The following is a 72,089-nucleotide window of genomic DNA, read 5'->3' on the forward strand; positions in this document are numbered from 1 at the left end:
TTGTTCTTCGTGCCGCACGTTTGTTTTTTCCCATCAGTTTTCTCGACCTTTGTATTTATCTTTTAGGACCATTCTTTATTCTGTATTTTTGGTTTCCGTATTTCCTTTTTATTTTTATAATTTTTTACCTTAATTTCATCTTTATTTTTAAAATTTTATTTTTATCTTCATATTTTCCCTTTTTATAATTTCGTTTTTCAAATTCTGGTTTTTTCCTAAATTGTGGTTTTTATCTTTTTATTTTTATAATATTTTTAAATTTATGAAAAAATAACTCGCGAACAATACTCCAAATTAGTAAACATGTTTCCAACTCTGCAAACATTATTCAGATCCATGAACTTTTTGGAAATGCGTGAACTTTTTGGGTCCGTGAGTTATTTCCTAAATTCACGATCTTTTTAGAATTCATGGACACTTTCTAAAATCATTAAGTTTTTTCTCAAAGCATGAACTTTTTTCAAATTCACGAAATATTCAAATTTCTAGGATGTTTTTTCAAATTCAGAGAAAGAAATCAGGTTCGCAGACTTTTTCAAGTTTGTTAAATTTTAGGAAAATGGTGAAAAAGTATTTAGCAAGTTTTTCAACAGACGTTTAAAAAACTAGCTACTTCGCACAGCAAGGAATGCAATTGGGTGGGCCACTCGGATTTACTGTTCGACCACGAAAAACGTTAAAAACACTGTAGCACCCGGTACTGTAAAGTATATTATAATGTCCTTTTATTTGCTCTGCTTTTATTTTGAACATTTTTTCAATTATTAATAAATATACTGAACAATTTTTTAATACTTTTGTAATATATGTTGAACAATTTTTACGAATACACATTGAACATTTGGGTAACATACGCTGAACAAACTTCTAATACACAGTGAATATTGTACTATTTCTTGAACAATTTCCTACTATACGGTGAACATTTTCTTAAAACGTGATGAAGTTTTTTTGTAATAAACAGTGAACTTTTGTATAATACACAAAAACAAAAAAGGAAAAAGGAAAAGAAAAGAAATAGAAACCGAAAATACAAAAATAGAAGAAACAGTGAAGCCATCTGTGGCCCGGCCCATCCTAGGCCGTGTGGAGGGACTCGCGTTAAGCGAGACAGGAGGGAACCTCAGGAGCAACTAGTTGACGAGCGCTCCTTCGGGTGCCTCGCAACGATCACTTGCGGATGGGCTGAGAGTGTGTCACTTGGCGCGCACTCAGCCGCCGTCACGTGTCGCGCTATGGGCGCTCCCTCCGGATTTTTTTTATTTTTTCGCAGGCGTTTTCAGCTTTTTAAACGGGGTTTTTTGACTTTTGGGTTTTCCATCGGTCTTTCTTAGTTTTTTGACAAAAAAACGAAAACAAATTTTTGCGTGAAAAAAACATGTTTTTTGTTGTTTCCGCAAAAGGCACGGTTTTGATTTCCCGAGAGGCACGGCTGTGCCTCTCGGAAACAGAAAAAAAAAACGTGTTTTCAGTTTTTTTTTCTTCCGCAAGAGGCACGGTTTTGCTTCCGTGAGAGCCACCATTGTGCTTCTGCGAGAGGCACGTTGTGCCTCTCAGAGACGAAAAAAAACATGCTTTTTTGTTTTTTTCCTTCCGCAAAAGCCACGGCTGTGCTTTCGCGGGAGGCTCGGAAACAGAAAAAAATGTGTTTTCTGTTTTCTCCTTCCGCGGGAGGCACGGTTTTGCTTCCGCAAGAGGCATGGTTGTGCTTCCACGAGATGCACGGCCGTGCCTCTCAGAAACGAAAAAAACAGTTTTTTTCTTCCGCGAGAGGCGCATTTTTGCTTCCGTGAGATGCAAGGTTGTGTTTTAGCGAGAGGGACGGTTGTGATTTCGCGAGAGGCTCAGAAACAAAATAAATGTGTTTTCGTGCTGTCGGTACGGTTTTTTGTCCGATTTTTTCTCCGGTTTTTTCGTATAAAAAAAGTTCGTCAAAACCTACCAAGATGGATCTAGTTTTGAAAATCTCGACACGAGGAATCCAACGGTGAAAACTGTTCGAGATTTAGACGCACGGTTTAAAAGATAAAATATTTTTAATAAACGGATATACGGAAAAAGGAAAACTCCTAGGTTGCGACAAGTGGCGCACATGCAGCGCATCAATTGTCACAACCTGACAAGTTAGGAGTGATCTTTGCAAGAAGTACTCCTCAATTAGTGATCTCGGGGAACCCTCGCTGAAGGGAACCGCCAATCAGGTTGCCCAGGCGTGTGGGAAACAGCGGCCATGTTTTCTGTTTTTTTTCATGTTTTTTGTTTTCTTTTTTTCTTTCTTTTTTTTACTTTTATTTATACTTACAAATATTCTAAATAAATATATTACAAAAATAATTCTTCATAAAAACATTTGAAAATGTTGACCAAGCATTTGAAAAATGTTAAATGTGTATAGAGAAAATGTTTATCAAATATATGAAAAATGTATACAAAAAAGTTATTCGGTCATTTGAGAAAATTTTGAACAAGTGAAATGTTGACAATGTATTTCAAAAATGATGAAACAACTTTGAGCATGCATATAAAAATTGTTAATCAACCATTTGAAAAAATGTTGAACAAGTATTTAAAAATTGTGAAATACGTATAGAAAAAATGTTGACCGTGTATTAAAAAATGATGAAAAAATTTGATCATGAATAGAAAAATGTTAATCAAGCATTCGTAAAAATGTTGAACAATTATATAAAAATGGTAATCAAGCATTTGAAAAAATTTAATATGTATAGAAAAATGTTGACCATGTATTAAGAAATGATGAATTTTTTTTATCATCAACATCAAAAAATTAACAAAGCATTCGAAAATATGTTGAAAAATTATTTGGAAATTTTGCTCAAGCATTTCAAAAATGTTAAATTTGTATAGAAAAAATGTTGACCATGTAATTAAAAATGATAATTTTTATAATATATATATCAAAAATGTTAATCAAGTATTTGAAAAAATGTTGAACATGTATTTGAAAATTTTAATCAAGCATTTAGAAAATGTAAAATGTGTACAGATAATATGTTGACCATGTGTTCAAAAAAGTTAATATTGCATTTTGAAAAAAGTAGTCAAGCATTTTATGAAAATGTTAATATGTGCATAGGAAAAATGTTAATCTTGTATTTGAAAAATGTTGATGAAGCATTTGAAAATTGTTAAAAATTTGTATAGAAAAAATGTTGACTATGTATTAAAAAATGTTAAACTTATATTGAAAAAATGATAAATGTGTAACAGAAAAATGTTGTTTACATATACAAAAATGTAGAATGAAAACAAAAGAAACAAAAAAAGGAAAAAATGAAAACAAAAAAAGAAACAAAACAAACCAAAAAAAAAAAGAAACATGTAGAAAGAATAAAAAAGAATGAAAGCAAAACAAAAAACGGAGAAGTAAAAAGAAAAGAAACAAAAAACGAAAATAGCATTGAAACCCGAAGAAACAAATGAAAAAAAAATAATAGCCCCTAGTATACGTCGAATCCTCGGGATATCCGAGGTCGAACAAGGAACAATTCGGCTTTTTTGAAAAAGGAAAGCCCTTCGTTCTACACGGACAACCGCTACCGGTCGTATAGAGTTTGACGTTGCGGTCGGTTCGCCGAATAGTTTACGCTTGTTGTGACAGTCAACTTTCGGCTTTCTCCAACTGAGGTACTTGACCGGTTAAACCTGAAGTTACAATCATAGCGGTGCTCCCTTTACCTCCTAGTCAAACAAAGCGGAACGTAAGAGGTAAGCACAGGAGCCGAGCAACCCAGCTATTAACCAAAGACACAACTCAAAACTGATGCATATAATGCGAAATACCGAGGATGTGGGGCCGAGGTCTTCTCTATAGTACCTCGGATGTTACAGGGTGTCGGCTTGATTCTACAGCCCCCCATAAGGTTCGATGGCGCCTTAAAGGCATCCATCACCTGCATCGTTTACAGTTGTGTTTCAAGAGAAGGATAAAAGGATGTGACCTCGGGCCCTCTCTTATAAAAAGGATCGAACCAATCTGAACTATAACATAAAGGATACAAGATATCTATATGAAAGATAGGCGAGAAGGGCAGCGCGGCTAGTTATCGGATGGTGGGCTTGACGTCCTTTATTGTCCTGCTGGCGTGCATCCTCCATCATGTTAAACAGCAGTTCCTCATCGAGTCCGAGGAAAGACATCTCACTTGTGAAGGGACCCGTCGTTTCTTGAATTCATTTGAAATGGTGATGTAGCTGAGGTTTATTGAATTCGGATCAAATGCCATTCGTAGTCACCCCCGGCCGAGTCTTCCCTATGATTAAGAGCAGGGCGTGAATTTACCGCCAGGGGTGCAGGAAAACATGTCAGATTACCTGACCCGTTACCCAGGATGCTGTGATCCACCACCTCCCATGGGATTTTCAACATAAAGTTGTGTATCTGAGGGACACAAACCTCGGTCATGGAAATGGGCCAGTGGAGCGCACGGCCTTATTTGGGGTCACCCTTTTTGTGCGCCGAGGTGAAGTGTAGGTGAAGTTTACACTTCTTGAACACTTCATGTGGCTCTGGCCGCTTGACACTGCTCGCGCTCTTGATGCTTCCTCAGTCGCGAAGGCCACTGTATGTTCCGCGATTCGGACGGAGCGTTCCGTATTTCCATTGACTGTAATGACGGCGTTCAGCCCTGGCATCTTAAGCTTTCGATAAGCATAGTGAGGGACAGCATGGAATCGAGCGAAGGCGGTCTGTCTGAGGAGTGCGTGATAACCACTTCCAAAGGGTACGTTGTCGAAGATTAATTCTTCGCTGCGGAAATTATCGGGTGTGCCAAATACAACATCCAAAGTGACACTACCCGAGCATTGTGTCTCAATTCCCGGTATGATACCTTTAAAGTTCGTACTACTGGGCTTGATTCTGGCCGGATCTGTATGCATATTCTTAATGGTATCAGCGTATATCAAGTTGAGACTGCTACGCCCATCCATAAGGACTCGGGTCATATGAAAGCCGTCCACTATGGGGTCGAGTACCAGAGCTGCAGTGCCTCCATGACGGATACTTGTCGAATTGTGTCTTTGGTCAAAGGTGATCGGAATTTCCGACCATGGGTTGTAAGTTGGCGCTCCTGGCTCTACGGCATAGACATCGTGAAGCGCGTGTTTTCTCTCCTTCCTGGTGACGTGAGTAGCGTAAATCATGTTCACGTCCTTGACTTCGGGAGGGAATTCATGTTCACGTCCTTGACTTCGGAAGGGAATTGCTTCTCGCCACCATTACCTGGCCCAGGCTGGTTACCATCCCCGTTATGAGGCTGGTTCATGCCCTGATTCTTGGTCGCTATCTTGATGGCTTGCTTGATTACCCAGCAGTCCCGGTTCGAATGAGTGGCAGGCTTGTCTAGGGTGCCGTTTACGGCACATGCTTTATCCAATATTTTGCCCAACATCGATACGTTATCTTTATTCCCTTGAAAGAGTTTCCACTTGTTCCCACCACGTTGGTTGCTGAATCCGGCATTTACTACTCCCTCCTCGGTGTCGCTACTATGTCCTCTATTGTGGCGTGATACGTCTCCAACGTATCTATAATTTTTTATTGTTCCATGTTGTTATATTATCAATCTTGGATGTTTTATATACATTTACTAGCAACTTTATATCATTTTTGGGACTAACCTATTAACCTAGTGCTAGTTGTTGTTTTTTGCTTGTTTTTTACTTTGTAGAATATCAATACAAACGAAGTCCAGATGCTACGAAACTTTTTGGAGATTTTTTTTCTGGTGATAAGAGACCCTGGAAGCTTCCGGAGGAAGCCAGAGGTGGAAGGGGGCCCACTAGGCACCAGGGTGCGCCAAAGGCCCAAGGCGCGCCCTTATGGGTAGTGGGGCCCACGGGCACCGACTTGACCTACCTCCGGCTCTATAGATACTCTAAAATCCCAAAAAAACCTAAGGGAGTCGACGAATTACAAGGCTATAAGAGATCGTGTGGTGGGCCCGCTCCGAGATTGAATCTAGTGCGTGGGCGATGATATCTGCGGGAATCTCGGGCCGATCTAATGTTACTTCTTGAGTTTGCGTTGGTTTTTCCCTTGAAGAGGAAAGGGTGATGCAGCAAAGTAGAGATAAGTATTTCCCTCAGTTAAGAACCAAGGTATCAATCTAGTAGGAGGAACACACAGGTCTCCAATAGTTATACCTGCACAAACAAACAAATACTTGCATCCAATGTGATAAAGAGGCTGTCAATCCCTTCACGGTTACTTGCAAGGATGAGATCTGATAGTGATGGATATAAAAGATAAATAAAATTGCAAAATAAAATGAAAGTAAATAAATTACAACAAGGTATTTTTGTGTTTTTGATTTTGTAGATCTGAAAATAATATGAAAAAGATAGACCCTGGGGCCACAGTTTTCACTAGAGGCTTCTCTCTTGAAAGAAAGCATACGATGGGTAAACAAATTACTGTTGAGCAATTGATAGAAAAGCGCATAGTTATGACGATATCCAAGGCAATGATCATGTATATAGGCATCACGTCCGAGACAAGTAGACTGACTCCTGCCTGCATCTACTACTATTACTCCACACATCAACTGCTATCCAGCATGCATCTAGTGTATTAAATTAATAAGAATGGAGTAACACATTAAGAAAGATGACATGATGTAGAGGGATAGATCCAATCAGTATGAACAAACCCCATCTTTTTATCCTTAATGGCAACAATACAAATATGTGTCATGTCCCCTTCTATCACGGATATTGAGCACCGCAAGATTAAACCCATTACAAAGCACCTCTCCCATTGTAAGAAGAATCAATCTAGTTGGTCAAACCAAATCAGTAGATCGGAGAGAACTACAAAGCTATATAATCATGCATAAAAGAGTTCAGAGAAGACTCAAATAATATCCATAGATAATCTGATCATAAACCCACAATTCATAGGATCTCAACAAACACACCGCAAAACAAGATTACATCGAATAGATCTCCAAGAACATCGAGGAGAACATTGTATTGAAGATCAAAGAGAGAGAGAAGAAGCCATCTAGCTACTAGCTATGGACCCGTAGGTCTGTGGTAAACTACTCACACATCATCGTAAAGGCAGCAAGGTTGAAGTAGAAGCCCTCCGTGATCGAAACCCCCTCCGGCGGAGTACCAAAAAGGTCCCCGGATGGGATCTCATGAAGACGGAATTGCGGCGGCGGAAAAGTATTTTTGGTGTGCCCTCTGGTCTACGGGGAATATTTGGGTATTTATAGAAGAAGAATTTGAAGGAAATATGCCCTAGAGGCAATAATAAAGTTGTTATTTTATTTTTCCTTATTCATGATAAAGGTTTATTATTCATGCTAGAATTGTATTGATCGGAAACTTAAATACATGTGTGAATACATAAACAAATACCGTGTCCCTAGTAAGCCTCTACTAGACTAGCCCGTTGATCAAAGATGGTTAAGGTTTCCTAACCATGGACATGTGTTGTCATTTGATAACGGGATCACATCATTAGGGGAATGATGTGATGGACAAGACCCACCCGTTAGCTTAGCATAATGATCGTTCAGTTTATTGCTATTACTTTCTTCATGTCAAATACTTATTCCTTCGACTATCAGATTATGCAACTCCCGGATACCGGAGGAATACCTTGTGTGTTATCAAACGTCACAACGTAAATGGGTGATCATAAAGATGCTCTATAGGTATCTCTGAAGGTGTTTGTTGAGTTGGGATAGATCGAGATTAGGATTTGTCACTCCGAGTATCGGAGAGGTATCTCTGGGCCCTCTCGGTAATACACATCATAAGCTTGCAAGCATATGACTAAGGAGTTAGCGCGAGGTGATGTATTACGGAACGAGTAAAGAGACTTGCCGGTAACGAGATTGAACTAGGTATGAAGATACCGACGATCGCATCTCGGGCAAGTAACATACCGATAAACAAAGGGAGTTACGTATGTTATCATAACGGTTCAACCGATAAAGATCTTCGTAGAATATGTAGGAGCCAATATGGGCATCCAGGTTCCGCTATTGGTTATTGACCGGAGAGGTGTCTCGGTCATGTCTACATATTTCTTGAACCCGTAGGGTCCACACGCTTAACGTTCGTTGACGATATAGTATTATATGAGTTATGTGATTTGGTCACCGAATGTTGTTCAGAGTCCCGGATGAGATCACAGACATGACGAGGAGTCTCGAAATGGTCGAGAGGTAAAGATCGATATATAGGACGATGGTATTCGGACACCGGAAGTGTTCCGGAGGGTACCGGGTACTTATCGTCACCGAAAAGGAGTTTCGGGCACCCCCGGCAAAGATATGGGCCTTATGGGCCAAGAGAGGGAACACACCAGCCCACAAGGGGCTGGTGCACCCCTATACAGGCCGGCCCTATGAGGAGGAGAAGGAAAGAGGGGAGGGCAAGGAAAGTGTGGAGTAGGACTCCCCCTTCCTTCCCTCCCCCCCCCTCTTTCCTTCCCCCTTGTTTATACAAGGAAAGGGGGCGCAGGGCAAGGCAGGAGCCCTAGGGCGTGCCTGGCTGCCTCCCCTCCCCTCCCACCTATATATATGTGGGGAGGGGGCGCCACACAAGGACACACAATATTGTCTTAGCCGTGTGCGGCGCCACACAAGGACACACAATATTGTCTTAGCCATGTGCGGCGCCCCCGTCCACCGTTTACTCCCTCGGTCATATTTCCGTAGTGCTTAGACGAAGCCCTGCGGAGATCACATCACCATCACCGTCACCATGCCGTCATGCTGACGGAACTCATCTACTACCTCAACGTCTTGCTAGATCAAGAAGGTGAGGGACGTCACCGAGCTGAACGTGTGCAGAACGCGGAGGTGCCGTGCGTTCGGTACTTGATCGGTTGAAGCGCGAAGAAGTTCGACTACATCAACTGTGTTGTGAAACGCTTCTGCTTACGGTCTACGAGGGTACATAGACACACTCTCCCCCTCGTTTCTATGCATCTCCATGGATAGATCATTGCATGTGCGTAGAAATTTTTTTGTTTTCCATGCAACGATTCCCAACAGAATTAGGGTTGGAAGTGCCACGAGGGGCCCACAAGCTTGCCCCCCCCCCGGGGCGCGCCCCCTGAGCTTGTCGCCGCCTCGTGGCCCTTCTGGCCTCCTCCCGAAGCTTCCAGGGTGTCTTGTGGTCCAAGAAAAATCATCAAAAAGTTTCGTTCCATTTGGACTCCGTTTGATATTGATTTTCTATGAAGACAAAAAACAAGGGGGGAAATAGCAACTAGCACTAGGCACTAGGTTAACAAGTTAGTCCCAAAAAATGATATAAAATAGCATAATAATGCATATAAAACATTTAAGATTGATAATATAATAGCATGAAACAATAAAAATTTATAGATACATTAGAGACGTATCATCTAACACCCAACCTGAGAAAGCAAGCTCCCCGCGTGAATCTGCGGTGTATTCCAGATTGCCAAACCGGATGGCTTGTCCTGGAGAGACATTCTCTACTTGGCTGAGATGGCCAGTCGAGTCGGCGTGCAACACGATGCTGCCGAAGGCAAAAAGCGGGCCGGGGGAAAAGATATCCCTGCAGCCAACGCTGTCGTTGATCCAAAGATTCGCCATCGAGCTCTTACGACCACACAGCGGGACCTGTATGGGCCACCAAGGTGCTAAAACCGGCAGATCTCTAGTAGGGGTTTTGAAGCTTGGTGATCTGAGCTAGATGATAACAGGAGAAAGTAGGGACATGATGCTTACCCAGGTTCGGGCCCTCTTGAGAAGGCAAAACCCTACGTCATGCTTCTGATATATCGATTGTGATGGGGTACAGAGTACAGTATGATCTACCTCAAGATCGTATGAAGGAGTTCTAAGCTCCAAACCTTGCAATCGTGCCTCTACAGACTAAACCTCACGGATTATATAGACACTGAGGGTATCTACGGTTTAGACATCGTCAGTTACAATATAGGGATAAGCATGTCGATCATTCAAATATGCCTTGAAGTGTATGCCTGATACGTCTCCAACGTATCTATAATTTTTTATTGTTCCATGCTATTATATTATCTGTTTTGGATGTTTAATGGGATTTATTATGCACTTCTATATTATTTTTGGGACTAACCTACTAACCGGTGGCCCAGTGCAAATTGCTGGGGGGGTTTTTGCCTATTTTAGTGTTTCGGAGAAAAGGAATATCAAACGGAGTCCAAACGGAATGGAACCTTCGCGAGGATCGTTTTTGGAACAAACGCAACCCAGGAGACTTGGAGTGGACGTCAAGGAAGCAACAAGGCGGCCACGAGGTAGGGAGGCGCGCCCAGGGGGTAGGCGCCCCTCCCCCACCCTCGTGGCTCCACCGACCTACTTCCTTCGCCTATATATACTCTTATACCCTGAAAACATCCAGCAGCACCACGAAACCCTATTTCCACCGCCGCAACCTTCTGTACCCGTGATATCCCATCTTGGGGCCTTTTCCGGCGCTCCGCCGGAGGGGGAATCGATCACGGAGGGCTTCTACATCAACACCATAGCCTCTCCGATGATGTGTGAGTAGTTACCACAGACCTTCGGGTCCATAGTTATTAGCTAGATGGCTTCTTCTCTCTCTTTGGATCTCAATACAAAGTTCTCCTCGATTCTCTTGGAGATCTATTCGATGTAATACTTTTTGCGGTGTGTTTGTCGAGATCCGATGAATTGTGGGTTTATGATCAAGATTATCTATGAACAATATTTGATTCTTCTCTGAATTCTTATATGTATGATTTGATATCTTTGCAAGTCTCTTCGAATTATCAGTTTGGTTTGGCCTACTAGATTGATCTTTTCTTGCAATGGGAGAAGTACTTAGCTTTGGGTTCAATCTTGCGGTGTCCTTTCCTAGTAATAGCAGGGGCAGCAAGGCACGTATTGAATTGTTGCCATCGAGGATAAAAAAGATGGGGTTTATATCATATTGCTTGAGTTTATCCCTCTACATCATGTCATCTTGCCTAATGCGTTACTCTGTTCTTATGAACTTAATACTCTAGATGCATGCTGGATAGCGGTCGATGTAGTAGATGCAGAATTGTTTCGGTCTACTTGTCGCGGACATGATGCCTATATACATGATCATGCCTAGATATTCTCATAACTATGCACTTTTCTATCAATTGCTCGACAGTAATTCGTTCACCCACCGTAGAATTTGCTATCTTGAGAGAAGCCACTAGTGAAACCTATGGCCCCGGGGTCTATCTTCCATCATATAAGTTTCCGATCTGTTTTATTTTGCGATCTTTACTTTTCAACCTATACCATAAAAATACCAAAAATATTTATCTTATTATCTCTATCAGATCTCACTTTTGCAAGTGGCGGTGAAGGGATTGACAACCCCTTTATCGCGTTGGTTGCAAGGTTCTTATTTGTTTGTGCAGGTACGAGGGATTTTCATGTAATCTCCTACTGGATTGATACCTTGGTTCTCAAAAACTGGGGGAAATACTTACGCTACTTTGCTGCATCACCCTTTCCTCTTCAAGGGAAAACCAACGCATGCTCAAGAGGTAGCAAGAAGGATTTCTGGCGCCGTTGCCGGGGAGATTTGCACCAAGTCAAGTCAATATTTGATCTCCCGTCAACTAGCCATTTCTGGTGTCGTTGCCGGGGAGATCTACGCACAAGTCAAGACATACCAGGTACCCATCACAAACTCTTATCCCTCGCATTACATTATTTTCCATTTGCCTCTCGTTTTCCTCTTCCCCACTTCACCTTTGCCTTTTCTTCGCCCTCCTTCCGTCCGATCTTGTGTTACCATGTGCCTTCTTTTTGCTTGCATCTTTGCTTGCTAAAAGTTTATGGATCCTCATCCCCTTGCTAATCTTTTTAAGAGATCCAATTATGATGAACCAATTTCTAGTGATTTGAGTGCACTAGATTATCTTTATGAGGTTTTGCTTGAAATTCGTGAATCTGAAAATTCTGATGAAGAAATTTATGAAGAGATTCACGATAGCTCCTTGAATAAAAAGCATGATTGCAATGATTTTACTATAAATTCTCTTGATGTCAATTGTGCTAATAATATGCAAAACCCTGAGCTTGGGGATGCTAGTTTTGCTATGTCTACTACTTGTTGCAACGATCATGATTGGGGTGATTCTTCTTATGATCTTGAAAATTTATTTAAGCCCCATGATGAATATGAGATTGATAATAATGTTTGCAATAATACTGAAAGTGGGTTTGGAAGAGTGTCAACTTTAGATCCCACATATTTGGAGAATGCTCAATCTTGAAGTTTTTGATAAAAATGGGTTTGGAGAGGTCATGACTTTAGTTAATGTTAATCCCACTATTTTGGAAGAGTGTGAACTTTGCATACATGTGGATCGTGTTAAGAATATGTTTTCTGATAACTATATTGTTGAGTTTTCTTATGATCCTACATGTAATTATTATGAGAGAGGAAAATATGGTTGTAGAAATTTTCATGTTACTAAATTACCTCTCGTTATGTTGAGATTGCTATTGTTTCTTTCCGCTTCCTTGCATATGCTAGTTTTTGCTTGCCTTGATAATTTGTTTGCCTATAAGATGCCTATGCATAGGAAGTATGTTAGACTTAGATGTGTTTGTCACATGTTTCATGATTCTCTCTTCGTGTTTCAATTATTATCTTTCGTGTGAGCATCGTTGAAATCTTATGCCTAGCTAGGGGTGTTAAACGATAGCGCTTGTTGGGAGGCAACCCAATTTTATTTTTGTTCCTTGCTTTTTGTTCCTGTTTAGTAATAAATATTTCATCTAGCTTCTGGTTATATGTGGTTTTATGTTTTAATTAGTGTTTGTGCCAAGTAAAACCTATAGGATCTTCTTGGGTGATAATTATTTGATCTTGCTGAAAAAGTCAGAAACTTTCTGCCCACAAAAACAATTGTTAAAAATCACCAGAAAGTGATAAAATACTGATTCCAATTGCAGTATATCAATAATAAAATTATCTAGGTCTTCCTATTTTGGTATATTTTTCTGAGTTACAGAAGTTTGCGTTTGATACATATTACTACAGACTGTTCTGTTTTTGACAGATTCTGTTTTTCGTGTGTTGTTTGCTTATTTTGATGAATCTATGGCTAGTATCGGGGGGGTATGAACCATAGAGAAGTTGGAATACAGTAGGTTTAACACCAATATAAATAAATAATGAGTTCATTACAGTACCTTAAAGTGGTGGTTTGTTTTATTTCGCTAACGGAGCTCATGAGATTTTCTGTTGAGTTTTGTGTTGTGAAGTTTTCAAGTTTTTGGGTAAAGATTTGATGGATTATGGAACAAGGAGTGGCAAGAGCCTAAGCTTGGGGATTCCCAAGGCACCCCAAGGTAAAATTCAAGGACAACCAAAAGCCTAAGCTTGGGGATGCCCCGGAAGGCATCCCCTCTTGCGTCTTCGTCTATCGGTAACTTTACTTGATGCTATATTTTTATTCACCACATGATATGTGTTTTGCTTGGAGCATCTTGTATGATTTGAGTCTTTGCTTTTTAGTTTACCACAATCATCCTTGCTGTACACACCTTTTGGAGAGACACACATGAATCGGAATTTATTAGAATACTCTATGTGCTTCACTTATATCTTTTGAGCTAGATAATTTTGCTCTAGTGCTTCGCTTATATCTTTTTAGAGCACGGTGGTGGTTTATTTTATAGAAATTATTGATATCTCATGCTTCACTTATATTATTTTGAGAGTCTTTTAGAACAGCATGGTAATTTTTTGGTTAAAATTTTAGTCCTAAAGTGATGAGCATCCAAGATAGGTATAATAAAAACTATCATATAAAGTGCATTGTATACGATGAGAAGTTTGATTCTTTATGATTGTTTTGAGATATGAAGATGGTGATATTAGAGTCATGGCAGTTGAGTAGTTGTGAATTTGAGAAATACTTGTGTTAAAGTTTATGATTCCCGTAGCATGCACGTATGGTGAACCGTTATGTGATGAAGTCGGAGCATGATTATTTATTGATTGTCTTCCTTATGAGTGGCGGTCGGGGATGAGCGATGGTCTTTTCCTACCAATTTATCCCCCTAGGAGCATGCGTGTAGTACTTCGTTTCAATAACTAATAGATTTTTGCAATAAGTATGTGAGTTCTTTATGACTAATGTTGAGTCCATGGATTATACGCACTCTCACCCTCCCACCATTGCTAGCCTCCTAATATCGTGCAACTTTCGCCGGTATCATACACCCACCATATACCTTCCTCAAAACAGCCACCATACCTACCTATTATGGCATTTCCATAGCCATTCCGAGATATATTGCCATGCAACTTTCCACCGTTCCGTTTATTATGACACGCTCCATCATTGTCATATTGCTTTGCATGATCATGTAGTTGACATCGTATTTGTGGCAAAGCCACCGTTCATGATTTTCGTACATGTCACTCTTGATTCATTGCATATCCCGGTACACCGCCGGAGGCATTCACATAGAGTCATATTTTGTTCTAAGTATTGAGTTGTAATTTTTGAGTTGTAAGTAAATAAAAGTGTGATGATCATCATTATTAGAGCATTGTCCCAAGTGAGGAAAGGATGATGGAGACTATGATTCCCCACAAGTCGGGATGAGACTCTGGACTAAAATTAAAAAAAAGGAAAGAAAAGAGGCCATAAAAAAAGAGAGAAAGGCCCAAACAAAAAAAGGAGAAAAAGAGAGAAGGGACAATGTTACTATCCTTTTACCACACTTGTGCTTCAAAGTAGCACCATGATCTTCATGATAGAGAGTCTCCTATGTTGTCACTTTCATATACTAGTGGGAATTTTACATTATAGAACTTGGCTTGTATATACCAATGATGGGCTTCTTCAAAATGCCCTAGGTCTTCGTGAGCAAGCGAGTTGGATGCACACCCACTTAGTTTCTTTTGTTGAGCTTTCATACACTTATAGATCTAGTGCATCCGTTGTATGGCAATCTCTACTCACTCACATTGATATCTATTGATGGGCATCTCCATAGCCCATTGATATGCCTAGTTGATGTGAGACTATCTTCTCCTTTTTTGTCTTCTCCACAACCACCATTCTATTCCACATATGGTGCTATGTCCATGGCTCACGCTCATGTATTGCGTGAAGATTGAAAAAGTTTGAGAACATCAAAAGTATGAAACAATTGCTTGGCTTGTCATCGGGGTTGTGCATGATTTAAATATTTTGTGTGATGAAGATAGAGCATAGCCAGACTATATGATTTTGTAGGAATAACTTTCTTTGGCCATGTTATTTTGAGAAGACATGGTTGCTTTATTAGTATGCTTGAAGTATTATTATTTTTATGTCAATATTAAACTTTTGTCTTGAATCTTTCGGATCTGAAATTCATGCCACAGTAAAGAAAATTACATTGAGATTATGCTAGGTAGCATTCCACATCAAAAATTCTGTTTTTATCATTTACCTACTCGAGGACGAGCAGGAATTAAGCTCGGGATGCCTGATACGTCTCCAACGTATCTATAATTTTTGATTGTTCCATGCTATTATATTATCTGTTTTGGATGTTTAATGGGCTTTATTATGCACTTTTATATTATTTTTGGGACTAACCTACTAACCGGAGGCCCAGTGCAAATTGCTGTTTTTTTTGCCTATTTCAGTGTTTCGCAGAAAAGGAATATCAAACGGAGTCCAAACGGAATGAAACCTTCGCGAGGATCGTTTTTGGAACAAACGCGATCCAGGAGACTTGGCGTGGACGTCAAGGAAGCAACGAGACGGCCACGAGGTAGGGAGGCGCGCCCAGGGGGTAAGCGCGCCCCCCACCCTTGTGGGCCCCTCGTGGCTCCACCGACCTACTTCCTTCGCCTATATATACTCTTATACCCTAAAAACATCCAGGAGCACCACGAACCCTATTTCCACCGCCGCAACCTTCTATACCCGTGATATCCCATCTTGGGGCCTTTTCCGGCGCTCCGCCGGAGGGGGAATCGATCACGGAGGGCTTCTACATCAACACCATAGCCTCTCCGATGATGTGTGAGTAGTTTACCACAGACCTTCGGGTCCATAGTTATTAGCTAGATGGCTTCTTCTCTCTCTTTGGATCTCAATACAAAGTTCTCCTCGATTCTCTTGGAGATCTATTCGATGTAATACTTTTTGCGGTGTGTTTGTCGAGATCTGATGAATTGCGGGTTTATGATCAAGATTATCTATGAACAATATTTGATTCTTCTCTGAATTCTTATATGTATGATTTGATATCTTTGCAAGTCTCTTCGAATTATCAGTTTGGTTTGGCCTACTAGATTGATCTTTCTTGCAATGGGAGAAGTGCTTAGCTTTGGGTTCAATCTTGTGGTGTCCTTTCCCAGTGACAGCGGGGGCAGCAAGACACGTATTAAATTGTTGCCATCGAGGATAAAAAGATGGGGTTTATATCATATTGCTTGAGTTTATCCCTCTACATCATGTCATCCTGCCTAATGCGTTACTCTGTTCTTATGAACTTAATACTCTAGATGCATGCTGGATAGCGGTCGATGTGTGGAGTAATAGTAGTAGATGCAGAATCGTTTCGGTCTACTTGTCGCGAACGTGATGCCTATATACATGATCATGCCTTGATATTCTCATAACTATGCACTTTTCTATCAATTGCTCGACAGTAATTCGTTCACCCACCGTAGAATTTGCTATCTTGAGAGAAGCCACTAGTGAAACCTATGGCCCCCGGGTCTATCTTCCATCATATAAGTTTTCGATCTGTTTTATTTTGCAATCTTTACTTTTCAATCTATACCATAAAAATACCAAAAATATTTATCTTATTATCTCTATCAGATCTCACTTTTGCAAGTGGCTGTGAAGGGATTGACAACCCCTTTATTGCGTTGGTTGCAAGGTTCTTATTTGTTTGTGCAAGTACGAGGGATTTGCGTGTAATCTCCTACTGAATTGATACCTTGGTTCTCAAAAACTAGGGGAAATACTTACGCTATTTTGCTGCATCACCCTTTCCTCTTCAAGAGAAAACCAGTGCATGCTCAAGAGGTAGCAATGCCAAGCCTTCGGAGATCTTCATCTTGATTACACAGAGGGCCAGGGCCTGCATGGCCCATTCATCAGTCTTTGTTGGGTCCTCGACCCGGCCCATAACCGGCGGGCCGTCGTGGTAAGCATCCCCTAGTCCAGGACACCAACAGGGTGGTTCTAAAGTTTAGTCTCATACCGCTAGTGGAGGAGGTATGAGACATGTTTACATAGTGGGTTCTCCCCACCACACTATGCGGTGAGTATGACGAGAGAAAGAGAACACCACAAGCGTGCGCGTTCGCCTCACCTGGCCTGGTCTGGACAGGGAGGGGTGTGGTTGTGCGACATGCGTGTGAATGGTTCACAAGTTGACTTGTCTGGTAAGTTACGACTTGAAAACCAAGTCGGTTTGAGATCGTGATCACGACACGCTACCACCTTGGTCCTCCTATAAATATGACTTACCAGCTACGACTAAAGATACACCGAAACAAGCTAGGGTTTTGCCTCATCTCACAACTTGCGACATCATCGTAGTCTACTCCATTCCAAACGTGTGTGTGTGCACCAGCGAGCGGGAGAGCAGGTCACTAGAACCCTTCGTTCTTGTGATCCTGCATAGGGAGAGGACGAATTAGATTTTTGGTAAGCATTTCGTGCGACTGCTCAACTTCGTCACCACGGGTGTCTTCCATCCAAGTCGGGTCGCATCGCGTACCGACATCTCCAACGTCATTTGCTTCGACCTGTCTTCATGAATGCATCATCAACAACATCACTCCTGCAGCAGCTACGGCTACCGATAAATAGTACGTGCGTCGTGATCTATTCATGTCTCTAATTATGGTTGCCATTATTTGTGCAATGTTGTGGTACATGTTTCCATGTTCATCTAGTATGCTAGATTGTTGCATGCTAATAATAATTTTAATCATGATTTATATTCTCTAAAGTTTAGTCTCATACCGCTAGTGGAGGAGGTGTGGTGTACATGATCTTAACCTTGCTCTGCCTTAAATGAGTCAAATTTCCTTCATCAGTTGCGTTTGTAGCACGGTCGATTGAAAGGTGAGGACAACTTATGGCTAAAAGGAAAAGCTGATACGTTAGCACGCATCAAAGCGAGACTATGACAGCAAAGCTCTTGATCTGTATGCCCTTCTTATTCAAGGTACTTAAAGGTTAAAAAAACTAAAGATATTTTTATGCACGGTTCTCTCTCTCTTCTTCTTCTTTTTTTCTTTGCTTTTTGTCTTCAGTACATTGGCGTGTACACTCATGAGTCATGAATACGGAATTAATAGTATATACAGCGATTTGGCTCCCGAGAACAGTATCGTGATTCAAAATAGAAAATAAGTTCAAAAAATCCATTTTTTTTGTGGTGCAAGATGCTTCTGTGCGTGAACTCTGTGCAAAATTTTGTGAAGTTTGGACATTCGAGGAGCTCGTGGCAAAAAAGATAAATTTCGGATGTCTGAGAAACTTTTGAAAATCGCAGTGTTCATGCCTGATTTTGTCTTTTTTTTCACGAGCTCCTTGAATGTCCAACCTTCATAAAATTTTGTATGGAGTTCACGCATAGGAGCATCTTGCACCAAAAAAATTGGAAATTTTTGAACTTTTTTTCTATTTTAAACTGTGGTATGTTCACCGGGCTCATCTGAACCGCAGGCACCGAAAGGGATTTTCCTAGTACTACTGTGAGCATGGTTCCATACAATCCCGCTTTTAAAACTTAGCAAGAAAATCACATCGGTCAAGCTTTTCTAAAAAAATAGACAAACAGTTTATGCATGTAGAAAATGGACACAAAGCATGACCATATATTTTTATTGTGTTCAATGCGATCATTTGTGAGTTGTGCAAAATAAAAATAAAAATACTTTGCTAATTTCCATCCATTGCGTTAGTTGCTTTAGCATCTCCAAGAAAGGCCCTCGAAGGGTCATTTGAGGGCACCCCCTACTTTCTCAGCCCTAAAAACTCTAACAATACCCTTCATTTCTCAGCTTTGTAGAAAAAATCTTCTTGTTGCACATTTGCTCTATGTGACACCAAATTTGACACCACAATAATTTGAAATATAATATGTCTACGCATAAAACTCAACAATGTTCAAATTCATAATTTTAAGCGCCACAATTCAAAATATTGAACACAAAAAAATCAAATAATACTAGGAAATGTTCATTGAACTACATGGTTCATCCAACGTAGTCGGTGTTTTAAACAAAAATATAGTAAATAAACTACTTGGACCCATATCATTCTCGCGAGTGCTGAAAAAAGATCATCTTTGAGTTGATCGCTTGTGTCGGCCATGGTCTGAGCCAAGGCTCATGTTTGATATATATTACCTGCCGTTGTTTATCATTTTCATGGTTAATTAAAATTGGAGAGGGGCTCCTTCGTCGGAAAAAAAAGGTCATTTCAAAGTTGATCGTGCGCTTATAGGGCTTTCCATCCTTCTCTAGACATCAAGGAATTCACTAGCAGTAATGTGATGCAGATCCTCCAAAGCCACATAGACTCCCATATCATTTCACTCGAAGTCTTCATGTTGACCCACACTCGCTCTCAATGATAACACAAACAACAGTGCGGGCAGGGAGGCGATGTCGTAGCGACTTGCACCTTGTAAGGTTGGGGCACGGTGCGGGAAAACATGGAGAGGCGGAACGGCGAGAGGGTGGCAGCCTCGATGGTGCTGGTGGAGGGAGACGATCGGCACCGCCCGGATTGATAGGCGGGGTGGCGAAATCGGGCAGAGGAGAGGGGTGGGATCCTGGAGGGAGGAGTTTAGGAGGATGGAGCAGGGCGGCCTTGAACTGAGGGCTTGGAGGGTTATTATTTTTGGATCCTCTGTTATGAATGTTGTAGGGGTTGATTTGCAAAAAAAAATGTAGTAGGGGTTATTGGAGTTGATTTTTTGTCCTTAGCCCTCAAAAAGTGATTTGAGGGGTGGAGTAGGGGCCTCTTGGAGATATGCTCTTATCTTCTGCTTAACATGGCAAAACTGAGATAGAGCCATTGACCGCCTATGAATCAAGGGTATGATTAGTAATATGGTAGGAAATTCTAAGCTAAACATTGTTCACGTGATCCTGATATTGAAACTTAGCAAGAAAAAAATCACATGTTTTAACTTTCAAAAATGTGCATGGCAAGGGATATATTCTCTTACCTTTTTGTAGGACAGCCGATGCTCCATGTGTATTGTCTTCTTTTATGCTGCACCGGCTAATTGATAGAGTGCTCTACACTGTGTACATATAGATATAGTGATGCGGCGCAAATGTAACATGGGGTGATATATGCACGAGCTACAATTAATTGATCACTTATGAATGAAGACATCTTAATTATCCTGGAATTAAAAGGAATGGCCATAAGTGATAAGCATATTCAAATTTAAATGCTAATATGAATGTCTCGGTTATGCAAATGTGCTCCTTATATTGACCTTTTTAAGCTACAGGAGACAGTGGCAGAGCTACTCTGCACGGTGATTACCTTGTTTGATATTTATGAGTTGTTTCCCTTTTTTGGTTCTTTTCATATTTTAACAAACTAATTTGTGTGCATGGTATGGTGTAGAGGGCGGGACAGTGTGTCTAGTTTCCAGTACCTAAAAGATGACATGCATGTAGAAACCATAATGTGGCAGCGTAGATGGTAGTAGGGGTACTGTTTAGATAAACCATCATTCATCACTGAACAAAAACGTGATATTCCTACACAAGATCGCACACACATATATAGCCAGAGTCCACATGATACAGCTGATTCGGTTTTGCTTTGTACATTCTCTCTTCCTTCCTCTTCCTTTTTGTATGTAGAAGCTACCGGTGTACCCACATTCTTGATCCAACTCAGCTCACTACAACCAGTGTTGCTGCATTTCGTCCATGGAAATTAATATGCCTCAATAGCTATGGATGTCGTTATTTGAACGCTATAGTTGTGTTATATTAAGTTATTATATGTACTAAGAGCATCTGCATCCCTAGGTGTTAAGCAGAGGCTAAAGGTGAGAGAAATTGTTTAGCACTAGTGCTAAAGGTTTAGCACTAGTGCTAAAGGATGCATGTGAGGGTAGATGCTAAGATCAAAAGCTTAGCACTAACGCTAAGCTTAGCATCCAATGCTAAGCTTAGCAAAGTATGTTAAACTAATAGCTTGTGTGCCAATCTTTAATTTGGATGATAAATTTAATATATTTAGTACCTTCAAGTGGTGCTAGAGGATATGGTAAAAAAAACACTTATCAAGGTGAATGAGAGAGAAAGTTGACACACTTATCGAGGCTGGAAACTATAATTATTTATGGGGATGCGGATGATCTAAGAAATCGACCAATGGCTCCACAATGCACATATATATTTTAAAAAATAAAATGTGTGTAAGTGGCATCTAAAATAACGGGGGCATGCTCAGCTTTTAACTCTCGGATCAAGAGAAAGATGGTGTGTATACCGAGGCTATAGGTGTTTATAGGGTGTGGATGCTCAAACAATGTAGCAATGGCTTCACATTGTACATGTATAAACATGTGCTCAGCTTTCTAACTGTTGGACCGAGATTATGTAATATAATTATATAAACCATTTATTAAGGACTTGGTTTTTTGAAACCTCAATAAAGACATGACATATAGTGGACACTGTCTTAGTAGTTTTATTTCAGCAATGGAGTAATCTAGTCACTCGCAAAAAAATTGATCCATTCACTAGCCAGGATGAGAGAGAGAGAGAGAGAGAGAGAGAGTGTTACACGTCTAGAGAGAGAAATGAGGGGCGGTCGGCCGTGTAAGGAAAAGGATGAAGCTTGCGAGGGAATCTGCAAAAGAGGAGGTAGCTAGCTAAAGGTGGCCCCCATCCGATCGATGAAAATCTCGAGGGGAGGACGACTACTGTGCCTCCTACCCCAGCCGACGACGATCGACCCAGAGGAAGAGAAAACCTACTTATAAGGGCAGCTGGCCGCCCGGTAAAGGCAGCAGCAGCAGCCTCCTCCAACCAGCAGGAGCAGAGAAGAAGAAGCAAAGTGCGCGTCTTGCTCCTCCGCCGAAGCAGCTACCTACCAACCTAGCTGCTGCTGCTGCCGCCGTCGATCGCCGGGGTATGGCGCCGGTGGGTCTGCCGCCGGGTTTCCGGTTCCACCCGACGGACGAGGAGCTGGTGAACTACTACCTGAAGCGCAAGATCCACGGGCTCCACATCGAGCTCGACATCATCCCGGAGGTGGACCTCTACAAGTGCGAGCCCTGGGACCTCGCAGGTACAGTACGCACCACCGATCTCAGTTCGCATGTGATCTCGATCGCGTATGTGTTGTGAACTGATGCGAATTACAACGTACGTCCTCATGGCGTGCAGAGAAGTCGTTTTTGCCGAGCCGTGACCCGGAGTGGTACTTCTTCGGGCCGAGGGACCGCAAGTACCCCAACGGCTTCCGGACCAACCGGGCGACGCGGGCAGGGTACTGGAAGTCCACCGGCAAGGACCGGCGCGTCATGACGCAGCAGCACCACGGCGGCGGAGGAGCCGGCGGGGGCGCGCGGGCAATCGGGATGAAGAAGACGCTGGTGTACTACCGCGGACGCGCGCCGCAGGGGGTGCGCACCGACTGGGTGATGCACGAGTACCGCCTCGACGACAAGGACTCCGAGGACACCATCGCCATCCAGGTATGTATAATCACCTTCATTCTCTGAGTGACCTATCCCGTCATGCAAGGTGATCATGCATGCATGTCTAATCTTCTCCTTCCATGGATGCAATGGAAAGCTATTTAGCTAGGGCTTTGAGAAAAAATTGATCCTTTTCTTTTGTGCTGGCCGGGCAAAGAAAATTTTCTGCTTGCGTCTAAAATGAAAGGAAGACGTAAAATTTTCTGAGAGGATTACAACATGGCTTTTCTCCCGTCTGTAAAACGGTGTGGTAGTAGTATGGGTCACTTTGCTTTGCTCCAGCTACTACTCTGATGAGAGAGACAAACATGTAGGCCTCGCCTTGCTGTCCAAAAAATTTAACTAACAAAAGTAAAAGCCGGGGCCTTAGCATTAGTAGTATTTGTTCGTTCTCCAGCTACGTTCTTTGTTCTAAGATAAGAGTAGTACGTACTCTGCGTGTTAACCATGCATGCTACGCTACGTTCTCTCTTTTTTTGGGGTGAGATTAGAGCAGTCTGCACTGATCATGAGACGCTAAAGGGCCTTAACCAAAGCTAGAGAGCAAAGCAAAGCAAGCCCTCATGCATCTTGGCGCGAGATAGCAGCTCGTGTCGAGTCATGGCCATATGCATGTCGGCGTCCTCCCGCGCTTTCCGCTTTATTCCGTGCTGAATCCCATCATCATCCTCACACCCTTCTGATTTTTCCATGGCCGGCTAGTCTTCTTATTTCTTCTCCCGCTTTGCTTTGATAATCGATCGGCCTCTTTTTCTGATTAACAATCAACAAGAATGTATACAACACTATGATGGCACTCTGATGGATCAAATTGCCCAAAACCCAAGGCCTGTTGACTACTAATTGGCAGAAGTAACTGCACATGAGATAATCATGCATCAGTGTGTGCATAAACTTTCAAGAAAGTCTCGAGAAACCACAATAGCAGATGGATCTTGTTTTTGCTTTTTCCTGTCATGAGTTAATATACCATGCATGGTGGATGGATCAGGACACCTACGCGCTGTGCCGGGTCTTCAAGAAGAACGCCATCTGCGCCGAGGTGGAGGAGCTGCAGGAGGGGCAGTGCAGCATGGCACTGCTCGAGGGCGCCTGCCAGCAGCTGCTCGCCAGCAGCCGCACTGCCGGACAGGAGTACTACCAGACCCCGTCGCCCGACGTGCCCGCAGGGTCCACCTCCGGCGGTGCTGACGCCGACGCAGACGACGACGCTGACAAGGACGACTCCTGGATGCAGTTCATCTCCGAGGACGCCTGGTGCTCCAGCACCGCCGCCGAGGAGAGCACCTCCTGCGCCGGCTGATCATGCATGCGGCCGGAGAGCTTCTTCTGTCGGTGGAAATAATCCTCCTGATATATATACCTATATATTTTTCCTTTTTCTTTTTGTGATCGGTGCTGCTGGCAATTTATCAATAATCACCGAGTGTTGAAGGTGAAAGATCAAGCAGTAATAAGGTATATATAATCCTTTTGGGTTCCATCTTCCAGCGTATTGCTGGGAGTTTGGGTAACCGATCGATCGATGCTGGCCTCAAGGTGAAGGCTGTAATCCTTCCTGGAGTTGAGCTCATAAGGAGGATTTATATTTATATGATGATGATAGGAACAATCAGACTACATTTGTGTTTTTCTTCTTCTGTTCATGCTTTCCTTGGTGTTCATATGTATTATTAAGCTTCTCGATTGGAGGCTTTTTTTTCTCCTCTTCCTGTGAAAAAAGAAAGAGTGAGGCTATGCCATTCCATAGCATATATAGTTGTTGTGTGCCTCCCTATATGTCAATAGAATTGAACAAAAATGTAACTGCTTGTACCTGACTGCTCAATTTGCATCAATCTGCTCCAAACCTGGCACCTGGTTCTTATTGCCTCAGTAAATCCATTATTCGTATGTTTATCAATAAATAAGAAAATAAAATTGCAACTAAATTATGATTTTTGGCAACCACATTTGTGCCGTAATTGTTTACATGTATTACTTTAGTAAATAGGCCAAGCATATAGATATGAAAAAACATTCTTTATACTTCATGACTCATAAAATAGAAATCTCACAGTAAACCATTTTACTTTTTTTAAATATATATCTTCAAATGCTGAAAATCTACCTTTTTTAGTATATCACATGCAAAGCACTATATCCTGTAAACATGGAAAATCCTATGCAACAGGTTCCGTTACATGCTTGGATTGCAAGGCATGCATCAGTACTGACGAAGAAGCTTAATTGAACACTTCTGTGCACCAAAGCGTTGAAGGAATACTATTCTAGATCAGAGGCTACCACATGCTGTTGCCAGTAGCCCTAGAATGTCAATTAGAATCCATCTCAAGTCAATAAATATAAGCCCAGAGCAGCTTTGTACTCTCAGTAAACATACAGGTCTATGACTGTATTTTTCACAAAACCGTGTACTGCAACAAAGTATTACCCGAGTGGTGCTCCAATAACATCTCTTTTTACCACATGGCCAGGAAAGCTTCTATGCAGATCTCAGGCGAAAACAGTAATGATTTATCATCTTTCTGGGCATCGTTCCGGCCTCACTGGTACCAGAGAAGACAGAACTAAAGTTCTGCAGTCTACCTTATCGTGTCTTCACCGTGAATCTTCGCTGCAAGCGTGTTGCCTCTGAATCTTTTTCAGAATGGCCCAGCAGGTCAATAGTACCCTTGAACCGTTTCGCCGTTTGGATAGTCACACCAACTGCAAAGTAATTTGCAAATCTACATTTAGAAACAGAATTTGCTTTAGACCACATGCATCTGAAGGCGATGCCCTTCTTTTCATGTAGAGAATTGGGTAAGGCCACTCGCTGGCCTCTTTACATGCGATGCCATCTGCTTCGTTGGCATTGTAGTGTTGGAGGAGTTTAGGAGAAAATAACAGCCAGTTTTTTAACGGATCATTTATCCCCTTCAAAATAAGGTTGCAGTACACATAAATATTTCTTGCGTTAAGACTGATCATTTGATCTTACTAATCGAACGGCTTCCATTCAAGAAAGAGAGGATCTAGATCATTGCCGTTAATTTCTTTGAACACAAGGAGCTTTCTAATCAACTTATGCTTCTGGAGGCATTTGTATGCTCAACTAGAAATGTGATGATCGAATGCACTCAATTACTCCTTTGTCAGAATCTAAAGCTAAAAGTTTTGTCTGATCTAGATGGCTGAATGGCTAGCAATGCAAGCTCATTGACACTATAGGGCCTCATGGCTACATGAACCTTTCCTTTTCCTTTCTGAAACTTTCTGTTTTACAATGCTGATCCCAAGACAGATGCATGTGGCATAGCTCCCTACCCTTGTCTTTAGTCCTCTTCTTCTCTACGACACTTCAAAGAGGCTAAGCTTGTGAGGCACAAAAACAAGTTCAGTGGGCAAAAGAACATGATCTAATGCAAGGTCCAGGCAGGCGGCATCGTGACAACTTTCTCATGCTGGTACAGCGCCCCTCCACGACCTACCAGCATTGGAGATCATAAAAGTGTGTTATCCAGATAAAAAACAGAACAAAAGTCGGCTCCGTTAAAAGAAATGAAAAGAAGATCCTTCGGTGCTGTAAGACGTCCAGAGCCTGCTTGTGTGAGAATCCTGGAAAGAGAGACACGGCTACTTGTAGGGCAGGCTTTGAATCATTTCACGAAGGGGCTAAAGAGCGCAGCAGCTGGACACGGTAGGGAAAGACAAAGGGGAAAGACAAAGAGAAAGATCGGCAACAAAGGAGGAGGCGAACCAGGAGATCATGGCGCCGGTTGGTCTCCCCCCAGGCTTTAGGTTTCATCCAACTGATGAGGAGCTTGTGAACTATTACCTCAAGAGGAAGGTCCATGGCCAGAGCATCGAACTCGACATCATCCCAGAGGTAGACCTCTACAAGTGTGAGCCTTGGGAGCTAGCAGGTAACCTGAAAAATTAAACTCTGTTGTGTTGTTCATCCTGTTGTCTAACTACTGCTGAGTCCTGATTGAACTTGGGATATGTTCTTTGTTTCGGAAGAGAAATCGTTCCTGCCCAGTAGAGACCCTGAGTGGTACTTCTTTGGGCCAAGGGATAGGAAGTATCCAAATGGATGCCGGACGAACCGAGCAACTCGGGCAGGATACTGGAAATCGACCGGCAAAGATCGATCCATCAACTACCAGAAGAGGTCAATCGGTATGAAGAAGACATTAGTCTTCTACCAAGGCCGAGCTCCTCAGGGGATCAGGAGCAACTGGGTCATGCATGAGTACCGCATCGAGGAAAGCGAATGCAACAACACCATGGGGGTTCAGGTTACTCCTTCATTCTCCTCTCCTCACTTTCAGTATCAGTTAAATCATTGTGTTTCTGCTACATTTAGTGAGCTCAGGATGCAGTTCATAGTACTAAAATCCAGCCAATCTTGTAGTAATCATACCTTGGAAATATGCAGGATTTTAGAGATATTGTCTTGCTAAAATAATTTTGTTTTTATTATAAACAGCAAAAATAAAATTGACAATAAAAGAGGGAAAAATTAGCTAGGGCATACGCAATTCAGGAAAACTACGTTGTTTATGCATGGAGTGCATGAAAAGCTAGGGTTCTTATCTCTTTTTCCCCGGCCCATATCCATCAGCATAAAGTATTCCTTGCTTCCATAGACCATAGATACTTTACAAAGTACAGCAGAAGTTCTTCTAATGGGGTCACACATGGTGCACTTTTTTTGGTACACTTGATAAGACAAATGTAACATCCAATCCTTGGTTTCTGAATTGAAACCATACTGTGTGACTGCATAAGGGGTGCCACCACCGCCTCATGATGCAGGGTACACATAATCTAGGTCTTTTGCATGTTGATGCTACCTTAAAGCTTAGACATCCTTCGGTGTGGCCCAGTGCTGTGTCGGTGGCTTTGCACTTTATTCTCCATGTCCCACTCCTACTTTACTTGGTAGTAAAACTGAACATAAACTTCTGATCCCATGTAAACTGTAGATTAGATGGGAGAGCAGAGCACAGCAAACTTGCTAGCTAAAAATTGTGCATACTGGGCCATCCTTTTCACATTTCTGTGACTGTTTATACAGTAATAGTGTAGTACTATTCAGAGTTTGTGCATCGCTTCATGTGACAACTAAATTTGGTTACATTTGGTCCAAACGTAACACACCAAATACCCCACAAAAAACTCTTCATAAGTGTGGATGGTTGATCATATTCTAATAGACTATTGGGTAGCAGCATACTACAGTCAGCACTGAACTTGCATATCATTTCCTGCTGCACATAATGCTGAATTCTCTGGAGATTCATTTCCAAAGATTGGTAATAAACAAGGTTTATTTAGCTAGAAACCCAGAATTCTATCATGAAAAGCCAAGAGTAGCTAATGATAAGCCCTACAAAAGAGAACAAGAAAAAAAGCAGGATGCGAACCCCGATCCAGCACATGTATGAACATAGAACGTTATTTGAACGTATAGATATAGCACATGTACCAGAGCAGCAAAGTCCCCAACACAATGAAGCAGCAGCATCTACACGGTTTATAAGTTTGAAGATGCAAGTGTAAAACAGATATTCTATTATTAGAACGCAAATAACTAATTGTGAGTCTTATAGAAAAAAATTAAGAAAAATAGAAAACAGACCCCAATCCACCGCACATAAACATAGAAGGGCATTCAAATGTATAGATATAGCACATTAGCACATGTAACAAAGCAGGAAAAGTCCCCAAAATAATGAAGCAGCGTCATCGACACAGTTTAAGTTTGCAGCTGTAAATTGTTCAGTAAAGCAGAAAGGTTAGAATGGCATTAATTTTACATCCATATGATTCAAATTATAAGGGCATAACGTTATTTGAGCAGCAAAATGCCCTGGCATAATGAAGAAGCATAACTGACACAGTTTAAGTATACAGTTGTATATCATTCAGTAAAGCAGAAAGGTTAGCATGGCATTAATTTTACATCCATATGATTCAAATTATAAAGATATAACGTTAGTTCAGCTTTTAGATATAGCACAGCAAAATTCCCCGGCATAAGAAAGAAGCATCATTGACACAGTTTAAGTATGCAGCTGTGTATTGTTCAATAAAGCAGAAAGGTTAGCATGGAATTAATTTTCCATCCATGTGGAACATAAGAGACAGTTTGTTCCATGTGAAAGCAAAAAAAAGGGGGAATGAGGTTTTGTTGTTCATCTTTCTTGTTCTTTTACAGGACTCCTATGCGCTATGTCGGGTTTTCAAGAAAAATGTGCCGGCTGGTGAATTTGAAAAACAAGGGGAATGCAGCTCATCACAGGCTAAAGCAAATCAAGAACAGGTTACAGACTTCGAGGATGCTGGAGAGTCCTCAACTGCAAACGAGAATGACAAAGACAATTCTTGGATGCAGTTCATAGTGGAAGACCTGTGGTGCAGCAACAAAACCAAGTAATGAACTAGAGAATGCAGCTTGCTCAACATGATCTAACCAGAAAATCCAGCACTAGTTACACTGTGTATCTTTGTATATGTTTGATAAAAACACTTCTCACTTTGGACAGTATGAACACTTAAGTTTGGACTCTGATTCTTGATGTAGGCTTATACTTCTCTTCTTTTGGTAATGTAATATACAAATGGGCTACTTTGTACTTGAAGTCTTCTTTTACCTGTATCTACCATCCAATGCAATGATTTATAGTGAAAGCACTAATACAAAAGGCAGAAACTTAGTTCAATGTATCTTATTCTGTGAACAGTTTTCATGTTCCTAAATTTTTTTGTAATATCAGTTTATAATGATTTTAAGGGTATCAGTCTCAAATGTAAAGAGACCAAAGCTACTAATACCATTAGCAATCACCATTACCGACTAATAAAATTCAACTCAGAAATGTAAGGTGCCAATATGGTAGTTAATCGTTCTTATTAATGTTCAAAGGTTCCTGAGTTGCAAAATGTATACAAGTGGTGCTATTGTCATGTTCGTCAATAGCCTAAGCTCGATACGTGTGAAATAAAGAATAGCGTAAGCTACATACAGTTTTCAGACTGTTTTCCAGATGTAGGTTCTAACTAAAGCTGTTTAGATATCATTATACTCGCTTGGCCATTTCAAGGCTGAAAGCCTGAAATCTCCGCACTCAGGTTATCATAAAATCCTTGGATACATGGCTGCATGGGTTGCTGAAAACCAAACACAGAACCCGTCAACCTTTATTTATGCGCCTTTAGCACCATAATGTGTCGTATATTTTCCTATCATCTGCCTCTGAACATGTTCAGTTCATATGCATTTTCAGCCAAAGAAACAAGATGGTTAAATGGTTATTGCAATTCAAGAAGGTGTCAGGTAGTCAAAATCTACTTTTAGCCGAAGAAATTAGCTGCCTCTTACCACAATTAAAAAAGATGTTTCACATAGTCAACATCTATTTTCAAAATCAGGCAAAGAAATCAGTTGCTTCCCATCCCAATCCAAGGCTAGCTAGTATAATTGTTTATATACTGTATCATAGTACTGGTTTGATCATTTCAAGGCTGTGAAAGCCAGAAATCTCAGCACCCAGACAATAACAAATTCCTGGGATATATGGCAACATGGGTATCTGTAAACCAAACCCAGACCCCATCAACCTAATCCACACTGGTTCATGTTTCTCCATGATGCATTCAGTTCATATATCTTATGATCTTATCAGCCAAGGAAATCAACTGTGTTCTTGCCAGTTACCAACATCAAAAAAGTTGGGTCAGGTAGTCAAAATATAATTTCAGCCAAAGAAACCAGCTGCTCCTTACCATAATTCAAAAGGTAGTCCGTTGGCCGATGTCCATTTTCAAGAACAAGCAAAGAAATCAGCTGGTTCTTATCACATTCAGAATGTTGTCAGACAGGCAACACCTATTTTAAATAACAAAGTAAGGAAATTCCCATCACAGTTCAAATGTTATGAGGAGTCCTGATTGGTAGCGCGTCCAAATTGCAACCAATAAAGCTGGTAGTATGAACTACCAAATCGAAGCTGTGGCTGATCATGACAGCTTTTGCAAAGACATCGAGATGGTAAAGCAGATCTGTACCGAGAGGTCGCGGGAGCAGCAAAGTGGGTCGATTCGGGGCAGAGGCGAGCACGCGATCCCAACTCAAGGCCCCCCATGGCGGCGGCCGCGTTCCACCGCCGCGGCACGACAGCCCTCATCCCCGCGGTCAGCGGCGACCTCGGCTCCAATCTGTTTCGGAAGCAAGAGTCATGGGCCGTGAACGAAAACGAAGGGGGAAAGGAGAACAGAATGCACCTCGGGTGTTCGACGAAATGGCTGTATGGAAACAGGTTTTGGGCTTACCTGCGCCGCCGCTTTGCCGGTGCAGACGAGCCGTTCCGTTCTCCTCGGTTCTCCGGCTGCTGGGTGGATCGGTGTCAATCGATGGATTTGGAATTGGAATTTGAATCAGCTCGAAGTGGGCGTTTCACGATTCGGGGACGGAAATGCAGGGATGGTTCAGAATAGCACTGAAATTCAGAGACGGGCAATGGGGAAAAGTTAGCATGCCGCGCACATCCACAGCAACAGAGCAAGAGATTGAAGGAAGAATTCAGGGATAAAACAGCTCAAATGCCTTTCACAGTTCAGAGACTTCAGATGGGGAATCAGACCAGGCGATGGATGGGGGGCAGAGAATGCAAAATCAGCGAACGCACTGGAAGGCATTCACATCAGAAGAATTTCAGGGATAAACTGCTGCAATTTCCATTCCAAACTTCTTCCAGTACATCTCTACAACAGCAACATCAGCTCACAAGACGGGAGCAAACACCAAGGAGATACCACTGCTCTTGCACGGAGAACCACGAACCCTAGACAGCAACTAGATAGATAGCACTACTACTCTCGGTCGGACGGCGGCGTCGCGAGCTGGATCGATGAACCCTCGGCCTAGCCTCCGAAGCCGTAGAGGGTGCGGCCCTGGCGCTTGAGCGCGTAGACGACGTCCATGGCGGTGACGGTCTTGCGGCGGGCGTGCTCGGTGTAGGTGACGGCGTCGCGGATGACGTTCTCGAGGAAGATCTTGAGCACGCCGCGGGTCTCCTCGTAGATGAGCCCCGAGATGCGCTTCACGCCGCCCCTGCGCGCCAGCCGCCGGATCGCCGGCTTGGTGATGCCCTGGATGTTGTCGCGGAGCACCTTCCGGTGGCGCTTCGCGCCGCCCTTGCCCAGCCCCTTGCCTCCCTTGCCGCGGCCCGACATCCTCCGCGCTTCTCCCCTCTCTACGGTGGGATTGGATTGGATTGTTTTGGTGGTGGGCGATGAGATTGATGGTGGTGGAGTGCGGGGCGAGGTGGGATTTATAGCCGCGGGGTTTGGGGAGAGGGGAGCGGCCAGGATCCGCGTGATGCGGCGCGCGGGCCGTCGGATGGGAGGTGGACGGCGAGGAGTGGGGGTGGAGTGGTGGCGCGGATCGGTGACGTGGCGGGGAGGTGTGCTTTTTCTGTGAGGACGAGGCGGGCTGCTGGGACGCGGGGAGGGCGCGAGTCTCGTCTGGGTGGATGGCGGGTGGGACCGCGTGGTTTTCGGATGGATTTTTGCGCGGGGTGTTCGCTGCCGCGAAGTTTTGGATGCGTTTTTGCGGAGACTGTCGGTGTGGGCGTGGCCAGTGAGCTGTGTGCAGGCCACGAAACTGGTTTTTTTTTAACTGGAATACACATTCCATTAACTTAACCGTGCACAGCAGAATCGCCGGCAACCAAGTCGCATACAAATTCTGATGCTTGGTCCTTCCACCAGGAGCACACCACACCTGCCCGATAGCCAAAAGCAGCAAGGCTATGGGCTACAGAATTACAAGAACGCTTACAGAAGGTAAATTCAAAAGCATCAAAAGATGCGTAACAAAGGCTACGAGCTTCACGGATTAGGACGTCAATTGAAGACAGATCCCTCTCGCCAGAGTTTATGGCATTCACCAGACTCAACGAGTCTGATTCAAAAATAGCCTGATTGATTCCCATTTCGCTCGCCGCTTCGATGGCCCTGTTACAAGCAGTAGCTTCAGCTTGTAAAGCCGACGTGAGATGATCCATCCTCCCTGCACATGCAGCAATGACGTCCCCTTGATCTGATCTCATAACACAGCCCCAGGCTCCCCCTCCTTGCTCCACATGGAAGGCTGCGTCAAAGTTAATATTGACAAAACCTTCCTTTGGTTTACTCCACCCTGCTATTGTATGCATTGTGTCATGCTTTTCAGTCTGCAAAGATCCATTCTGAAAATCATCAAGTATTCTGCGGATGTTATAGGCCACTCCTTCGGTGGGCTTCATCTTGCCGCCATGGTTTGCTTTATTGCGTATATTCCACCACTCCCATAGAAGAATCAGGACCAGATCACGGCGAACCCGCGTTAGCGACCACAGGAAATCAAACATGGCTACTGGATCAGCACACTTCAGCAACTCTAGTCTAACATCCTCCAGCTGCAATTCTCTCCAAAGATGCTTCACTAGCTTGCACTTGAGAAATAAATGGCCACCATCCTCATCCAGCCTCATACATATCGGGCATCTAGTATCTAGCTCCACCTGCTTTCGCTTGACATTCATCCGTAGCGGCAAAGAGTTATGTGCCAGACGCCACAGAAACATCTCACTTTGGGGGGCAAATCAAGAGTCCAGAACCTATTCCATTTCTTCGAGTAGCTTGGCGTGGCCGTCGACGAGCTAGCATCTCTATTCTTGCTCGCGTCCCTAATGCTGGTTCCCAAATGGTAGGCGGATTTCACTGAGAACACTCCCCTTGGATCCAGATGCCAAGCCGGCTGATCATCCATGCCACTCCTGACTGGTATCGCTAGTATCTCCTTCACATCCTCTTCGCAGAACAGATCTTTCACCAGTTCTTCATCCCAGTTCTCCGTATACGGATCAAACAGGTCACTGACTTTGTCGATGAGCACGCTGCCTCTAGCAGTGCGCGGCCGTCTCGTCGTTCCATTTGGTATCCACGGGTCTTCCCAGATACGCACATGTTCTCCTGTCCCAATCCTCCAAACAATTCCTTCTTTCAGCAGCTCCACCCCTTTCAAGATACTCCTCCAGGTGTACGACATATCCCCAATCGCTTCTGCTTCTAGGACCGAGCAGTTTGGAAAATACCTTGCTTTTAACACCCTCGCACACAAAGTATCCGGTTCCTGCAGTATTCGCCACCCCTGTCTAGCAAGCATGGCCAGATTGAAAATGTGCAGGTCCCGAAAGCCCAATCCCCCATCTTTCTTTGACTTAGTGAGTTTCTCCCACCCTATCCAATGGCATTGGTCCCACTTGTCCTGTTGGCTCCACCAATACCGATTAATCAGAGTGTCAATCTCTTCACACAATTTCTTAGTTAGATCGAAGCAGGACATGGCATATGCCGGGATTGCTTGTGCCACTGCTTTCACCAACGTCTCCTTGCCCGGCAAAGCCAACAGTTTTTCCATCCATCCCTGCATCCTTTGCCAAATGCTTTGTTTAATGTATTCAAACTCCTTGCTTCTTGCTGCTCCGACGTGCACTGGCAGACCGAGATACCGCTTTCCTACAGACTCATGCGCGATTCCAAGAATCTGCAACACTTCTGCTCTTCTAGCATTGCTGGTACCCTTACTGAAAGTGACAACTGACTTGTTCTTATTAATCATTTGGCTAGACTGGGCCTCATAAAGTGCAAGAATATCCTGCAACCTGTGGGCCCCTTGAGCATTTGCCTTCATCACAATCAGCGAGTCGTCTGCGAAGAACAGATGGTTGATCTTAGGGGCACCTTGGCAAATCTGTACTCCTTGAATCGATCCCTCAATCTCAGCTCGGTGCAAGAGCGCCGAGAATCCCTCTGCACACAATAGGAATAGGTACGGCGAGAGGGGATCCCCCTGGCGCAGTCCTCTTTCGGGCACAATAGTTTCAGTGAGGTTTCTGTTTACTTTCACCCTATACCTTACACTTGAGACGCATTTCATTATGGTTCCAATCCACTGTTCAGCGAAACCCATCTTGCGCGTAATGCATTCGAGGAATTTCCACTCAACTCGATCGTAGGCCTTACTCATATCCAGTTTGATAGCAACCAATCCATCACGACCACCCTTCTTCTTGTGCATTAAATGATTTATCTCATAGGCCAACAACACGTTATCCGTGATCATCCTCCCTGGGACAAACGCTGATTGTGTTGGTGATATGATCTCTGGAAGTATTTCCTTCAATCTGTTTGCCACTGCCTTCGAATCAACTTGTACAGCACGTTGCAGAGGCTTATGGGTCTGAACTCTGTCACTCTTTCAGGGTTTTTATTCTTTGGAATCAACACAATGATGGTATCATTCCATGTCTCAGGCATAGCGCCCCCATTTAGGACAGCAAGCACTTCAGCTTGTACCTTCTGTCCCACCAACTCCCAGAACCTTTTATAGAACACAGCCGGCATTCCGTCCGGTCCCGGAGCTTTAAGGTCACCAATGGCCTCAAGAGCTTTCCTCACTTCCTCCGCCTCGTATGGCCGTGTCAGCCTATCATTCATTTCTCGGGTGACAGAAGCAGGGACACAAGAGAGGAGTTCATCGTTGATTAAACCTGCATGAGAAGTGAACAAACTTTTGTAGTGGTTAGTGACAAAAAGCCCTATCTCCTCTTCTCCCTCCACTACACTCCCATCCTCCTTTCTTAACTTTCTTATGACATTCTTCCTCTTCCGCTCTGAAGCCTGGGCATGAAAAAATTTCGTATTGCGATCACCATACTTTAGCCAATGTGCATGTGCTCGCTGCCTCCAGTACATGTTATGTTGGTCTTCCAGCCTACCCAACTTATATCGCAGCAAATGCTCTTTGTTCACTTGTTCTTGGCTCAAAGGGCTTCGCCTACACTTCTCCAGCTCTCTCCTTGCTTTCCTAATCCGACCCCGCAGCTCCCCCAACACTTCCCTGTCCCACCTAGACAGCTCCCCTCCCACCTGCTTGATGCCCTCCATCACTGAGACCTCTCCATCCGCGAAAGCATCATTCCATGCCTTCTCCACCACATGTGCACACTCCTCTTCTTGCAACCAGCGTGCCTCAAAACAGAATAGATTTGGCCCCGCCCTCTCCTGTGGCATACATGTTCTTCCATTGAGCTCCACAATAAGTGGTTTGTGGTCCGAGTGTCGCTGGTCCCCATTTATGATCTTATGCAATGGGAAAAGACACCTCCACTCCATGTTAGCCACCGCACGATCAAGTCTTTCCCTAGTGTATCCATCCACCGAATGCCAGTTGTTTCTCCACGTGTACGGGTCCCCAACAAAACCCAAGTCTTCCAAACCACAAGCCTCCAACGCACTCCGAAACGCATCCATGCACCCTTGGGCCCGAAGCGGCCCCCCTTCCTTCTCATTTGCGAACAGGATCTCATTAAAATCCCCAAGGCAGATCCATGGCAGATCGGACTGAGCACGCAAGGTTCTCATAGCCTGCCAAGTGTTCTCCTTCTCCCCCCATCTCGACTCACCGTACATGCCCGTCAGTCTCCACCTCGTGCCATCTTCTTCCCTAACTTCTGCGTCAATGTAGTACTTGTCCTTCCACCTCAGCTGTACATCCACTCCTCTCTTCCAGAGCAGTGCGAGACCACCGCTCCGGCCAACCGCGTCCTTTACCACCATGTTTGGCATACCCAATCGCCACCTCAGACTGTCCAACTCCCTTTCTATCAGTCTTGTTTCTGATAAGAAGAGAATGTCAGGCTCTTCAACCCCCTGAAGCTCCAGGAGGCTACGAACTGCCGTCGGGTTCCCAAGCCCGCGACAGTTCCATGCCACTAGTTTCATTGGTTTATGTAGGGCTGTTCCGACAGCCCCGCGTTCACCTCACCGGTGTTTTTGTTCTCCTCATTCACCTTGGCTTTCTTTGTTCTCTCCCCTTCCTTGCCATCAACATCCATCAGCACCACTCCTCTTTTTCCTCCCACCTGGACATCTAGCTTCTCCTGGTACCCCTGCCACGAAACTGGTTTGAAGGCGTAAACTTGGTTATGACGAGCACGGATGGAAGGCGTATTGTACGTTTTCCAGGACCCTGATCTGGTAGGCAAAACTGTGAAACCAAGGACGTGTTTGGCTGCCCGTATTAAAGAATCTCCAGCCATTCGTCCCCCAGGGCGCCGAAAAAGAGCCGCCTAGGGGCGAGCCGGCGCTAGATTGGCCCCTGGGGGCGACCTAGCTCCCAGTCGTCGGCCCACAGGTCGCCCCGGGTTCGGCGACGTCCGTACAAAATATATGAAAACTCGGCGTTTTTTGCACAAACTCGCGAAACTTCATTGAATTTGTACAAAAAACACACAACACATGCAAACTACGCCTAATAACGCCTAAACTACGCCTAGCCGTCGCCGTCGTCTACATGTCGAGGAGCCTGTAGAAATGGGTGTAGTCGCCGCCATCGTCGTCGTCGCGCGGCTGGCTTGGGTCGGCGCCGTCCCTGCTGCAGCCCTGGCCCGGGTCGCCGAGGCGCGGTGGTGCGCTGGATAGCCCGGCCTCGCCCTCCTCGTCGTTGTCGAGGACGATGACGCCGCCTTCCTCGCGGCCGCGGCGGGTACTCGAGGCACGGCATGTTGCCAGTCTCGATGTGGTCGAGGACGACCTCGAGCGTGCGGCCCGGAACGCCCCACCACTCGCGCCGCCCGTTGGCGTTGTGGCGGCCCCGCGGGATGACGCCGTTGGTGGAGGCGATCTGCTCCTCGCGGCGGCGCTCGAAGTACATCGTCCAGAGGGTGTGGCTGTCGGCGGCGTAGCACGGCTCGTTCCGCCTTTCCTCCGACAGGGAGGAGCGAATGCGGGCGATCTCGGCGCGCCGCGCCGCCCCTTCGGGCACCGGTGGCACCGGGACGCCGCCGGCGCTCAGCCTCCATGTCCCCGGCACCCGCATGTCCGGGGGCGCCGGGTACTCCGCCTCGTACAGCAGCCGCGCCTCCGCCTCTTGGAGGTGGCCGCGGCCGAATCCGTTCGCCGCCGCGCCGTCGCCTGGGAACCTCTCGGCCATCTTTCTTTGTCGGCGGGAAGAGGGGAGAGTGCTGCTTTCTAGGCCGGGAAGGGGGGAAATGAGAGTTGTGGCGTCCACCGGCGGGGAGGCCGCCTTTTATAGCCGTGGCTGGGTGGCGTTGGGCTGCATGCCGGGCGACGCGTGGCTGGACGCGCGTCGCGGCGCGTTTACTGCACCGCCCGTGAGGCATCAATGGAGGCTGACCGACGCGGCAGCGTGGCAGCCTTCGCACTGATTCCCGCGGGAACCGAGACGATGAGGGCGATGAAGCGGCGTGTCGCGGACTCGGCGGGCCCATCCGCTTTCGCGCCAAAATGTCTCGCCCCGGCGCCCCCCAGCGCGCCGGGTTCGGCCTGGATCCGCCGGCGCCAATTTCGGCCCAAGCCGGCGAAAAATGGGCTCCTGGGGCGCGACTGGGCCGATTTTTGGGCGCCGGCGCGGGAAAAACGCCTGGGAAGGGCCTGTTGGGGGCGCGGCTGGAGATGCTCTTAGGGCCAACCAGACCGAGTTGGGTCATGAAATGTGTATTTGGTTTCATACAGGTGGGCTGACTTGCATGGGCACGAAGCTTAAAGCAGCCCAGAGCCTGGTTTGCTGGAAACCCTCGAATCAGGAGTTTCTAGCAAGCTAGGCTTAGTGCGGCGCAAGGTCGCACGCGCGGAAGCAACCCGGAAACGGGAGGGGTGGTGGGAGATGGAAATCGGGTGCGGCGGCACGGCGCCAAATCTAGCCCCCCCTCCCCAATTACTCGGTCACCATTACCTCTAGGACAGCTACTTCCTCTAGCCTCACAACCGCCGGCGGCGGCGGCGGACGCGGCAGCAGCACTATCCGGCTGTAGGAGCTGGTGCTCTCCTTCTGTTGGCCACCGTCGGGTTGTCCTTGCCTCAGCCATGCCCCCCCTTCATCCTCCTCGTCTCCGATGCCGGTAAGCAACACCCCCTCTCTCGTATGTTAGGTAGGTTGTTAGGATCGATTTCCCTATGCTCAATGAACCCTCAATGCCGACTAGGTTATGGACGCACGGATGAGGCTGGGAGTTCAGGCAGCAGCACTAATTGTTGTGATTCAGGCATGGGTCATGTTCATGCACAAGAGTGTTGTTCGTTGTGGTGAGAGACATGTCATCTGTTATGCTCGAATGCTTATGCAGGAGCGGGAGAGGATCGTCAATCTGAACTATATCTACAACTGCAATGACACAAAGGCCATGTGGATGCTTCGAATGAAAAGAGCACCATTTGCCAAACTTGTCCAGACCTTCAGGGCTAGGGGCTGCTACAAGATAGCATCCACACCAGTGTGGAAGAGCAAGTGGTCATGTTCCTCCATGTTGTTGGTCGTAATCAGAGGTTCAGGGTTATACATAACACGTTGAGAAGATCAATGGAGACCATCTTGAGGTACTTCAAGCAAGTACTCTATGCTGTTGGGGAGCACAGGGGAGAGATGATCAAGTCACAAACCGGCCGGACTCCTACCAAGATTCGCACTAGTCCAAGATGGTATCCATGCTTCAAGGTGAGCACTGACAGTATATGCTTCATGGCTTGATATGCTTGTATTGTTCAAGGTGAGCACTGACAGTATGTGCTTCATGGCTTGATATACTTGTATTGTTCAAGGTGAGCACCAACACAATCTTCATTTGCCATTCCAAGTTTGCATTCAGGCAATATATTGTAGTCATATCACTGCTAGAGTGCCTCGGTCACAATCTGCAACATACTAAGAGAGGAAGCACTACACAAGCCAGAATGTGCTTGTTGTTGTTTACTTTGATATGATGTTCACCTATGTGTTGGCTGGCTGGGAAGGGTCAGCACATGATGCTAACATTCCAGGTGACAACACACTACTAGGAGAAAGCTTATAGATAGGATTTTAGCAGTAGCGTGTTACAACTGCCCTGCGCTACTGCTAGTTAGTGGTGGCGTTGTACATATACCAACGCTACAGGTGGTGAAGTAGCAGTAGCGCTGAGCCGAGGGGCAGCGCTACTGCTAAGTGTGTGCACGGGCCAGCAGGTGGGCCCCCGTTAGCAGTAGCGCTTGTCATCGGACCACGCTACTGCTATTGGGCTTAGCAGTAGCGCCCTCCTGGGACAAGCGCTACTGCTATGGGTGCCTTATCGAATTTTCTCCCGACGTGGCCTGACCTTATTCCTCCCATCACTCCCTCCCCTCACTCCCCATTGCGCCACTGTGCCTCCGCCGCCGCCGTCCTCCCTCCTCCTTCTCGGTATGCGGCGACCCTCCTCCTCCCACCGCCCCCCTCCTGAAGGAAATATGCCCTAGAGGCAATAGTAAAGTTGTTATTTTATATTTCCTTATTCATGATAAATGTTTATTATTCATGCTAGAATTGTATTGATCGGAAACCTTAATACATGTGTGAATACATAGACAAACACTATGTCCCTAGTGAGCCTCTACTTGACTAGCTCGTTGATCAAAGATGGTTAAGGTTTCCTAACCATGGACATGAGTTGTCATTTGGTAACAGGATCACATCATTAGGAGAATGATGTGATGGACAAGACCCATCCGTTAGCTTAGCATATTGATCGTTCAGTTTTATTGCTATTGCTTTCTTCATGTCAAATACATATTCCTTCGACTATGAGATTATGCAACTCCCGGATACCAGAGGAATACCTTGTGTGCAATCAAACGTCACAAACGTAACTGGGTGATTATAAAGATGCTCTACAGGTATCTCCGAAGGTGTTTGTTGGGTTGGCACAGATTGAGATGAGGATTTGTCACTCCGAGTATCGGAGAGGTATCTCTAGGCCCTCTCGGTAATACACATCATAAGAAGCCTTGCAAGCAAAGTGATTAATGAGTTAATTGTGGGATGATGTATTACGGAACGGGTAAAGAGACTTGCCGGTAACGAGATTGAACTAGGTATGAAGATACCGACGATCGAATCTCGGGCAAGTAACATACCGATGACAAAGGGAATAACGTATGTTGTCATTACGGTTCGACCGATAAAGATCTTCGTAGAATATGTAGGAACCAATATGAGCATCCAGGTTCCGTTGTTTTTTATTGACCGGAGAGGTGTCTCGGTCATGTCTACATAGTTCTCGAACCCGTAGGGTCCGCACGCTTAACGTTCGATGACGATTTAGTATTATATGAGTTATGTGATTTGGTGACTGAATGTTGTTCGGAGTCCCGGATGAGATCACAGACATGACGAGGAGTCTCGAAATGGTCTAGAGGTAAAGATTGATATATAGGATGATAGTATTCGGACACCGGAAGTGTTTCGGATAGTATCGGGTATTTATCGGAGTACCAGGGGGTTACCGGAACCCCCGGGGGGACAATGGGCCTTATGGGCCATAAGAGGGGAGCACACCAGCCCACAAGGGGTGGCGCCCCTCCCCTTAGGCAGGAGGCCGAATAGGAGAATGAAGAGGGGGTTCGGCCCCCCCTTTCCTTCCTCCCTTCCCTTCCTCCCTTCCCTCTTCCCCTTTTCCCCATTCCGATAATTAGGAAAGGGGGGCGAATTGGGATAGGACCCCAAGTAGGATTCCTCCTACTTGGGGCGCCCCATGGCTGCTCCCCTCCCCCTCCCACCTATATATACGTGGGGAGGGGGCGCCTAGCACACACACCAACAACTGTTAGCCGTGTGCGGCGCCCCCCTCCACAGTTTACGCCTCCGGTCATATCTTCGTAGTGCTTAGGCGAAGCCCTGCGCGGATCACTTCAACGTCACCGTCACCATGCCGTCGTGCTGACGGAACTCATATTCTTCCTCGACACCTTTGCTAGATCAAGAGGACGAGGGATGTCATCGAGCTGAACATGTGCAGAACTCGGAGGTGCCGTACGTTCGGTGCTTGATCGGTCGGATCTAGAAGAAGTTTGACTACATCAACCGCGCTGTCAAACACTTCCGCTTTCGGTCTACAAGGGTACGTGGACACACTCTCCCCCTCTCGTTGCTATGCATCTACTAGATAGATCATGCGTGAGCGTAGGAAACTTTTTGAAATTGCATGGTGCGTTACCCAACATTGGCATCCGAGCCAGGTCTATGCGTAGATGATATGCACGAGTAGAACACAAAGAGTTGTGGGCGGTGATCGTCATACTGCTTACCACCAATGTCTTATTTTGATTCGGCGGTATTGTTGGATGAAGCGGCCCGGACCAACCTTACATGACCACGTTCATGAGACCGGATCACCCGACAGACATGCAACTAGTTTTGCATAAAGGTGACTGGCGGGTGTCTGTTTCTCCTACTTTAGTTGAATCGAATTTGACTGTGGCCGGTCCTTGTTGAAGGTTAAAACAACAAACTTGATAAATCACCATTGTGGTTTTGATGCGTAGGTAAGAACGGTTCTTGCTAGAAGCCCGTAGCAGCCACGTAAAACTTGCAACAACAAAGTAGAGGACGTCTAACTTGTTTTTGCAGGGCATGTTGTGATGTGATATGGTCAAGACATGATGTGATATACATTGTTGTATGAGATGATCATGTTTTGTAAAAGTTATCGGCAACCGGCAGGAGCCTTATGGTTGTCTCTTTATTGTATGAAATGCAAACGCCATGTAATTGATTTACTTTATCACTATGCGTAAGCGATAGTTGTAGAAGCAATAGTTGGCGAGACGACCACGACGCTGCGATGGAGATCGAGGTGTCGAGCCGGTGACGATGGAGATCATGACGATGCTTTGGAGATGGTGATCAAAAGCACAAGATGATGATGGCCATATCATGTCACATATTTTGATTGCATGTGATGTTTATCTTTTATGCATCTTATTTTGCTTAGTACGGTGGTAGCATTATAAGATGATCCCTCAACTAAATTTCAAGGTATAAGTGTTATCCCTAAGTATGCACCGTTGCGACAGTTCGTCGTGTTGAGACACCACGTGATGATCGGGTGTGATAGACTCTACGTTCACATATGCTACCTCTTGAGCTTGCGTTGGTTTTTCCCTTGAAGAGGAAAGGGTGATGCAGCAAAGTAGAGTAAGTATTTCCCTCAGTTTTGAGAACCAAGGTATCAATCCAGTAGGAGACAACGCAGCAAGCCACCGAATACCTGCACAAACCACTACAAAAAAAAGACACATCCGTGACATTTTGGGCCGAACGAATTTTTTTTCTGTCATACTTATGACACTTCTATGACGATAATTGTGACAAAACCCGGTATCATCATAGATGTGGTGGGGTCCTACTTCTATGAGTAAAAAATCATGACAGAAAATGGGCTTTTCATCCTGGGCGGGCCGGAGACGCAGCTGCATGACATTCTTTGGGCCGTCCATGATGGAAAAAACCGTGGTAGAAGCGAGGGCGAGGAAAATATCGGGGTGTTCCCGGTTACGGTGGGTGGTCGGGGCCGAGTGATGCGCGTTTCTCTCGTACACGCACGCGCGTGGGTGCGAGGCATTGGGCTCTAACTGAACCCGAGCGAGGTGTTGGGCTCTAACTGAACCCGAGCGATTGCACTGCAGGCTACGCGTTACTGAACCCGAGTGATCGATCGATGGCTGTTAACTGAACCTGATCGAGCGATTCCTTCGCTACTGCTGCTAACTGAAGCCGATCGATGCTGCCTCTGGATGAACAGTGAGCGTTGCTAGGGGGGTTTGGATGAACAGTTCCTGGTGGGGTGGATGAACAGGACCCCGTGGTGTTGCCTCTGGATGAACAGGACCCTGATCGATCGAGCCGGTTGGGGCTGGATGAACAGGACCCCGTGGAGGGCTGGATGAACAGGACCACCCCGTGGAGGGCTGGATGAATAGTAGACGGTGGAGGGCTGGATGAACAGTAGCCTCGTGGAGGGGTGGTTGAACAGTAGCCCGTGGAGAGGGCTGGTTGAACAGTAGCCGGTGGAGTAGCGCGCGGTGGAGGCTGGATGAACAGGAGCCCGTGGATGAACAGTCGCAGGTGGAGGCTGGAGGAGGTCGACGGTGGATGAACAGTAGCCCGTGGAGGCTGGAGGGGGTCGACGGTGGAGATGAATAATATCCCGTGGAGTCCCGTTTTGCGGTACGCCACACCCCTCCCGATGAACAGGACCCCCGTTTCTACCATAGCGCTCCAACACAAGTCCGTTTCCTCCGTTTTGCGATACGCCACACCCCTCCCGATCAACAGGACCCCGTTTCGACCATAGGAGGTCCGTTTCCTCCGTTTTGCGGTACGCAAGACCCCTCCCGATGAACAGGATCCCGTTTCAAACACAAGGCCGTTTCCTCCGTTCTGCGGTACGCCAGGCCTCGTTTCCATCTGCTGTTCCGTCCAAGCCCTCCCGATGAACACGACGACGCATTCCGTTCCGACCCAACTGGTTGGCTCCCCATGAACACAATGACGCTGTTTCTCCGTTCCGACCCAACCATGTACACGAGCCCTGGCCGTACGTATGCACGAGTAGGCGTTCGAGACCCTGCCCGTATGTACGTACGTGGCCGTATTTTCTTTCTTGCACACTAGCCGCTGTACGTACGTGTACATGCTACGTGCGCGCCTCTACTACGACACGTGCGCGTCTCTACATCGACCAGTATGTACATACACGTTCGCGACCAGAATGACAATGCTACGTACGCTTCGACCAGGTGGGTCCCGACTGTCAGACACTTCCTTGCCTGTGAAGATGTAGCTGGTGGGTCCCAGCAGTCAGGGGGCGAATCGTTGTTTTTGCCCGGACGCACTTCCTTGCATGCGAAGATGTAGCTGGTGGGTCCCAGCAGTCAGGGGGAAACGTTTTTTTTGCGAAATACGGTGGCCCATCCGGTGGGTCCTCGCTGTCAGGTGGAGGAATAATTATTTTGCGCGTAATAAGGAGACACTTCCTTGGTGCGGCCGTGGACCCAGCTGTCAGCCTCTCCACGTACAGTCCACGTCCGATGGAAGCCATTCCTTGACCACGTTGACCACGCCGCACCGAGAGCACCAGGGCGGTGGACGACGGCGAGGCCTAGGAAGGGGACGACGTGGAGCTGGGGAAGATGCGGCAGTGGATGCCCACACGTAGAGGAGTATGAGGGTTCACTGGTTCGCTGCGGTGTGAGGCTGCCGTCGCCGTAGAATAACAGGGGGTGTGGGTGAGTAGAGGGATGGCCTGGCCAGCGGTGGGAGTAGTAGGGGGCGGTGAGGCCACCACCGCATCGCAGCCGGCCACGGGAGGCAGGAGCTCGAGGCACGACCGGCGCTGGTTTGGGCGGCTGGAGCAAGAAGGCCAGAGGTTGAAGAAGCACTACGGCCGTTGGATGGACATCGTACGGTCACTGGAGCTAGAATCATGCATATTGACTAAGTTGACAAAGCCCTCCGTCCCCGTCAACTTAGTAGGCCCACAAGTCAGCCTGCCACTATACTGGGTCCCAACTAGCAGGGGGAGTATTCATTTTTTTGTGCGTAATAAGGAGGCACTTCCTTGCGTGCGAAGATATAGCTGGTGGGTCCAAGCTGTCAGCGGTGGTAACGTTTTTTTCGCAAAATACAGAGGCCCTTTCGGTGGGTCCCAGATGTCAGGTGGAGGAATCATTATTTTGCGCGTAATAAGGAGGCATTTCCTTGCGTGCGGCCGTGGACCCAGCTGTCAGCATCTCCATGTACAGTCCACTTCAGATGCATGTCGGTTGTTGACCATGTTGACCAGGCCGCACCGAGAGGCCTAGGAAGGGAACGACACGGAGGCAGGGAAGACTCGGTAGTTGTTTCCCACACGGAGGGGAGTACGACTGTACGAGGGTTTACTGGTTCGTCTGCCGTCGCCGGAGAATAACAGCATGTGTGGGTGAGTAGAGGGATGGCTAGGCCAGTGATGGGAGTACGGTGGGGCGGTGAGGCCTGCACGATAGAACAGCCGGCCGCGGGGAGGAGAGAGCAAGCAGTCCCGCCGACACTTGTTTGAGCGGCTGGAGCAGGAAGAGCAGAGATTGAAGAAGCACGGCGGCCGTTGGATGGACATCCAACAGTCACTGCTTGTGCGTCAACCTTTTTTTAGGAAAGCCTCAAATCCGTGGAAAACATCATACAACCCATCTGCCATTACTTCTAATAATTTACAACCCATTTGCTAATTCTTAAGGTTTTTTTGGAGCCCATATTCTTTTTGTTAGCATTACAGCCCATATTGTGGCCACGGTTAAAAAATTATACGAAATTTTGCATATTTCGGTGCGGTCCGAACTATTTTTAATCCCAAAATTTCGAGTCACATTGAAACTAATTTTAAAAATAAATGTATATCAATATAAAATCCAACAAATTGTCCACGCATAAAAATCAATGCAATTTAAAATCTCAAAATGAAAAAAATAAATTTGAAACTAATTGCCGGTTTGATGTGTTCTAAAAATGTACAGCCCATTTCTCATTACTGATAGGCCATTTTCTCGGCCAGCCAAATGAAGCTCTCCTCGTCTTGAAAGATTTGTAGCCCAACAGGCCTGACAAAGCGACTTACTTGGCAAATCACAAAAAAACTGGGCTGTGGCCGTGGACCCAGCTGTCAGCCTCTCCACGTACAGTACTCTTCCGATGGAAGTCGGTCGTTGACCACATTGACCACGCCGCGCCGAGAGCACCAAGGCGGTGGACGACGGCGAGGCCTAGGAAGGAGACGACGCGGAGCCGGGGAAGACGCGGCAGTGGATGCCCACACGGAGAGGAGTACGAGGGTTCACTGGTTCAGCTGCGGTGTGAGGCTGCCGTCGCCGCAGAATAACACGGGGTGTGGGTGAGTGGAGGGATGGCCTGGCCAGCGGTGGGAGTAGTATGGGGCGGTGAGGCCTCCACGGCAGCACAGCCGGCCACGGGAGGCAGGAGCAGGCGGCACGACCGGCGCTGCTTTGGGCGGCTAGAGCAAGAAGACCAGAGGTTGAAGAAGCACTAAGGCCGTTGGATGGACATCGTACGATCACTGGAGCTAGAATCGTTCATATTGACTAAGTTGACAAAGCCCTCCGTCCCCGTCAACTTAGTAGGCCCACAAGTCAGCCTCCCACTGTGGTGGGTCCCAGCTGGCAGGGGGTATTCATTTTTTGTGCGCAATAAGGAGGCACTTCCTTGCGTGCGAAGATATAGTTGGTGGGTCCGACCTGTTAGCGGAGGGAACGTTTTTTCGCGAAATACAGAGGCCCTTCCGGCGTGTCCCAGATGTCAGGTGGAGGAATCATTATTTTGCACGTAATAAGGAGGCATTTCCTTGTGTGCGGCCGTGGACCCAACTGCCAGCTTCTCCACGTACAGTCCACTTCCGATGGATGTCGTTCGTTGACCATGTTGACCACGTCGCGCCGAGAGCACCAGGGCGGTGGACGACGGTGAGGCCTCTGAAGGGAACGACATGGAGCCGGGGAAGACACGACAGTGGCTGCCCACGCGGTGGAGAGTACGAGGGTTGACTGGTTCGGCTGCCGTCACCGGAAAATAACAGGATGTGTGGGTGAGTAGAGGGTTAGACAGGCCAGGGATGCGAGTATATGATGGGGCCGTGAGGCCTGCCCGGCAGCACAGCCGGCCACGGGAGGCGGGAGCAGGCGGTTCCGACGGCACTGGTTTGGGCGGCTGGGGCAGGAAGATCACAGACTGAAGAAGCACGATTGCCGTTAGATTGACATCTAACGGTCTGACGCTGGTAGAGTCGATTGTTGACTAAGTTTCTTTTTTGATAAACCTTGTGTACGCATGAACTTAGTAGGCCCACAAGTCATCCTCCAAATCTGTGGAAGATAACATAGAGCCCATTTTCTAATTTTTAATAATTTGCAGCCCATTTGCTAATTCTTAAGTAATTTATTACAGTCCATTTTCTGCTCAGGACCACGGTCAAAAAGTTCAACCTTATTTTGCATATTTCGGTGGAGCCCAAACTTTTGTAATCCCAAAATGATAAACATTTTTGTAAGAACTTATTGATTTGCCAAAAAAATCGCTTTGTTTTTGTAAGCAAATAAGACGTGGGACAATTGAGTTGGTTTAAGGGAAAACCAGTGGTAAAAAAAATCAACGCTGGGAGGGAAAACAACAACAAAAATAAGGATGTAAATATGAAAAGGGAATTTTATGCATTTCAATATAATGATACGTGTATATGAACTAGTAAAACTATAGGTGGAGATTAGAAAATGGATGTAGGACATGCGTTTCAAGGGGAAAATAGAACTGGGCTATGTGTTTGATTCAGTAAAAAAACTGCCTGCGGATGTTGTAATACAAAATATAACTAACGCTGGCGGGCCAGAGGCCAGTAGATACCTGCTAGATCTTCGTGCCCCATTGTCGTCATGGGCTGGGCCTGTTAAAAACAAAACCAAGCCTGGGCAGTCGACAGCCCAGTTGAAACTTGCTTGACCTGAAAAACAATATATGTGCTCAATAAACGAGAGAATTCTGCAAGTACAGACTGATAACTGGGATGCAGCAGGGATATTGTTTTTTCATCGTGATAATAAGAGCATGCACTTGTTTCGAAAAATTTGGAGAACTGGGAATTCGAACGGCAGGTGCTTATGCTACCCATCGAATAAAAATCAGGTGCTTGAAAATTTGTTTTGAAACAAATGATTCAGCTTTATATCCACGTCGACCCTCGGCATGATGGTTGGAAGCAAATGCCAAGTTCATACCAAAAGATCGTTAACAACAATACCAACTTGCGGACGACAAGGTAGTACAAGTACCAATACCAAACTAACTTATAATCTTTTTACTCCTGGCCCTAGTGTTCGTCTGGTAGAAAATCTTGCAGAGGACCAGCTCCCGCTCCTTCTCTTGCTCCAGGTCCCCGAGGTGGTACTGGTGCATCACCCAGTTGGTCCTCTGCTGGTCGAAGTTCTTGTTGGTGTGCAGCACCAGAATCTTTTTGCTGCCCGTCTGCCGGCCGTTGACCATCACCGGCAAGGTATTGCCGGAGTTGTGCCACATCACGTGCATGCCGCACTCCGACTGTATCTTGCGACGCGTCCACGTGCCCCTTTTGTACGCCCTGGAATTGCGCTAGAAGAAATGCTTGCTTAGGCCACTCAGTGTGATACCTGCAGTATTGTCGAATACAGGTTTTAGTGTACGTAGTTGGCATTTTCATAACATCTTTGGCATGTTGCAGTCACTTGTTTCACTTTTTATTAACTGTCAAATTGTAATTGCTTCACCAGGTCTGCGTCTAAAAAGAAAAATAGAGCTATAAACAAAGGAATATGTTTGTGCAAGTAGACGGCCGATCGGTGTCTTACCTGGAAGTTTCTCAGGTTGGGTGTAGCATATGCCATGCTCGCTATCGATGGTTGGTATGAACAAATCGATGAGAGGGTGAGATCTCGCGCTGTCAGCACTCACTTTGGCCTCAAGGTGCTCGATCAGCTCCTGATCCGTGGGATCGAACTTGATGCCAGCCGGCAGCACCGGCCAATCCTTCTTTGACTTGCATGGGTTAATTCCAGTTATATGGTACTCAATGTATGATCAATCGATTTTAAGTGAATGATGAAAGATTTCGACAGATAAGTGGTAATCCAAATCTGAAGTCCAGAATACCCGAACACGCCTGCGGGATTCTTGTGTCACCTCACGCGCGGCGTGTTGTCACGTCAATTCAATGTGTGGACATGATGAATAATTTGACCGACGTATACTAGTACTGCTACTGTACTACTTACTAGTCGTATTTAGTGTCACATTTTAACCATAGGTTTAACTAACAAGTACGCACTTGAAGCCTAAGTGATATATATATATACCGCACATCATCTCCATCATCATTATCAGTACATCCTGCGCAGGTGAGTTAGGATGCACTTGATCCCAGAAAGGTATCTATCCTTCAAACCAGATGAGTGCTTCAAACTAACAACAATACATAATATCCAACAAAAGAGGGTCGTGCTACAGCAGCATAATCCATGGCTCAGTCTACATATCAGTACGAATCAAGTTGTGCATATTTGCTGTTGCCATGAACCACATCGCCGCATGTCGGGTTTGCAAAAGCCATCCATCGCATGGAAGCTTGATGCCTTTCACACATTGAAGATTATCTGGCAACAAGCTGTGTCGGCGAATCTCTAGATATGGTGATTCATGAAACCCATGGTATGATGTGTAAACACAGTCCCCCCTGGCGAATGGAAGTTGCATAGCACGGTAATCATCGCCAGTGATATGATCGATGATTGGTTGGATGATCGGATAATTGAGCCCAAGGAACATGGAGTGGTTGCCGAGGCTGTAAACCCTCCTCCAGTTGAATACGCCTGGCCCAACGGAGCTGGGATCTTTCTCGAACACGAAGCAGCCATAGCCATCAATGTCACGAACGCCCCAGGCATTGTACTGCATGTGGTTTGATGAAATGGTTTGGTCAATTTTGTACGTGCAAATGAGCATCAAATGACCACCGTCAGCTGAACGAGCGATAAACCACCACCCATCGGCTGGTATGGTTCCAGGTCCTGGAATCATGAAGGCCAGCACATTTGCGTCAGCTGCAACAATTCAAATTGGAGACCAAAAGGACAAAAATAAACAATCATGTTCAGAGTATGTGTGGAATTAAGATTATTATAACAGTAACACATATCATAGACAGAGAATTGCAATGCCGTGGTCATAATCATACCCCAAGTTAAAAAAAAGAAGCCAACAGCTTTCATATTCTAGCAATATATCATGGTTCAAACATCATGTAACAATGAGAGGAAAACAGATATGATAGGGCCTACTCATATTCTACCATAGCACTTACTACGGTTATCATATCAACTCTAAGCAATAACATGCGTTGTTATAAAAATCCTGGAAATGAGAGTAACATATAGCAATTATGAGGTTATACTCATAATATCTATTCTAACAATCATTAGATACCAATTGTTCTCATATCAACTCTAACAATAATATGTGTGGTCATAAAAATCTAGGAAATGAGAGGAACATATAGCAATGATGTGGTTATAGACATACTATATATTCTAAATTTGTAACAATGAACAGGCAGTCGTATTCTTAAGGTAAAGATGAGATGAGATAGAACAATTACACGACGATAGATTCCACCAGTATAGGCAGCCAATCTGTGCGTCGACTGCATAAACGATGCCATCGTGCACTATAGCATCAGACAGAAGTGTTGGGTAAAGAGGATCGACGATGAGCCATAACCATGTATGGCGACCGGATTCCAGATAGACTAATCCCATGTTGAACACGGCAATGAGCTTGTAATCCATGTAGTCTTCTGATGGTATGGGCACTTCGCAGATTACAACCTTCAGCAAATAGAGGTCGAGCCAAAAGCTCGACGCGTCTCGTGCGTAGTAGGCAGGAGTGTCCGGCGGGCCGCGAGGCTCGATGGCAGCGGTATCCAAAGATGGAAGGGTGATCTCTCGTTGGGTGTAGATATCCACGAGACGCCACGGACTACCGGATTGGTGGATGAGGACGATCCAGTTGGCCTTCATGCCCGCCCAGTAGTGGCTGCGCATGAAAGACAGGTGGACGGGTAGTGGTAGCATGTCGAGGGGCACCACGACAACCTCCGTAGGATCGTCAAGTCGTTGTCTGGGCCACCTGCGAGGATCGGGCATCAGCAAGCAGGGTGTCTTGAAAAGAGCCGGCCGATTGCAGACGAGTAGATGGTACAGAGACACCGAGCATGCGGCCAGACGGACGATGCTGAGTAGGTCCATACGATTACAAATCTGCTCCAAGAGAACATCGGGGAGGGAATTCCAATCGTGGCTCTGTGTGTCAGTCGGTTCTGCCATTGGGGTTTTTGGTGCCTGCGAGCCAGCGGGGAAGTGGATTCGGGCGGGCGAGCAAAGAAGCTTCTCCTCGTGTGGCCGAGCAGTGAGCGGGGGGATATGGTATGCGCGAGCTACCAAGGAAGATAGCGTGGGAGGGCGAGCAGTGAGCGGGGGGAAATGGTGTGCGGCCGGCGATGGGGAAGAGAGGAGGAAGAAGAAGAGAGGAGGAAGAAGAGTGGAAGACGGGGAAGAAAGTGCATTAAATCTCAATTCTACTACTACTACCAGGATATACCGTCCTTCGGAGTGTAAATAGTTACACCGATGACATGTGGGTCTACCACAAGAGGGCCCATATGTCAGTTAATGGAGGACAGAAGCGTGCTCTACTGGCAAACATGATGGCAGTACTGGGTAAGGCTGATTTAGTAACACCAACACGCTGGTTCAACTTATTAATTAAGTGTCCCATCTGCTGCAGCGTGTATTGTCACTTCACTGCGAAGACTAGTTGAATAGTTCTCTCTGACCGAGATGGGGAATAATGGATCGCGAAGACTTCCTTTCTACATTATCCCTATGCCTCTACGCTCACTTCACTCATTTTGCTCCGTACGTAGTCACTTGTTGAAATCTCTAGAAAGACAAATACTCCGTATTTGGGAACAGAGGGAGGATTTTACTCCATATTTGGGAACAAAGGGAGGATTTTACTCCGTATTTGGGAACAGAGGGAGTATCACCATATGGAGGGAACAGAGGAAGCTTGAAATATGAACATGTCAATGGGAGGGAGTAAGCCCCATGCATGCATGCACGCAACATGCAACACTCACACGTACACATGGACGCATGCAACACTCACGCACCCATGCGGCACACAGCACACAACGCAACACACACGCTCACTCTCAAGTGCTCAACCTACTCCCTACATCCGTGAAAGACTATACATATAGAGATTTACACATTGACCAGGGCATAATTAACGCCCAAAAGTAGCAGACTTATGTGTGCATGCGACCATTGAGAGAAGAAGATTAAATGAAGGTCGTTGCATGCTGTAATTAAGGATAGACATAGCCTATACCTAGAGCACAAGTTGGTGCATTAGTCAATCAATATCGATTTAGATTAAAGGCTAAATGCATTGGAAGTGTAGATGTACTACACTCTTTGTTTTTTAGCTGATTTCTTTGCTCTGCCAACTGACAAGTGGGACCCAGAAACCAGGTGACAATTTAACCAGTCAACAAAGTGCCACGTCGACTATGTGGCCGGTCAGTAGGGTGCAATACGGTTCTCTACGATGAGCTAGTGATCATATAATCACCGCAAAACTATATATAGTGACCGTAAAGAGCGTATTGTTACATACGTTGACCGCCAGTGTATTTTTCTCGTTTCAAATTAAGCCATATTAACCGGAAAGGACGCAGTATGGACTAGTACTAGTACTGCTTTGATGTGTCCTGTCAACTCGCCGAACAAGGAGAAGCTTGCTTACTATGCCTCTCCCTCGCCCACGCGTGCGGTGGTTCGCAGGACGAGGAGAGGGTTTTGACTATATCGCCCTCTCCCTCACCCTCGCCCTCGCGGTGGACGTGCAGCAGTTCAATCGGTGTCAGATTGCCAAAAGCATAATGTGTACTGTAGTATCATCATTGTTGGACCTTCCGAAGAGGCGAAGAGCCAAGTGCAAGGTTCACATGAGTACGAACTGTTGAACCTCCCGAAGAGGCAAAGAGCCAAGCGCAAGGTTTTATAGGATTTGTCGTCCTAGTAGGAGCGTACTACAACTATAGCGAACGATGCTACTGTATGATGCCGCCACGTCACGTATATCCAAAGCTGTGCCACCTTTTTTTCTCAAAGAGCGCGTTGGAGCCCGTGCAACAACCACACAAGTTGCACGTACACATAACACATTTGCTAGTTATAAATTCTAAAGGATAAATGCCAGTATGCCACACAAGTTCATCTCCAATTCATGTGATAAATTTGTGCACGACTAGTCTACATATATTCACAGCGCTACCGTTCACAATTTACCGTACTCCACTTACACGTTATAGATGGGCTACATGTCCTCCTCCAGGTTCTAGTCCCAGGTGTTCTTCATGGATGGCACGATCCATAGCGGTGGGCAACGGGAATCATTGTCGCAGCTTTCTAGTCCGGTTCCACACGATGGAGACTCATCCAAGCTGAAGCGGCATAAATCAGGGATAGCGTGTCCCAGCATGTCGTTCATCCGGCGGTGCACACTGAAGACACAACCATGCTTCATGAACGACCAACCTACTCAGCCGCTCCTCTCACGCACACACTAGCAGCCTGTTTATCAGCGACGGTTACTGCGGGGGCAGAACATTTGAGTTATTTGATACAACGAGACTAGGCTTTTCGCTTCCATTCGTGGAGGTGTAATGATTCTCGTCGAACTTTGTTAGTAGTTCCTTCTTTATGAATGAGATGAAGCAAAGCTTTTGCCTCCGTTTCAAAAAAAACACGTCAAGAGGAATTTCTTTTATAGTAGAGCCGATAATGGAATGAAGTCCATGCGTGCAACGCCACAAGCTACAGAGTAGTAGTAGAGCACTTTACATACATAGCCATATTGCACAGTTCCCAATGCCCCGCCAGGCTTTTCCGGCTCCTCGGGCTTAATTGGGAGGCTCTAGTTTAAATATGCTACTAGCTGATGAGGAAGCTGCAAGCGAGGTGCGGCTAGGGCGAGCACGCGAGCCACGAGATGCTGGGAAGGAAAACCCGTTCACGTGGCTAGGCTATCCAGTGCACCCAGATTGTGGTGCCACACGTTCGTTTGACTTCAAAACTCAAACTACCCGTGTAAAATATTGGCTCGTAGCGAAGTTACTATTTAAAAAAAGGCCGCCGTGCGTTCGGCCGGGATCGAACCCACAAAACGAGGTATACACTCCCGCGACCACTAGTAGTACTCATTGGAGTACAACACAACCTAGAATCGCCTTTTGTCGCTAGTAGTACATTGTTCCTTACAAGAAACCCCTAATAATGCAAGAAACCACTAATAATGCCAAGAAACTACTACCACTTGCATACGTGGCAGACTTAAGATAAGACTACCTTATCAACCATTGTACATGCTCTTACCAACCAGCCCTACCAAGAAACAACTACTCTACAAAGTGCCGTTATAGGCACGTTTCAACCCATGGCCCTGTTTGGATACATTTGTTGTCAATCTAACCCTGCCATCCAAACACCACTTTAGTTAGAGTTAGTTCAGGGTTAGAACCTAACCTCTGACTTAGAGTATCCAAACAGGGCCCATGTCGCCCATTAAGTCAATGCCTTCTATTCGACCGGGCGTTATGACTTGTGGGACCTACATGTCAGTCTGCACAAAAATCCCCGAGTGACCTCCTACCTCCGGCCCGTCCACCTAGTCATCCTCGGCCATGGGACGCAGCTACCGCCGCCGGCAGAAGGCGAGGTCAAAACCGCCGGCGGTGCGGATCCCATCTTGCGGCAGCCCGGATGCCAGCTCCGTCCGGTGCTCGCGGCCGCTAGCTAGCCAAGATAGCTCCGTCCAGCTGCTTGTCTGCAAGGTTTGCTAGCTAGATTGGCACGGCGGCGTGGCGGCTTGCTCGTGCGCGCCGCGCTAAGGCCAGCCATCTGGCTCGAGCGAAGGCCAGCGCGCGGCTTGCTCGCTCGTGAGTCATGCTCGGACCAGCCTGCCAACCCGTGCGGAGGCCAGCGCGGCGTCCGGCCCATCCGACGGAGCGGCGGCCAACTCGCTCATCACCGGCGCCACCGACGAACACGCACCAGTACTGTTTGAAGTAATGTTCAGGAAAAATAATGATTTGAGGGGGAATAACAGGATAGAAGGTCAGATGTGGGTCCCTCGTGTCAACGGTCAAACAAAATGTGTTGGTTTAAGCTGCCTCGTCAGCACGGACGTGTGGGCCAACCCTGTCATAAATGGGTTTAAACTAACCTAATCGGTAGGTAGTAGTTTTTGGCGTGGATTAAGAAATTTTGGATATGTTTTTGCTATTTTTTGTACAATAGATTCTTCCTAGAGCTGGTTGAAAGTGGTAGTTTTTTGTTAAATACTCTACATATTGTAAGTAGGAGTGAAAGTTAAGCTTTGGAACCCAATAAGCAAGGCTAGTTACATAGTGCATATGTGTACATGATTGAAAGTAAATATCAACCATGAGTGACTAATATCTTGATGGAAAACTCGAAACTATGGAATACTAGGGAAAAAATTGCATGGTTGGAAATACTAGCAATGTTCATGTGCATTGCAACGAATCATAATTAGAATAATACTTATTCAAAAACTTGATACAAAACACTCTAATTTTGATATACATATATCACTAGAGATATATTATGTTTCAATTAGAATATATTCCTTGGGCTGTTTTGGTGAGGTCAGGGAGGGATGTGGTTGGTTTTAAGATACTAATTATGGGTTTTCTGCAAATTGGTAGACAAGTGGGATGTTTGTAAGAAAAGGCAACAACTTACCTCACGGTCGTTAGATGTAGATCTAATGGTCACAAACGACGGATGGCAGACACACCATCATCACCAACTTAGTCTTCTGTACGAGTACTAGCAAGATCCGTGCATTGCACGGAACATCAAGATGCATTTTTTTATAAAAACACTCGTTGTGATTGACCCATGCGGGAGTAATCCCATGTGTAAAAACTAATGATATCTCGAGAAATAGGAGATAAGGTGAAGAGGAGTGGGGCGTGGTGGTGATTGGTGGTCGGACTGAGCGGAGGCATGGGGATTGACGACGTCGGCAGCGGCCACCAGGCCAGTTTGTTCCAGAGGCTTCCTTTCTTAATTGCTCAACAATGAGGTTGTTGGAGATAAGGATGAACGAGGGAAGGCCTTGTCTGCAAATGTGGAGAGGGGTGCGGGTATCTTTTAGTTTAATTTCCATCAGTCAGATATAGATCGGACGGTCTATATTGCAAGATGGCACGCGTACCATCATCACCAACTCGGTTTTTTATAAGAGAAGAAATATAAGTATGGAGATACAAACGTATTATCGATACTTGTTTCCGTAAACTAGCATCTACATTCTATTCAATGCCTCAGCATGTGAGGCCTTAGCACAATGACTTCTCGACTGTGTAAAACAAAGGTTTTCCCGTCGCCGATAAGGAGGGGGTGACGGCGGCGCGCTTTTTGGCTTGCTCTAGTCCTAGTAGTCATACTAGGTAGTCTAAGCACGTGTAGATTTATTCTTTTTCACGTCTCGTGTTCACCGTACTGCCACGACTGTTGATGAATAGACGGTAAATTATTCACGAGGAAACCCTTGTTGAGCATGTTTGCGAGAGAGAGAGAGAGAGAGAGACAGTGTGCGTGTGTGATATGTCTAGAGACTGAGGCAATGATAACATATTATTTGTGTCTATGTGTGTGGAGGATAGAGAGAGACATGTACAAGGGGCTTTGTGTTGTGTAACGTGGAGACACATATACATAATTAGAGAGTGAGTGTGCGAGATACACATGCGGACATGGGGAGAGATGAGGATCCAGATTAATGGGTGTTTGTGCATGTCTGTGTGTGTTTGTGCGCGCGTTTGTGTGTGAGAGGGAGTGTGTGTATGTGGAGTAGAGAGACCACTAATGATGTAAACCTAGTATAAGGGAAGGGTGAGGGAGTCCTGGACTAAGGGGTCCTCGGGCGTCCGGCCTGTTATCTGTTGGGCCGGACTGATGGGCTATGAAGACATGAAGGCTGAAGACTATACCCGTGTCCGGATTGGACTCTACTTGGCGTGGAAGGCAAGCTAGGCGACCGATTATGAAGATTTCCTCCTATGTAACCGACTCCATGTAACCCTAGATCTCTCCGGTGTCTATATAAACCGGAGGGCATTGTCCGGATAGGACAGATTCATTACCATATACTCATAGGCTAGACTTCTAGGGTTTAGCCATTACGATCTCGTGGTAGATCAACTCTTGTAACACTCATATTCATCAAGATCAATCAAGCAAGAAGTAGGGTATTACCTCCATAGAGAGGGCCCAAACCTGGGTAAACATTGTGTCCCCCGTCTCTTGTTACCATTGATCCTAGACGCACAGTTCGGGACCCCCTACCCGAGATCCGCCGGTTTTGACACCGACATTGGTGCTTTCATTGAGAGTTCCACTGTGCCGTCGACATAAGGCTCGATGGCCCCTTCAATCGTCGGTAATGGCGTTGTTCGGGGAGAAACCTTTCTCCCCGGACAGATTTTTGTATTCGGCGGCTTCGTACTATAGGCCAACTCACTTGGCCATCTAGAGCAGGTCGATAGCTACGCCCCTGGCCATCAGGTCAGATTTGGAAGCTTGAACTACGTCATGGACATCCGTGGAGACTTGATCTTCGATGGATTTGAGACCACGGCGATCTCTCCCCTTCTCTCCGATGAACATGACTCAAATCTGTCACCGGAGCACACCCAGGAGATGGATCCTGTTGTTGCAACGGCCCCAGTACCTAAGCAGATATCCCCTCCGAGGCCATAAAGTCCGCGGCGTTGGAGCCGCACACGGACTCGACATCCTGCAATGCTTGCGTCAATGGAACTCCGGACTCGTGTCCGGCTACACGTCCCGGATCAAGTGCGCTTGCGGACACCGAGCTGGATCAGTTATCAATTTTCGAATTTAGCGCCGCAGACATCTTCCAGCGTCCGCCTTTGGGTGATGTACTAAATTCTTTGAAGAACTTGTCCTTGGAGGGTGACTCACAGCCGAACTATGTTCGGTTCGAGTTAGAAGCGGACGACGAGGAATTTTGCTTCCACCCGCCACCCACTTCATAGCCACTGTCGACGACTTAACCGACGTGCTTGACTATGGCTCCGAAGACATCACCGGTATGGACGACGATGCCGACAATGAGCAAGGCCAAGACCCACCATTCACTGGACGTTGGACGGCCACCTCTTCGTACGACGTGTACATGGTTGATACACCCAAAGGATCTGGCGACGACAAAGAAGAGCCGGATAAGAACAAACCCTCCGAGACGCAGTCCAAGCGCCGCCGCCCCAAACACCGTTCTAAGCCTCGTCGCTCAAAGGATGGCAACACCGGCACCGGAGAAAATAGTACTCCGGGCGACGCCGAAGACAATGACCCTGTCGGCGCTGCATCCGAACAGGAGGAACATGACAACACGCAAGACAACCCTGATGAACAGGCCATAGAAGATAACTCGGAGGACGATAGTTACCATCCACCCTCCGAAGAGGAGACAAGCCTCGGCAATGAAGACTTCATCGTGCCGGAGGACCCTCTGGAGCAGGAGCGCTTTAAGGTTCAGCTCATAGCCACTGCAAGGAGCTTGAAAAAGAAACAGCAGCAGCTTCAAGCCGAACAAGATCTGCTCGTCGACAGATGGACTGACGTCCTGACAGCAGAAGAATACGGCCTCAAGCACCCAGCCAAGAGCTACCCGAAATGCAGACTGCTACCCCAATTCGATGAGGAGGCACCAGAGCACATATCTCCCTCGCGTAAGGCGGAACGACCACCATGTGGTCGAGACAGGGCGGCCGACCGGCCACCACGCGGTCGGGATAAAGCGGCAACTCAGGCCGAGCAGCAGCCTGCCCAACCGCCCCGCAAAAATAAAGTCAGAAGAGTTCGGGGTCACACGTATGACCTCCGGCAGACCCTGGACAAGAGAGCAGGACATACAAGATCGATCTACGGATCGCGAGGACGGCTACCTATTCGGACGTGACAAACCTAACCACGTCCGGTCCGAATGCCGCAGCGACACGGCCCGGTACAGAGGTGCCGCACACCCTCTCTGCTTCACAGACGAGGTACTGGACCACGAATTCCCCGAGGGATTCAAGCCCGTCAATATCGAATCATACGACGGCACAATCGATCCCGCAGTATGGATCGAGGATTTCATTCTCCACATTCATATGGCTCGAGGAGATGACCTCCACGCCATTAAATACCTCCCACTCAAGCTCAAAGGGCCAGCTCGGCACTGGCTTAACAGCCTACCTGAAAATTCTATCGGCAGCTGGGAGGACTTGGAAGAAGCTTTCCTAGACAACTTCCAAGGAACCTATGTCCAGCCACCAGACGCTGATGACTTAAGCCACATAGTTCAACAACCCAGAGAATCAGCCAGAAAATTCTGGACTAGGTTCCTAACCAAAAAGAACCAGATCGTCGACTGTCCGGATGCCGAAGCCCTAGCGGCCTTTAAGCATAGTATCCGGGACGAATGGCTCGCCCGCCACCTCGGCTAAGAAAAACCGAAGTCCATGGCAGCCCTGACAGCACTTATGACCCGCTTTTGCGCGGGGGAAGATAGTTGGCTGGCCCGCAGTACAAATACGGCCAACGAAATGAGTCCCTCCGAGGCCAAAAATAGCGCCGGCAACCTCCGGCGCAACAGAAACAAACGCCGAAGCAATGGCGATAACACCGATGACACAACAGTTCACGCCGGATTCAGTGGCTCTAAGTCCGGCCAACGAAAGAAGCCCTATAAAAGGAGCAATAGAAAACCATCCAGCTTGGACCGCATACTTGATCGTCCTTGCCAAATACATGGTACCCCAGACAAACCAGCCAGCCATACTAAAAGAGATTGCCGGGTCTTTAAACAAGCCAGCAAAGTAAATAACAGAAGCAAAGAAGGGGAATCATAGAGCAAAGACGACGACGAAGAGCCCTGGCAGCCGAACACTGGGGGGCAGAAGAAATTTCCCCCCCAAATCAAAACGGTGAACATGATATACACTACACACATCCCCAAAAGGGAGCGCAAGCGAGCACTCAGGGACGTCTACGCGGTAGAGCCAGTCGCCCCACAGTTCAATCCGTGGTCATCATTCCCAATCACTTTCGATCAACGAGACCACCCAACTAGCATCCAGCATGGCGGTTCAGCCGCACTTGTCCTCGATCCAATCATCGACGGATTTCACCTAACTTGAGTCCTAATGGACGGCGGTAGCAGCCTCAACCTGCTCTATCAGGACACAGTACGTAAAATGAGCATTGACCCTTCACGAGTCAAGCCCACGAAGACTACCTTTAAAGGAGTCATACCAGGCGTAGAGGCCCGTTGTACGGGCTCAATAACGCTGGAAGTAGTACTCGGTTCTCCGGATAACTTCCGAAGCGAAGAGCTAACCTTCGATATCGTCCCATTTCGCAGCAGCTATCACGCACTGCTCGGATGAACCGCATTCGCTAGATTCAACGTGGTGCCACATTATGCTTATCTCAAGCTCAAGATGCCCGGACCACGTGGCGTCATTATAGTAAATGGAATCACGGAACGCTCCCTCCGAACAGAGGAGCACACTACCGCCCTAGCAGCAGAAGTACAGCGTGGCCTTCTCAAGCAGCACTACAATCCGGTTGCCGAGCCCCTGGACAGCATTAAGAGGGTCCGAACTATACTGCAGCAGGACAGCTCGGCTCGTCACGGGCCAAAATAGCAAAATTCGGCCTCCGTCCAAGCCCAGACGAGGCAATGGTATTAGCACCGCGAGCACATAAGCTACGCACTCATGGGTACTAACGGAGGCACAACTTGCTCACAATCCACAGTACGGCTTGATAGACCCTGGGATTCGCACGCTACTACTTTTTCTTTGTACAAGTCTTCTTCTCTTCTCAAGGGCTATACGGACGACCTGCTTGCAGAACACTCCAAGGAAGCAAGGAGCTCCGGCGTACTAAAGAACCCCCAGGTGGTTTCTAATAAACGATTCATCTACTTGTTTTACATACCCGCATGCAGCCCGCCCTTGGTTACGGCATTTTCAATAGCCTTACTTGCTTATTGCATTACTTGTACAAAGTACGCCTTGACGTACCGATCACATAACAACGGTGAATAAATAGTGGCATCAGCCCATTACTTCATTTTTTCCGTTCCCTCAACTCAGTATTTATTACTCACTGCACACGTACACCATGGTACGTACTAATACACCAGGGGCTTAATTACGCCCCGCATCACGGCAATAAAAGTCTGAACACTTTTACAGTACAATTCGGCACCCCGAACTTATAGCATTATATGCATTGGCTCCGAATCATGTCTTTGGTCAATAGTTGGGTTGCCCGGCTCCTGTGCTTACTACCTTACGTTCCGCTATATCGGCTAGGGTAGTGAAGGGAGAACTACTACGATTGTGTCCCGGTTCTTCCGGACGAGCACCTTAGTAGAGAAAGTCGAAAACTGACTGTCATGATGCGGTGAGAGCCGGTCAGCTGTTCGTGAGGTTCCAAATCGTTGGAGATTTTCCTCGCTTCTTGCGAAGAATCGGTTCTTCCGATTAGGCGTGTATAGCGCCCCTAATTCGGCCTTCCGAACACCAGGGGCTTCGCCGACTTCATTAATTGTCAAACTCCTATGGCTAAGTGGGGGCGTTAAAGGCCGCATAGTCTGATTGCCTTGTTCGCTGCGCTAAACACCTCCTTTAAGGACCAGAATGTGGAGTAAAGAGTGTTTAGATTTATCCTGAACACCCCCGTACTATCTACGTGGGGGCAGAAGCCGACGACTGGTCATCCCTCAGATTTAACAAACGGCCGCATAGGAGGTAAAATTAAAAAATCACATAGATAACATCTTCGTTCCATATTACAGGGCAAGATAATACACATGTTCTTACGGGAATATAATATCCTTCGAACATTGCTCCGCCGCAAGGCGGGACCCCTCCAGGACACCATCAAAATAATGCTCAGGTCGACGATGCTCCTTGCCCTCCGGCGATCCCTCGATCGTCAGCTTCTTGGCATCCAGCTTCGCCCAATGCGTCTTGACGCGGGCAAAGGCCATGCGCGCACCTTCAATGCAGACCGACCGCTTTACGGCTTCGAGCCGCGGACAGGCACTCACAAGCCGCTCACAAGTCCGAAGTAGCTGCCAGGCATTGGATCGGTAGGCCACAGCCGGACTATAAATTCCCTCATGGATAGCTCTGCCAACCTGTGCAGCTCGACCAACTGCTTTAGCTGGTCGCTGAAGGGCACCGGATGTTCGGATCCCAGATATTGGGACCAGAACAGCTTCTCCGTAGACATCCCTTCCTCGGCTCTATAATGCTCGGCCGCATCCGATGCACTATGCGGCAGACTTGTAAATGCCCCTGGAAAACCAAAAATAAAGGATAAGTACAAGGGACGTTGCTTCTACACGCCCGCTCTGCATGGTGAAGAACTTACCCGACGCAATCTTCTGGGCCATCTCGACTTCTTGGAGGGCGCCCTGGGCTTCGGCTCGTGCATCCTGTGCACTCTGGCGAGCCTTCATCAATTCGGACTCTTGCGCCTTACAATCGCGCTCCAGGGCCTCAAATCTCTCTATCGCGCCCTGGAGCTGTTGCTGCGCCTCGCCAACCCGGGCCTCGTGCTTTTCGCGCAAAACACGCTCTTTGGCCGCTTTGTCCTCGGCCTCGGCTAGCACCTTCTTCAGGGTTGCCACCTCGACCGTGGCCCCTAGTAAAGTTTATGATGTTTTAGACAAGTCGGACTACTCATTTTTTTCGAAATGTACCTACAGGTTATTGCATACCTTGGCTGTCCTCCAACTGCTTCTTCACATGGCCGAGCTCCTCCTCGGCCCGCTCTAGTTTCTGCTTCAGTCCTGAGACCTCCGCAGCATGAGCAGTGGTAGCCTGCAGGGATACCTGCTTATTCACATAGACAACTCACGTTAGACTCCTGCAATTTTTTGATCCTCTGTTCGGCTTTTCTTCCCGAACACCAAACAGAGTATCAGGGGCTACTGTCTACACTGTGATACTTTTCCTCCAATCACATTACTTACCTCAAAGCCTGTTAGAAGGCTAGTGCAGGCTTTGGTCAGTCTGCTTTTAACGAGCTGAACCTTCTCTACTACCATGTCCATAAGGACACGATGTTCATCCACGATAGAGGCGCCTCGTAGCGCCTCCAGCAGATTGTCCGGTGCCTCTGGCTGGACAGAGGTCACCGGTGGAACGGGCACACTCCCTCCTCGCGGGGAGTGCTGTTCGCTGGACCTCGGAGCTGTGTAGATCTCCGGAAGGGTATCCAGCTGAGGGCCGAAGGAAACTCGGGCCCCATCACCAGTCCCCATGGGGGCTTTCTCCCCCATGTGTCCGGCGTCCGAGGAGTCATCCTGGGGCGTCACCCCGATGATCTCCGGAACCCCCCGGCCTGGGAAGGTCTTTTTGGACACCACCTCGTCATCACCCTTGGGTGAGAGGGAATGAGAAGGTGGCGGAGACATGCTAGCCATCTCCTCCGTGTTTAGCGAATCCTCTGTCGAGGATCGCGGAGAGCCATCGCGCACCGGACTGCAAGGACAAGGTTTACAATATGTCAATATCACAAACCAGAAAGGCCAGATATTCGCAAATTCTGATACTTACGAAGCGGCCCGAGGCTTGGTCCGGCAAGGCCGTTCCGGACTGCTGTCGACATCCCATGCGGAACTATCCGCGAGGGAGCCTCTAACCCTCTTAGGCGTTTTCGCCTCCGGGCTTGCGGGGGCCGCTCTCTTCTTCCTTCCCGCTTCAGGTGGGGAGTCGTTTTCTTCTTCCTTGTCATCGTCATCGTCAGAGGACGAAGAGGAAGTCTCGCTTCCGGATGTCTCGTCCGGAACGCTTCTCCGGCGAAGGCCCTTCTGGGCCCCTTGGGCCGCCTTCTTAGCCGTCTTCTCCGGCACCTCATAAGGTGCAGGGAACAACATCTTCTCCAATAATGGAAATTCCTGGTCCTCGGGTAGCGGAGCCGGACAGTTAATCTTCTCGGGCAACTTAATCCAGGCCTGAAAATAGGGGAAGGAAGCTTAAATTTCCCCTCAAAATATGCTAGTAGGGGATACTCCTTGAAAACATTAAAGGAACTGACCGGGTTGGGCTGGCGCTTTAAGCTAAGCCCGCGGTCTTCGGTCACAGTTGGTGTGATGTCTACTACACAACCTTCTTCTTGTAGACGTTGTTGGGCCTCCAAGTGCAGAGGTTCGTAGGACAGTAGCTAATTTCCCTCAAGTGGATGACCTAAGGTTTATCAATCCGTGGGAGGCATAGGATGAAGATGGTCTCTCTCAAGCAACCCTGCAACCAAATAACAAAGAGTCTCTTGTGTCACCAACACACCCAATACGATGGTAAATTGTATAGGTGCACTAGTTCGGCGAAGAGATGGTGATACAAGTGCAATATGGATGGTAGATATAGGTTTTGTAATCTGAAAATATAAAAACAGCAAGGTAACTAATGATAAAAGTGAGCACAAACGATGTTGCAATGCTAGGAAACAAGGCCTAGGGTTCATACTTTCACTAGTGCAAGTTATCTCAACAATAATAACATAATTGGATCATATAACTATCCCTCAACATGCAACAAAGAATCACTCCAAAGTCACTAATAGCGGAGAACAAATGAAGAGATTATGGTAGGGTATGAAACCACCTCAAAGTTATTCTTTCCAATCAATCCGTTGGGCTATTCCTATAAGTGTCACAAACAACCCTAGAGTTCGTACTAGAATAACACCTTAAGACACAAATCAACCAAAACCCTAATGTCACCTAGATATCCAATGTCACCTCAAGTATCCGTGGGTCTGATTATACGATATGCATCACACAATCTCAGATTCATCTGTTCAACCAACACATAGAACCTCAAAGAGTGCCCAAAAGTTTCTACCGGAGAATCAAGACGAAAACGTGTGCCAACCTCTATCATAGGTTCATGGGCGGAACCCGCAAGTTGATCACCAAAACATACATCAAGTGAATCACGTGATATCCCATTGTCACCACAGATACGCACGGCAAGACATACATCAAGTGTTGTCAAATCATTAAAGACTCAATCTGATAAGATAACTTCAAAGGAAAAACTCAATCCATTACAAGAGAGTAGAGGGGGAGAAGCAACATACGATCCAACTATAATAGCAAAGCTCGCAATACATCAAGCTCGTGCCAAATCAAGAACACGAGAGAGAGAGAGAGATCAAACACATAGCTACTGGTACATACCCTCAGCCCCGAGGGTGAACTACTCCCTCCTCGTCATGGAGAGCGCCGGGATGATGAAGATGGACACCGGTGAGGGTTCCCCCTCCGGCAGGGTGTCGGAATAGGGACCCGATTGGTTTTTGGTGGCTACAGAGGCTTGCGGCGGCGAAACTCCCGATCTCTTCTGTTCCCCGATCATTTTAGGGTATATGGATATATATAGGCGGAAGAGGTACGTCAGGGGAGCCACGAGGGGCCCACGAGGGTGGAGGGTGCGCCCAGGGGGGTGGGCGCGCCCCCTGCCTCGTGCCTTCCTTGTTGCTTTCTTGACGTGGACTCCAAGTCTCCCGGTTGCTTTCCTTCCAAAAATAACTTCTCCAGAAGGTTTCATTCCGTTTCGACTCCGTTTGATATTCCTTTTCTTCGAAACACTGAAACAAGGGAAAAAACAGGAACTGGCATTGGGCTCTGGGTCAATAGGTTAGTCCCAAAAATAATATAAAAGTGCATAGTAAAGCCCATAAAACATCCAAGATGGATAATGTAATAGCATGAATACTTCATAAATTATAGATACGTTGGAGACGTATCAGCATCCCCAAGCTTAATTCCTGCTCGTCCTCGAGTAGGTAAATGATAAAAGAAATAATTTATGAAGTGTGTATGCTAGCAGGTGCACAAGTTTGATCAATGATAATTTCAATCACCTTTTCTAGCATCATTATATGTCATAACAGTAGCTCAACTCATAGAACTTTGCATGATCAAGTAACAAACTATTCACATGTTAAAGTATAGAACATAAACTTTCTTGAAAACTAACAAACTATGTTCTCAGTCATCAAACAATTGCAATTCATCTTATTTTCAGGAAGAGTCTATGTTAGAGCTTTGATTCAGCAAACTTCACATACTCAACTATCATTTAGTCTTCCATGGTTGCTACCACTCAAAGCATATTTTTAGGACAAATAGTATTCATCGAACACAGAGAAAGATAGGGGCTTAATGTTTCGCCTCCCAACCTTTTACCTCAAGGGTAATGTCAACAATAATAATTCATGATCAAATATATTTGAATGGCCATATATGCTTAGATCTTTCCATCACATGATGCTTGCCAACTAAAGAGTAGGTTGGAATGAGAAGGAATACTATTGACTCTTGCATAAAAGTAAAAGATAGGCCCTTCACAGAGGGAAGTAGGGATTTGCAGAGGTGCCAGAGCTCGGAGCAAAAACATAGATGAAACTAATTTTGGGAGGTATGCTTTCATTGTCAACATAACGAACAAGAGTTCCCAATATCTTCCATACTACATACATTATAGGCGGTTCCCAAACAGAAAGGTAAATATTTTTACTCCCCCTCCACCAACAATCATCAATCCATGGCTTGCCCAAAACAACGGGTGCCTCCAACTAACATCAAACCTGGGGGAGTTTTGTTTGCAATTATTTTTGATTTGATTTCGATCTTTTGATCATGGGACTGGGCATCCCAGTTACCAGCCATTTTCTCGTGAATGATGAGCGGAATCCACTCATCGTGAGAATAACTCACCTAGCATGGAAGATACTGCTAACCCGTAGTCGCTACATGAGCGATTCGGGCATACAAAACAGATTATTATTTGAAGGTTTAGAGTTGGCACATGCAAATTTACTTGGAACGGCAGGTAAATACCGCATATAGGTAGATATGGTGGACACTCATGGAAGAAACTTGGTTCAAGAATTTTGGATGCACAAGCAGTATTCCCGCTTAGTACAGATATTTTGGCTAGCAAAGGATTCTAAATAGCAAGCACCACATGTTAGAGGATCCAAAACAATATAACTTATACAAATATACCCAAGCATAACTCATTATGTTGTCTTCCTTGTCCAACTTCAACTAATTTGCTCAGGATTGAAAATAATTAATGGGGATCACAATCATAGAAGATGTCCAAGATAGTATATTTATATGTGAAATCTCTCTTCCTTCAATATTCTTTCATGAATTGTTCAAGTGACCAATACAAAGTTTGCTAACCTTAAATAAATTTACTACCTCTACTTATTATATGTGAAGGCATTACTCCCCATGGGAAAGGCAGATGAAACATATATAATTTCAGATTTATGACATTCAAATCATTCAACCATTTACTCATAGGATATAAGTGAAGCACACGAGTAAATGAAAAACTACTCCAACAAGATATAAGTGAAGATCAATGAGTAGTTAAAATAATCATGTAGCTATGTGAAGACTCTCTATCATTTAAGAATTTCAGATCTTGGTATTTTATTTCAACAGCAAGAAAAACAAAATAAAATAAAATGATGCTCCAAGCAAAACACATATCATGTGGTGAATAAAAATATAGCTCCAAGTAAAGTTACCGATGAACGAAGACGAAAGAGGGGATGCCTTCCGAGGCATCCCCAAGCTTAGGCTCTTGGTTATACTTGAATATGACCTTGGGGTGCCTTGGGCATCCCCAAGTTTAGGCTCTTTCCACTCCTTATTCCATAGTCCATCGAATCTTTACCCGAAACTTGAAAACTTCACAACACAAAACTTAACAGAAAACTCGTGAGCTCCGTTAGTGAAAGAAAACAAAACACCACTTCATGGTACTGTAATGAACTAATTATTTATTTATATTGGTGTTAAACCTACTTTATTCCAACTCCTCTATGGTTTCTAAACTATTTTACTAGCCATAGAGTCATCAAAATAAGCAAACAACACATAGAAAACAGAATCTGTCAAAAACAGAACAGTCTGTAGTAATCTGTAACTAACGCAAACTTCTGGAACTACAAAAGTTCTAAAATAAATTGGTGGACCTGAGGAATTTTTCTAGTAATCATCTGGAAAAAGAATCAACTAAATAGCACTCTCCAGTAAAAAGTTTTAGCTAATCTCGCGAGCGCTAAAGTTTCTGTTTTTTTACAGCATGATCATAAAGACTTCACCCAAGTCTTCCCAAAGGTTCTACTTGGCAAAAACACTAATTAAAACATGAAACCACATGTAAACGGAAGCTAGATGGATTATTTATTCCTAAACAGAACCAAAAAGCAAGAAACTAAAATAAAATTGGGTTGCCTCCCAACAAGCGCTATCGTTTAACGCCCCTAGCTAGGCATGATGATTTCAATGATGCTCGCATAAAAGATAAGAATTGAAACATAAAGAGAGCATCATGAAGAATATGAATAGCACATTTAAGTCTAACCCACTTCCTATGCATAGGGATTTTGTGAGCAAACAACTTATGGGAACAATAATCAACTAGCATAGGAAGGCAAAACAAGCATAACTTCAAAACTTTAAGCACATAGAGAGGAAACTTGATATATTATTGCAATTCCTACAAGCATATATTCCTCCCTCATAATAATTTTCAGTAGCATCATGAATGACTTCAACAATATAACCAGCACCTAAAGCATTCTTTTCATGATCTACTTGCATAGAAATTTTACTACTCTCCACATAAGCAAAATTCTTCTCATTCGGAATAGTGGGAGTATCATAAGAGACTTGAATACTATAAATTGTTTCCACATTAAATGAGTAATGTTCAGAAAAAGGGTAATCATAATCATGACAAGTTTTATAAATATAATCACCACTACTTTTTATAGCATAAGTTTCATCACAATAATCCTCATAAGTAGCAACTTTGTTCTCATCATAATCGATTGAAACCTCTTCCAAGATAGTGGAATCATTACTAAATAAAGTCATGACCTCTCCAAATCCACTTTCATAAATATTATAAGATTCAACATCCTCCAAAATAGTGGGATCACTACTTCCTAAAGTTGACACTCTTACAAACCCAGTTTCATCAATATAATCATCATAGGTAGAAGGCATGCTATCATCATAACAACTTTGCATATCAAAACTTGGGAGGCTAAAAATATCATCTTCATTAAACGTAGCATCCCCAAGCTTGGGACAAACATTAATTGCAGCAAATATATGTTCTCAAAAACATCATCTTCATCAAACATAGCATCACCAAGCTTGGGCCTTTTCATATCATAAGCATAATCACTCTCATCATTAATAGTATGGATAGCACCAATAGTATAGCAATTATCATATTCTTCCAAGCAGGTGCCAAAAAGATTTTCAAGATCATAAGAAGTATTATTATCTTCCCAATCATAATCATCACAACAAGCAATAGGCATAACGAGATCATCATCAAGTGCATCATCTTCCACAATTATTTTTGATTCATTTTCATGAGGCACAACAATAATAGGAGCAACTTTATTTGGGAGAGATATCTTTTTACCTCTCTTCCTTTTTCTTTTCTTCTTCTTCACCACATCATGTGTGGGTTCAATCCTCTTTTTGGAGCTCCTTATTAATGAGATTGGTTGAATAGAAGGCTCCTCCTCGTTACCTGATTCATCATAAGAAATAATAGGAGGATATTGGGAAGCCTCTTCCCTTTCATTAGTATTCTCTTCATCCTCTATTTGTTTTCTTTTCTTTATGTAATTGGCAATATAAGGATTTTCAATGCAATTCACCGCGTAATACATATAAATTTCCTCTAGAACAAAATGAAGAATTCTATCAAGGGCAAATTCTGGAATATCCTTAGTTATACGTTTCATTTCTTCATAACCCAAGAGCAAACTAAGTTCATTATGATGTGCAAGGGAAATCAAGTCATCACAATTTTTGGACACGATACGATCATGAAACAATTTGCATTGGGTACTGAAATGATCACGTTCATTGCAAAGTTCACAAGTATGGCTAAGAAAGTTTAAATTTTCAGCACACGCATCTAGCCTTTCTTGCAACCATTTAGTTTCTAAATGCTTATGCCTCTTGCAATATCTATCTTCTCTATTTGGCGTGTACTTGCAAACCCAATACACTCCACAAAATTCACATGCTTATAGGAGATATTTTCATCATGACTAGTGCAATCATCATTAGTACTATGGATATTCAAGGAGTTCATACTAACAACATTGCAATCATGCTCATCATTCAAAGATTTAGTGCCAAAAATTTTAATGCATTCTTCTTCTAACACTTTGGCACAATTTTCCTTTCCATCATACTCACGAAAGATATTAAAAAGATGAAGCGTATGAGGCAAACTCAATTCCATTTTTTTGTAGTTTTCTTTTATAAACTAAACTAGTGCTAAAACAAGAAACAAAAAGATTTGATTGCAAGATCTAAAGATATACCTTCAGGCACTCACCACCCCGGCAACGGCGCCAGAAACTAGCTTAGTTGACGGGGTGTGAGTGCCGCTTACCTAGCCTCCCGGGCAACGGCGCCAGAAACTGCTTGATGTCTACTACACAACCTTCTTCTTGTAGACGTTTTTGGGCCTCCAAGTGCGGAGGTTTGTAGGACAGTAGCAAATTTCCCTCAAGTGGATGACCTAAGGTTTATCAATCCGTGGGAGGCGTAGGATGAAGATGTTCTCTCTCAAGCAACCCTGCAACCAAATAACAAAGAGTCTCTTGTGTCCCCAACACACCCAATACAATGGTAAATTGTATAGGTGCACTAGTTCGGCGAAGAGATGGTGATACAAGTGCAATATAGATGGTAGATATAGGTTTTTGTAATCTGAAAATATAAAAACAGCAAGGTAACTAATGATAAAAGTGAGCACAAACGGTATTGCAATGCTAGGAAACAAGGCCTAGGGTTCATACTTTCACTAGTGCAAGTTATCTCAACAATAATAACATAAATGGATCATATAACTATCCCTCAACATGCAACAAAGAGTCACTCCAAAGTCACTAATAGCGGAGAACAAACGAAGAGATTATGGTAGGGTACGAACCCACCTCAAAGTTATTCTTTCCAATCAATCCGTTGAGCTATTCCTATAAGTGTCACAAACAGCCCTAGAGTTCGTACTAGAATAACACCTTAAGACACAAATCAACCAAAACCCTAATGTCACCTAGATACTCCAATGTCACCTCAAGTATCCGTGGGTATGATTATACGATATGCATCACACAATCTCAGATTCATCTATTCAACCAACACATAGAACCTCAAAGAGTGCCCAAAAGTTTCTACCGGAGAATCAAGACGAAAACGTGTGCCAACCTCTATGCATAGGTTCATGGGCGGAACCCGCAAGTTGATCACCAAAACATACATCAAGTGAATCACGTGATATCCCATTGTCACCACAGATACGCACGGCAAGACATACATCAAGTGTTCTCAAATCATTAAAGACTCAATCCGATAAGATAACTTCAAAGGGAAAACTCAATCCATTACAAGAGAGTAGAGGGGGAGAAGCAACATAAGATCCAACTATAATAGCAAAGCTCGCGATACATCAAGATCGTGCCAAATCAAGAACACGAGAGAGAGAGATCAAACACATAGCTACTGGTACATACCCTCAGCCCCGAGGGTGAACTACTCCCTCCTCGTCATGGAGAGCACCGGGATGATGAAGATGGCCACCGGTCAGGGTTCTCCCCTCTGGCAGGGTGCCG

The 72,089-nt window shown here is 45.6% G+C and overlaps 4 protein-coding genes across 4 annotated transcripts; 2 read left to right on the plus strand and 2 right to left on the minus strand.

The window, feature by feature from the left end:
* Positions 1–21,867: 21,867 nt before the first annotated feature.
* On the plus strand, positions 21,868–24,441 carry LOC109772327 (NAC domain-containing protein 54). Its single transcript, XM_020331006.2, is given in 5 exon segments — positions 21,868–21,909; positions 21,911–22,133; positions 22,136–22,327; positions 22,426–22,736; positions 23,731–24,441. Coding segments are annotated over 5 exon segments (1,080 nt in total). The 3' UTR covers positions 24,043–24,441.
* A 1,099-nt stretch (positions 24,442–25,540) lies between these two features.
* LOC109772326 (NAC domain-containing protein 54) lies at positions 25,541–29,538 on the plus strand. The gene is made up of 3 exons (XM_020331005.4): positions 25,541–26,647; positions 26,745–27,022; positions 28,948–29,538. Exons 1-3 carry the CDS (start codon positions 26,491–26,493, stop codon positions 29,164–29,166), a joined length of 654 nt encoding a protein of 217 aa, XP_020186594.1. The 5' UTR covers positions 25,541–26,490; the 3' UTR covers positions 29,167–29,538.
* A 1,903-nt stretch (positions 29,539–31,441) lies between these two features.
* LOC109772293 (histone H4) lies at positions 31,442–32,027 on the minus strand. The gene has a single exon (XM_020330980.4). The coding sequence runs from the start codon at positions 31,962–31,964 to the stop codon at positions 31,653–31,655; it is 312 nt and encodes a 103-aa protein (XP_020186569.1). The 5' UTR covers positions 31,965–32,027; the 3' UTR covers positions 31,442–31,652.
* Positions 32,028–32,431: 404 nt separating this feature from the next.
* Positions 32,432–33,316, minus strand: LOC141022998 (uncharacterized). The gene has a single exon (XM_073499302.1). The coding sequence runs from the start codon at positions 33,314–33,316 to the stop codon at positions 32,432–32,434; it is 885 nt and encodes a 294-aa protein (XP_073355403.1).
* Positions 33,317–72,089: the final 38,773 nt, after the last annotated feature.

This window comes from Aegilops tauschii, chromosome 5 (genome assembly GCF_002575655.3).
Source record: "Aegilops tauschii subsp. strangulata cultivar AL8/78 chromosome 5, Aet v6.0, whole genome shotgun sequence".
Taxonomy (NCBI): domain Eukaryota; kingdom Viridiplantae; phylum Streptophyta; class Magnoliopsida; order Poales; family Poaceae; genus Aegilops; species Aegilops tauschii.

Excerpts from the sequence above, each read along its gene's own strand:
- LOC109772326 (XM_020331005.4), top strand. The coding sequence starts at position 26,491 with ATGGCGCCGGTTGGTCTCCCCCCAGGCTTTAGGTTTCATCCAACTGAT. Across the intron at positions 26,648-26,744 it reads TGAGCCTTGGGAGCTAGCAG|AGAAATCGTTCCTGCCCAGT; the intron begins GTAACCTGAAAA and ends TTGTTTCGGAAG. Across the intron at positions 27,023-28,947 it reads ACAACACCATGGGGGTTCAG|GACTCCTATGCGCTATGTCG; the intron begins GTTACTCCTTCA and ends GTTCTTTTACAG.
- LOC109772293 (XM_020330980.4), bottom strand. The coding sequence starts at position 31,964 with ATGTCGGGCCGCGGCAAGGGAGGCAAGGGGCTGGGCAAGGGCGGCGCG.
- LOC141022998 (XM_073499302.1), bottom strand. The coding sequence starts at position 33,316 with ATGAATGTCAAGCGAAAGCAGGTGGAGCTAGATACTAGATGCCCGATA.